A 72,089-nucleotide genomic window follows, 5' to 3' on the forward strand; every position below is an offset into this window, starting at 1 on the left:
ACATTATCCCACACATCAAGCTATACAAAATATTTACATTTACAAGTGGTAGTAAATCACTGAAGTATTGCAGAAGAGTTCTGATACATACCTGAAAGGTTACGGAGGTAAACACTCAGTGTTGCAGCTTTTTACATCTCACTGTTCTTTAAAGACTTTCTGCAACATCTGACCGATTGAGTTGCTACTTGTTATTTTCATGTTTGATGACGTCTTTGTTTGCGTACGTTCCACAAAAATTTACATAATCAAATCAGAGTGGATGGACTGACAGGTGACATGTGTTGAGGGATAGCCGTTGCACTTAGAGGGCAATTCTAATCCTGTAGAACCTTGAGAAGGCACCCAGTTATGGAGTGGCAGGCCTCTAAATAATGCCCAGGAAGAGGAGACTTTCCTCATTGAGTGGCATATCAGTAATAGCTTGCGTCTTGGTGGCGGAAAAGAGGAGCCAGTTGTGCCGTTAAATAGCATCTTTTTGCCTCTTGATGAGGTCTGAAATTGGTGATTCCCTGAGCCTCAAAAAGGTTGGGGGCTAACAGCAAAACTGACCTTTGTACCTCTGACACACTGTCATCATTACTCACTGGTCTGATGTAGTTGCTGCATGTGTAGTAGTTTGGGGTTCTTGTTTTCTTTAATCAAACGACAGTGGGAATTGTTTAGCAAAAACCAGGAAACTCTTACACATTCTAAATTTTAATTATACCTCAGAAGAGCCCTTTTTACTTTAAGCTAGGTTTAATCAATACTAGCTCAGAAAATCTAAAAAAAAAAAAAAAAAAATCTACATTTAATGTCTATCTGTCTTTCTTAAAGCCTAATTTAACCATTAAAAAACAAACATTATATCTCAGCTGAGGATGGTCTGGACTCCTTGGAACAAAATCTGATCTCTAGAGCATAGTACAAGGTACACGTACATATATAAACATTTAGCACATTCTTGTTGCTTAGACTTAGAACTTAAATCTAAATGTAATGCTCAAGATTGCTCATAGTTCCACTTTTAGGATCAACTTATGTTGGGAAGGGTTTGAGTCTGTCTTAATTTTTTAGGGGGTACCTAGATAAGTATAGTGTGCATGCAGAACATTTAAGGTTTGAGACTTTTTTTATGGAGTTCAGAGAGTGCATTAAAAAAAATTCCTCTCACTTTTAGGTTGAATATCTCTGGTGAGGAACCAGATATGACCCGGAAAAAGTCCTCTATAGAAGCATTCTGCTGTAAAAGTTTTGTGAGTTTGAGTTTCCACTGGTTACAGAGCTAGGGCTAGTAGAAATCTGGGGAAAAGCCTACTTTATTTATGCATTTTGAGAAATGAACAGATTTAAAATAAGCATAACAACTAATATAAAATTAACAGTATTTTACAGTAATTATGTTTATGATTGAAATACAACAGCTGATGCATGCCAATGGGGTCTATATTGGCATGATCTGTCACAGTGTTCTTCAAATCTGCAGGACTTATTTCTGTGAAAATTTCAGTTTCATATCTGTGCCCCACTAGAGATCTTCAACCTGAAAGTTGGGGCCATTTTAAAAAATTGCACTTTCTTGCCCCCATAAAAAACAAAATGAGAGAAGTCTCAAACCTGAAATTTTCTGCATGTACACTATACTTACCAAGGTACTCCCTAAAAAATATAAAACTAAGACTCGAACCCTTCCCATAATCAAATGATATGTCTAACATAAGACATTATCCCACACATCGAGCTATGCAAAATATTTACATTTACAAGAGGTGGGAAATCACTGAAGTATTGCAGAAGAGTTCTGAAACATACCTGAAATGTTATGGAGGTAAACACTCAGTGTTGCAGCTTTTTACCTCTCACTGTTCTTCAAAGACTTTCTGCAACATCTGACTAATTGAATTGCTGCGTGTCATTTTCATGTTTGATGACGTTTTTGTTTGCGTATTTTCCACAAAACTTTACATAATCAAATCAGAGTGGATGGACTGACAGGTGACATGTGTTGAGGGATAGCCGATGCACTTGGAGGGCAATTCTAACCCTGTAGAACCTTGAGAAGGTCTTAAATTGGTGATGCCCTAAGCCCCAGAAAGGTTGGGGGCTGACAGCAAAACTGAGATTTGTACATCTGACACATTGTCATCAGGACTCACTGGTCTGATGTAGTTGCTGCTTGTGTAGTAGTTTGGGGTGTTTTTTTTTTTTTTTTTTTTTTTTTTTTTTTTTTTAAATCGAACAACAGTGGGAATTATCTAGCAAAAACCAGGAAACTCTTACACATTCTAACTTTTAGTTATACCTATGAAGATCCCTTTTTACTTTCAGCTAGGTTTTATCAATACTAGCTTACAAAATCTCAAAAATCTCCATTTAATGCCTATCTGTCTTTCTTTCTTGTGTTTTCAATATAGTACAGGGTGAATTACATGTTCAAATGACTCTTTTATTTATTTATTTGTAATATTCCATACTGTCCCAACTTGCTTGGAATTGGGGTTGTAGTCATGCACAGTAAACCAGAACCCATGGTGAAAGATTGACTGGAAATTATTTATCAAACTAATGAATAAACATAGTCAAATATCCAATTAGCCAGGTAATAGTTCGTTATAAGGGTGGCATGGTGGGTTAGTGGTTAGTCCATTTGCCTTGCATCTCCAGTGTTGGGGGCTCAATTCCTGCCTCTGCCCTGTGTGCGCAGAGCTTGCATGTTTTTCCAGTGTTTCGGGGGTTTCCCCTGGGTACAACGGTTTCTTCCCACAGTCCCAACATGCGCTGTAGGCTGATTGGCATTTCCAAATTGTTTCAATGTGTGCGAGATTGTGCCCTGCGATGGATTGGCACTTTGTCCCTGGTGTTTCCTACCTTGTACCCCAAGTCCCCTGGGATAGTCTCCAGGCTCCCTGCCACCCTGTCCATGATAAGCTGTACAGAAAATGGATGGATGAATGGATAATTTGGTATAAGTCAACAAAAGCATTGATATTCTATTTAAAACATTTCTCATTAACATGATTTGACTTTCATAATTCTCAAATTAACACATTTCTGCTACATGAAATATAGTAAAGGTATAACAGAGTAATAACATAATAACACACAGAAAATCATGCATATGACTCTCTTAAACTTAATCTAGAAGCATACTGTATCTATGATAATATAAGCATGGTAATATATAATAATAATAATAATAATAATAATAATAATAATAATAATAATAATAATAATGGTGTCTGGGTAGCATTCTTAACATAAAAGGTTCCCTTTCTTAAGGATCTCCACGTTGCGTTTAGCATAACATTATGGGAGGTCATTTTCTGTGTGAAGTGCCTAGGGATGGAGCATGCCACTCAAGAGATCTGACTGCATACTGTAATGCCTACATTAGGCAGCTCCGTTCGCAACTCGCTCTCTTCTCGGAAGCTGAAGCGAGTTGGGTTTCAGAAGCTCGCGGATCTGGGCCGGCCACTGCCGAGGCAGCTAGCCATCTCAGGTCTAGGGGATCTCTTATGGATCCAGAAGAGACGAGCGCTGCTCTATCTCTTGCTCTGTCTTCCGGGTCCAGCTCTCCACTGGATTTTGGAGCTCGCATCGCGCATCCTCCTTCCGCTATGGAAAGCCAAATAGAAAAAAGAAAAAAAAAAAACACACGCACAAAAATAATAGTAATAATTCCTCTCTGACTCCAAGGAGCCAGAAGGATGTGCTAAAAAACTGAGAGCAGCATATAAAGAGCTGCTTGAAGTGATTACTGAGGCTGGATGAGCTTTTTTATGCCCAGTGAAAGTAAATCCCTCACGCTGCAGAAAACTCCCCTTTCTTTCAGAAGTGCATGACAAAATATCAGGCTTCTAGGGGAAAACCATGCATGAGCCATATTTATAACCCCACGATGTTGGATTATTCGGCCATTGTGGGAATGAACGGCATGGCTATTTAGCTATGCTGAAGGTGGAGGAGGCGCTTGCGAGCTACCTCTCTCTCTCTCGACGGCAGGTAACTTAGGGGGGCTGGCTTTGCCATCTAAGTCACCATGTAAGACCACCGTGGCAATGATGGGCAACGCCTATGCAGTAGTAGTCTTGCTCATGGGTGACTGCGGACAATGACGGTGTTGCAGGCCTACCAAGCAGACCTGCTGAGTGAGCTCGACATATGGCGGCATTCAGCCAGTTCCTTCTCTGTTCTGTCGAGTTAAAACGGGCATCCACCAGTGGAGCCCGGGCCATCGCCAGTGCAAGGGAGACACAGAAGGCATGTACAGCAGCCCGCTAACCCCGCGGACAGCCAGGGGAATCGGGCGGCCACAGTCGTGGCCTGCTACTAGGCCTGATCTGAGAATGGTCAAAAAGGCCAAGCAGACAAAGAAGAGTGGTCCTGAGGGGCCGTGGAGGGACGTATCAGGGGACATGAGGTTGTTAGGGCAGTTAGCCCCCAGTGCTATGTAGGGCCTCCCCTAGCCAAGGCTGTCCCAAGTTTTCAGTCTTCTTTGGTCAGCGCGCTGTCACAGGGCAATGAATGGGCAATGGATGCTTTCGCTCCAATAGAATGTGGAATAGTTAGCGTCACCTAAAAGACCGTCTGGCAGCGTGGAAACTACTGCCAAATGTGTCTCCATGGGTTCTGTCTACCGTAGAAAAGGGGTACCGGATCCAGTTCAGAGCTTGACCCCTCAGTTCAGCGGTGTGCTCACCACAGTAGTCAGCACAGACCAGAGCCCGACGTTAGCACAGGAAGTAAGATCCCTCTTGGACAAAGGAGCCATAGAACATGTACCCTGTTCCCTGAGGGAGGGAGGATTTTACAGATGTTATTTCCTGGTCCACAAATAATAGAGGAGTATGCGGCCAATTTTAGATCTGTGTCATTTGAACTGTACTATTCGGACATACAGGTACAAGATGCTGATGCCCAAACTTATCGTTCCACAGACTCAGTTTGAGGTCTGGTTTGTGATGATAGATCTAAACGGTGCATAGAAATATTACTAGCTTTTTCCCCTCGCACCTTCACAAAGTGCATGGATGTCATTCTGGCTCCATTGTAACTCCAGGGAATCTATGTACTAAACTACCTGGACGACTGGTTAATTCTAGCACGATCCAGGGAACTGGTGATTCAACATCGAGATGTTGCTCACAATTAGGACTGGACACTATGGTGCACATGTGGCCGAGCTCACATCTGTATGCTTTTCCCCTGATCGCTCTTCTCCCACAAGTTCTAGTGAGAGTATGCCAAGACAGTCTATGTCTGCTGCTAGTAGCACCTTATTGGCCAACTCGAATATGGTTCTCAGAGATAATATCCCTGCTAGATGGCACTCCTTGGGAGATTCCCATTCGCAGGGATCCACTGCAGACCCAGAGAACTGTGCAATAGCTACAGTCCTGGAGTTCTTACAAAAATGTTTCTCAGCGGGGTGGGCTCCTTCTACAATCAGGGTTTATGTGGCTGCCATTTTGGCCAGCCACGCCCCTGTTGATGGAGCCTGTGTGGGGAAACATCCTCTAACTTTGAGGTTTATGCGTGGTGTCAGGCGGCTGAGGCCCATCTGCAGGCCGCACATACCTTCCTGGGACGTGTCTGTGGTCCTGGAAGGTCTGTCAGGTGCCCCATTTGAGCCCTTAGAGTCCGCCTCTGAGAAGCTTCTGAGTCCAAAGGTAGCTCTTCTGCTGGCCCTGACATCTCTCAAGCAAGTAGGAGATCTACAAGTTCTCTCAGTTGCCCCTTCCTGCCTTGACTTTACTTTTATTATATTCCTGAGGTGCCTACATCTGCTTCCCAGACTGTGGTGTTGCAGGCTTACTGCCCTCCTCTGTTCCCCACACCGGAATAAAAGAGAATGCACCTTCTGTGTCCTGTAAGGGCTCTCTGTACTTACGTCCAACATTCCGGCCAGTGGCGCAAGTCAGAGCAGCTGCTGGTCTGCTTGGCAGCGATACTAGAGGTGATGCTGTGTCAAAGCAGCGAATCTCTAATTGGATAGTGGAAGCAATCTCTATAGCTTATGAGATGCACGGTCTCACCATGCCTCTGGGCATAAAGGCTCATTCCACTAGGGGGGGGTCGCCTCCTCGAAGGCGTTGTCCAACGGGGTATCCTTACAGGACGTGTATGCTGCTGCAGGGTGGTCTATGCCACACACATTCATTCGATATTACAGCCTGGATATTTATTCTTCCCCAGGCTCGAGCTCAAGCCTTGGGCTTGGCTCTTTTTGAACAGACTATACCCTCTGTATGACGGAGTGGGTATTCTCATTCCCACAGTGTTATGCTAAATGCAACGTGAAGTTCCCTTTAAAAGGGAACGCCTGGGTTACGCATGTAACCCTGTTCCCTGAGAAGGGAATGAGACGTTGCGTAGCTTTGTCATACCGGGGTAGGCCTGTGAATTGCGTCTTCGCTTCAGATAATAGAGGCTGACAGCGCGGTTCACAGGTGCCATATATATATATATATATATATATCACGCAACGTGCTTAATTGTTACATCACCTGATCATGGCAGGCCTAAAAATAGGCATGGTTTTACACAAGCTTCAAATGCCGGTCGCACACGAGGGGTGTTCCCATAGTGTTATGCTAAATGCAACGTCTCGTTCCCTTCTCAGGGAACAGGGTTACTTGCGTAACCCAGACGTTTCTCGTTCTAAATTGAAGCATAAGAGTTTTTATTTTTTTCAAAAATAAAATATAATTATCAACACAATCTCAGATGTTACCCAAGTCTTACAACAAGAGGCCACTTAGCGAGGCCTCTCTCCATGACCAGGTCTGCCTTTCTCTGTCTGTGTGGGAAGGTGTATCACAGCATCTTAGGCCGTTTGGGCATGTGTAAATAGAATAAAAAGATGGCTTAACTACACTTTTTTTAAAAACTGAACATGGACAAAACTGAGATCGTTATTATTGGAACCTACACCTACACTCACTAAAAACATCCTTTATGACATTACTTGTGACATTGATGGTACTCTCATTAAATTATACAGTACTGTAAAAAATTTAGACATCAGCTTTGACCCCTCCCTTACCTTTGAAGCTCATATAAATTCCATCTCTAAAATTGGATTCTTCCACCTTCGTTACATTGCTCGCCTCCGTCCCTTCATTAGCCTCAAAGACGCCGAAACACTGGTTCATGCATTTATATCCTCACGTCTTGACTATTGCAATGCGTTCATCATTGGTTTGCCTGCTAATTCTATTGCTAGGCTGCAATATATTCAAAAGTCTGCACTAGAATTCTTACACATACCAAGCGCTCAGCCCACATTACTCCAATCCTGTCTGAACTGCATTGGTTTAATTTTGCATTAAATATAGAATAATCCCGCTTAGATTGAAATCACTTCACAGTTTGGCATCTTACTATCTTAGTGAACTGCTCCTCCACTACAACATAACCTGCTCACTCTGGTCCTCTGGGTCTGAACGCCTCTCTGTACCTAAATCTGGTCTCTCCCCTTGGGTAGGTCTTTTAGTGAAGTAGCACCCAAGATCTGGAATTTACTCCCTCTGACCCTTTGCAGGATCACATCTATCTCTGAGTTTAAATCCCAACTTAAAACATATTTGTTTTCTGTGTTATTTGTCCTAATGTGCTGCTATGCATTTCACTTCAATGACTGTACTATCTGTTCTGTTTTTTTATTTTATTTTTTGTCTTTGTCCATGATTGTTCATTGTTTATGTATTATTGTATTGTATTACTATTGTAAAGTGTCCGTGAGCTCTGGAAAGTCACTATATAAATTAAACATTATTATTATTATTATTATTATTATTATTATTATTATTATTATTATTATTATGGTGTTCTCTCTCGGCTCCACGCCTCCTTTATTATGAAAAATCCCTATTTTTTTTTATATCTATTACATCCACTCATCTCAGGATAATTTTTGAAGTGTGTTTGTACTTGTACACAGTCCTGGGCTGCTCGGATTTCCCTCTTGTGGCTCTCATCTCACCCCTTTTTACCCTTGCTGCTGCTCACTGAAACACAGAACACTCATTAGCAAAATTTCCTAATTTTTCCCACCTCTACCCTCAATTCATATACCAGCGTACGACCATGCCCCCGCTTCCACATACTCCCAATGCCCAATTCAGGCCAAGGAGCTGTCCACCCTGCTGTCAACATCACCTCATGCCTGCCTCCACTCACCTGCCCACCAAAGAGAGGAAGTCCACCAAAGCCATTTGCATCCCCGGCCTGTTGCCCACCTTGAACTTAAATGGCTGGAGTGTCAGATACCAGTGAGTGAGCCACATGTTGGCATCCTTCATGTGGTTATAGCCTGAATCCACCAGTGTGTGGTATGTACCTCCGTATATACCATCTTGAAAATCACTGGTGTACAGTACATCCCAGTTCAGTCGGGGACAGCCTGTGGTGCGTCAAGGACCTGGACCAATGCCACCATCTCAATCACATGGCATTTGTTCTGGAAATGCCTCGGCTCCACTTAGTGCCAGCTCACTGACCCACGCCTTACTCCCACACATGTGGCCCCAAAGTGACCAACCTGAGGGGTGTAAGGGACCGGGGGGGTGGCATGGAACTGATTTTGGGGAAATTGGTCCCATTTCCATGGTGCAGGGACAAGGGGAGGGCAGAGAGAAAAAGGGGAAGATCAAGTGTGACAGAGAGAGGGAGGAGGGAGAAAAGGAGGGCTCAGCTCTCCCAGGATACACTGGTCCTCTGCAAGCTGGACTGCCTTGTCTAGTGCAGGGGATGGCAAAATGGGTCCAATGCCATGGTCCCATTCCACTGTCAGCTGCAGTAGTCCAGCAATTAACTGTTCCAGCACCACTAGGTCAACTACATCCTCGCTGCTGCACTCCCCTGCTTGCAGCCACCTTTGACAGATTTCGCGGTGCTGTTCGGGGTTGTGGCCGACCCATTGCAAAAGGGCCCACATTATGGTCCTGGTACTCCAGTAGGTTTGCGACTGGAAGTTGTTGGGCCACATGCTGAGCTTCCCCTGACAGTAGTGGTAGCAGGAGGCCTGCCCACTGTGGCTCTGGCTAGTCACATGCAACTGCTGCACTCTCAAAGAGCACGACAAACACTTTTGGGTTGTCCTGTGGTCACGTTTTCGAGTGTAATACGGGGCATGTCCGCAGCAGCCATCAGGGCTGCGGCTGGAGTACCCACCAGTTGAAACAGGATCTGTAGCACCTGCTGGTCCTTTGCTTGACCTTTGTAAAGCTCCTGGAAGCAATGCTTCTGCTACATACAAATCTCGAGGCCGGGCCTGGTGTTGCATCTGCTGGATACCAGTGAGGGTCAGTGACAACCTCAGCAAGTGGCAAGGGCTCCATGACAGCAAATCTTCCTCAAAGTCCTGGGTTCCAGCACCAGTGTTATACTTTCCTGGGTTGGGTCAGGAATGAGGAGATGGGAAGCAGACTTGGTTCTTTTATTTTACTTGTCACTTTTCATTGATTTACTACACAGACACATACACACACACTGCTCTATGCAGAGAAGTCAAGACGTCACCTTTTTTGTGACCTTTTTTAAGGGTGCTTGTATTTTAGGTTGCTTAGATTTAATATTTCCAGGCTTGGTGTCTTGTACTTCTGTGTAAAAACGCAGTGACAAATTGTCCCAGTGAAGTCAGCCATTCCATTTTGCCGAGTTTACAATTGTCAGTCAGAATCCACAACATGCCCCTGACCCACAGCATATAGGTACTTGAGTTTGTTTCTGCTACATGATTTTGCTTTTGCACCTCACTGCAGCTTCTGTTTTTGCTTCTTTTATATGCCTGATTTTCAAAGAAATGTCATTTATTTAGCCCAAATATATATATATATATATATATATATATATATATATATATATATATATATATATATATATATATATATATATATATATATTATATATATATATATATATATATATATATATATATATATATATATATATATATATATATATATATATATATATATATATATATATATATCCCCTTAAGTGATAGGAAATAATTTAAGAACTGCAGGCTTTTACTGAAACATACCTGAAATGTAGAGAAGCTAAACAATGTTTTAGCTTTTTACATCTCAGTGCCCTTCAAAGGCTTTCTATAGTATGTGATAAACTGAGTTGCTATTTGTTGTCTTTCAGACTTGATGACTTATGCAAAATGCTTTTGTTCGTATAATTTCCATCAAAAATTTACTTTAATCAAATTAGTTTGGAGCTGGGGTATGTCAAAAGGAAAGGACTGGGGACATTTAACAAGTTGTCAAGGAGTAATTATAGAAATTAGGACTTGGTTAGAACACTGATGGGGTGTCTTCCGGAAACCATCAACCTTTTACTCCTGATTGGTCATGATAAAGATTCTTCCAAAAATATAAACCAGTGTTCAAAGGCTTATTGGATATTTACAAATTCTTTATACAAAACCTTGAGTTTGCGCGATGTGAGTCCTACACTTTTACCTCCTAAAATGGGGGCAGTGGTGGCTTGGCGGTTAAGGAATTTCACTGTGCATATGTATATGTGAAGAGTGAAGTCTCCTGCCTGACACAGGAACTGAGGGATGATCCTGTGGATCCTCCATTGCATCCCACAGATGTTCTATAGTAGGGCTGTCCAATCGGCCGGCTTGAGTGCAGGTTTTTATTCCAACCAAGCAGAAGCCACACTTGAGTCTATTGAAAATTAAGCTCAACTGATTAAACAGGTGGAATCAAGTGTGGCTGCTGTGGTTATATTATCAACTCAGAAGATGCTGATTAATTTTCAGCATGGCTCTGGCAAAAGTTACAGCTATAACATAAATGATACATTTAGAATAATGTGCTCATAGAAATGCATTATTGTTCCTATAATAACAGCTCATTCATATAATATAAGCCTAATAATAAATGGATTAAAAACATGTTTAACAAAGGAAAGTGTATAGTTGTGGATAGAGTGAATTTTTTTTGTAAGAAGACATGTAACATCAGTCAGTAAGTTTCACAAAACAAAGATTAGTTCTTGATCTTATTATATCTAGTTATCTTGATCTTGTTCAGATTTTCATAGCTATCTACAGTCATTCCCTCTCCAGTATCTATTTTTTTTCTCTCTTTCGAAATAAAAAAAATGCAGCTTGTAATGCTACTGAGAAACCAGAAAGTGCAAACTTAGATACTTGAGTGTTGCAGAAGTTGGTATGATAACATGTTTGATAAAAATCTGCTTCCGCCAGAATAGCTTCCAGCTGCTTCACATTCTCGGGCTACCCATTGTCTGAAAACTTTGTCACGATTTAACTTATGGATTTTTTGCTGGAAAAAAACATTTTGATATCTTAAACCATTTCCATATAATGCATAGTCAAATTCGACATAAGTGCTGCATAGTGTTTTAGTTAATATCTTGGCAACATTACTGTCTATTGCACTGAAACTTGATATGTATAATCATGACCATGTTCTGATGCTTGCTTAGCTCCTTATTTTGTCTTTGTTGTGATTGGTCCTGTAACTGCTGCTTGCAGCTATATTTATTATTATTATTATTATTATTAGTAGTAGTAGTAGTAGTAGTAGAGAGCTGGGCTGTGGTGATTTGAGTGTGTCTCATGGCTGGTCCATTTGACCGTGGATTTCTATTTTTTGAGATCTGTGCTCTTCCTTCCATGGTTTCTTTGGCTTCCAGGAGAATCTGACCTTATGACGGTGTTTAGATGTTTTGCAAAGTGTCTAATTTTGGTTACCTTATACTACTCCTATAAGATTATCCAAAGAAACGTCACTTATTTATCCCAAATTTATGTCAAAAACATTTCCCCTTAATTGACAGGAAATAACTTAAGAACTGCTGTAGAGAACTAAAACATACCTGAAATGCAAAGAAGGTAAGCAGTCTTGTAGCTTTTTACATCGTAGAGTCCTTCAGAGGCTTTCTGCAGTATGTGATAAACTGAGCTGCTATTGGTGTTCGTTCAGACCTCATGACTCATGCAAACTGTCATGTCCTAGTCCTACTTTCCATACAAAAATTTACTTCAATCAAATGAGTTTGGAGTTGCGGTATGTCAAAAAGAAAGGGCTAGAAACTTCTACCAAGTTATTCCTAAAGAGTAACTATAGAAATTAGATTTTGGTTCAGTTTTGATAACCTATAAGTAAGAGATAACAATATATTTACACAAGGTCTTAAAATGTTTGTAGTTAGTTCTTGGTATAGAGTTTTAGGCCACTTGCATAGCCTGTGAAAAACTATATTTTGAAGAATATAGTGATTAGATCTACTATTACTGTGACATTCCTAAATGGAAGGAAAAATTAAATTAGTAAATCCGACTATACCACCCTGGGGGAGAACCAGGGAAATGTTCCCAAATTGCTTCCCAAAGACAAGGAACATGAGAGTGAGACATGAGTATGAATATAAAAATTGTGTTTTATTATAAAACTTTAAAATCATCATTACAACTTAACATATAAATATAAAATTGCCCTACCATGAATGACAATAAGAATTTTAAAACTAAGCAGTTCTCCAGGCCCAGGTTTGGCTGGAACAAGGCACGCCAGCTGCAGCTCGGAATTCATCCAAACCCACCTTAATTCACACCAAAATCATCAAACACTACCTACACCATAAGGAAGCTGTTGTGTCGGCACACTGAACAGGCTGTGAAGCACACACCACCAAATGAAGGCAGCTAGCCTCCCCTGTCCCACACCAAGTCTCACTGGCTCATGAAGAGAAAGAAAACACCAGTTAATCCACAAATACACAAAAACACTAAACAATAAGCAAAGAAAGAAAAACAAAAATATTTCAGACACTGTGGAGAGGTAGCTATAATACTCAGGCCCACTGACACCACCACATGCAATAGAGGCAGTTAAACAATGTACAAGCAACAAACTATCTATAACAATATGCAACACAGCGGAGGCAAGGCACGTAAACAGACAGCCCAAGTGTGCCTCTAAGCAACACAGCCAAAGCAAAGCCCATACGCAAACCAGCCCAGCAAAATGCCCATAAGCAAAGCAGTCAAGCAAAGCAGTCAAGACAAATGGTCAAGCAAAATAGGGAAGAAAAAACATTCAAGCAACTCGGGAAGAAAAACAGTCAAGCAAAACAGGGAAGAAAAAAAAAAAAACAGTCAAGCAAAACAGTCAAGCAAAACAGCAGTGGTGTCACCTGTAACATCTTCGGCTAGGGATTTATCATAGAGAAGATTTAGATTTTCAACTCCTCACACTTACATTAACACAGAGACTGGAGTGTCAGACTAAATCTACCAAATCCCAGTGTGAAAAAGGGAAAGGCGTACTTACCATTGAGTTGAACAAACACCAGACGGGAAGTTGTATGATTACTCACAGGTACCAGGGCTCAATATACCAGCTATCATTCAGCCTTCGGCTAATGTTGCCATCACTGAACATGATCTCTGCCACCAACTCACCACAATGCATGCACCACTTGCTCCGCTCTAAAACTATATGTAAACATATTAGCCTTGAGATGTTCACCTCATTACACTGTGAACAAAACCTCAACGTACCTGAATGGAAACAGGAACTGAACAGAAATGCCAGGGAGCGAGGAACAACTAATCACCAAGACACATATGCACCTGTAACTTCAATTTTAAATTCAATTCAATTTTATATAGCAATTTTGTATAGCGCTTTTTACAATAGACATTGTCTCAAAGCAGCTTTACAGAAACATATAAACACGGTATACAGATTTTAAAAGTGCAAATTTATCCCAGTTGAGCAAGTCCGTGGCGACGGTGGCAAGGAAAAACTCCCTAAGATGTTAAGAGAAAGAAACCTTGAGAGGAACCAGACTCAGAAGGGAACCCATCCTCCTCTGGGTAACAAAAGATAGTGTGAAAAATTTCATTATGGATTTATATGAAGTCCGTTTGGCCTTAGAAGCAGCAATAGCTCCAGTAATCTGGAATTGGAGTAGATGAGAGCTCTATCCAGAGGTAGGATATTCAAAACGGATCAGGCATGTCCGGAAAGCAGAAAGGATCAGGATCTCTAGTATCTCCATAAAATCGTGTGTGTCTCGACAGAAGGAAATCTTTTTATCTTTTTTCTCCCTCTCTCCTTTCGCCGAGCCCCACACGAATTTATGGAGATACTAGAGATCCAGATCCTTTCTGCCTCTGGATGGAGCTCAAATCTTCTTTAATTCCAGACTGCTGGGACTACGGCTGCTCCTAACACCATACAGACTTCATACAAATCCATAATGAACTTTTTCACACTAACTGTTGTTACCCAGATGAGGATGGGTTCCCTTCTGAGTCGGGTTCCTCTCAAGGTTTCTTCCTCTTAAAACATCTTAGGGAGTTTTTCCTTGCCACCGTCGCCACTCAGTGGCTTGCTCAGTTGGGATAAATTCGCACCTTTAATATTTGTATACCATGTTGATATTTCTGTAAAGCTGCTTTGAGCCAATGTCTATTGTAAAAAGCGCTATACAAATAAAATTGAATTGAATTGAATTGAATTGAAAGAGGGAGACAAAAGATTGTTAGGACTGGGCTTAGCGTAACAGAAAGTCTAGTCAGGGTAGGCTTGAGTAAACAAATATGTTTTAAGCCTAGACTTAAACACTGAGACTGTATCTGAGTCCCGAACACTAATTGGAAGACTGTTCCATAACTGTGTGGCTCTGTAAGAGAAAGCTCTTCCCCCTGCTGTAGCCTTCGCTATTTGAAGTACCGTCAAATAGCCTGCATCTTTTGATCTAAGTAGGTGTGGCGGATCATAGAAAACCAAAAGGTCACTTAGATACTGTGGCACGAGGCCGTTTAGTGATTTATAAGTAAATAACAGTATTTTATAATCAATGCGAGATTTCACTGGGAGCCAATGCAGTGTTGATAAGAACGTGGTGATGTTTGTGATCGTATTTTCTGGTTCTAGTTAGGACTCTAGCAGCTGCATTCTGGACTAACTGGAGTTTGTTTATGCTCCTACTGGAACATCCAGACAGTAAGGCATTACAGTAATTTAGTCTAGAGGTGACCAAAGCATGAACTAATATTTGTGCATCATTTAGTGACAATATATTTCTTATCTTAGAAATATTTCTGAGATGAAAGAAGGCTATCCTAGTAATATTATCTACATGAGCATCAAATGATAGACTGGAGTCAATAATTACTCCAAGGTCATTTACTGCTGCACATGATGAAACAGAAAGACCATCCAGAGTTACTCTGTAGTCAGAAAGCTTACTTCTAGCTACAGGTGGTCCTAGTACAAGTACTTCTGTGTTATGTGAATTAAGTAAAAGAAAGTTAGTTAGCATCCAAGGTTTAATGTCCTTTTCACATTACTCAACTTTATTAAGCTGGTGTCTGTCCTCTGGCTTCGCTGAAACATACAACTGTGTATCAGTAGCATAACAGTGGAAGATAATTCCATGTTTACGAATATTTTGACCTAGAGGTAGCATATATAAAGTAAAAAGCAGTGGGCCTAAAGCAGAACCTTGTGGAATACCAAATTTAACCTCGGTATGCGTGGGGAAGTCTCCATTTACATCTACGAACTGATAACGATCGGTCAAATAAGATCTGAGCCAGGAGAAGACCGTTCCCTTAATGCCAACAACATTTTCTAATCTATCAAGGAGAATAGCATGATCTATAGTATCAAAAGCTGCACTAAGGTCAAGTAAAACAAGCAGTGAGACACAACCACGGTCAGAGGCCAGTAGTAGGTTGTTTACTAGTTTAACTAGCGCTGTCTCTGTGCTATGATGAGGTCTAAATCCTGACTGATACATTTCATGAATGTTATCCCGATGCAAGTATGAGCATAGCTGCTGTGCTACAATCTTTCTAAGATCTTGGAGATGAAGAGGAGATTTGATATAGGCCTATAGCTGGACAATTGAGAGGAGTCAAGGTCAGGTTTTTTAATCAGGGGTTTAATAACTGCTAATTTAAGTGATTTAGGTACATAGCCAGTGCTATGGGAAGAATTGATTATATTTAAAAGCGCTTCAATTACTCCAAGACAAATCTGTTTAAAGAAACATGTAGGTACAGGATCTATTATGCAAGTTGATGAATTCGCTGAAGAGATTAATGAAGCTAGTTCAGTCTCTCTAAGGGGAGTAAAACATTCTAATCGTTGATCTGATATTGCTATATTATCATCTATAGGGTTAGTTATAATACTGTCTGGTATTAATTTAATAGCCTGAATTTTTAATATTTTCAACCCACCAATGAAAAATTTCATGAAATCTTCGCTGCTATGTAATGAAGGAGTGCTTCTTTATGTAGTGGTTTTATTCCTAGTTAATTTTGCTACTGTGTTGAATAGAAATCTCAAATTGTTTTTGTTATCTCCTATTAAGGTGGAGAGAGACTTTTCTAGCATTACTAAGAGATTTTCTATAGTTCAGTAGGCTCTCCTTCCATGCTGTTTGAAATATTACCAATTTGGTTTGATGCCATTTACGTTCTAATTTTCGAGTAGTCTGTTTTAAGATACACGTTTTATTGTTATACCAGGGTGCTAGCTTTTTCTCTCTAATTAATTTTCTTTTGAGTGCAGCCAGTCTATCTTGCGTGTAGCGGAGTGTTTACTCTAAGCATTCAGTCACCTGATCGAGTTCTATCGCATGAGACGGTGATCCAAATCTAACTGATGTCTCTGGGAGCTTATTTATGAAGCTTGGTGCAGTAGCTGATGTGAAAGTACATTTTACACAGTAGCGAGGCGAGGTGGAAGTATTATGATCAATAAGTATTATGAACGAGATAAAATAATGGTCTGAGACAATTTCAGACTGCGGAAAAATTACAATATTTTCTATATTTAATCCATATGTTAGTATGAGGTCAAGAGTGTGACTATAATTATAAGTAGGTCCGATTACACTCTGATTAACCCCTACTGAATCTAAGATGGACACAACCAGTGTTCTCAGAGGGTCTTCCGAGTTATCCAAATGAATATTAAAATCACAGACGATGAATGCTTTATCTACAGGAACAACCAGGTTTGAGATAAAGTCTGCAAATTCACAAAATAATCCATCCATCCATCTTCTATAACGCTTATCCTCTTCAGGGTCAAGGAGAAACCTGGAGCCTATCCCAGGGAGCATCGGGCACAAGGCGGGGTATACCCTGGACAGGGTGCCAATCCATCGCAGGGCACAATCACATACACACTCACACACTCATTCATACACAACAGACACTTTAGACATGCCAATCAGCCTACCATGCATGTCTTTTGACTGGGGGAGGAAACCAGAGTACCCGGAGGAAACTCCTGCAGCACGGGAAGAACATGCAAACTCCGTATACACAGGGCCACGGTGGGAACCCCTGACACTGGAGGTGTGAGTCGAACGTGCTTACCACTAAGCCACCATGCGCACATATGTAAATAATAATTAGAGGAATTGACTTCTTTTTTGTGGCTACATAAGTTATATTGGTATAAAAATTTCAATAGAATTAAATTTATTACTAGGTTTTTTTTTGTGACACCTAGATTTTGACTATGGATGAGACCAACACCTCCTCCTCTACCAGTTGAACGAGGCTGATGTACATAACAATTTGAACGAGGCTAATGTACGTATCCAGGAGGACTGGCTTCATTTAATGCTATGTACTCGTTTGGTTTAATCCAAGTTTCTGTTAAACACATTAAATTCCCGATCAGTAAGGATTTCGTTAACAATAATAGCCTTAGACGCAAGAGATCTAATGTTTAATAGTCCTAGCTTCAGATTAAAGATGATAGATGTGCATTCGGTATGAGCTAATTTTATGTTAATTAGGTTACTAAAACAAACTTTCCGAAATTTTCTATGTATTTGTATAGCTTGGGGAACAGACACAGTCTCTATAGTATGTACTACAAGTGTTGAACTATTAACTGAACATTGCTTATGATGAATGTTGTTATTGTAGGAAGATGTACTTACAGTAGGCAGTTACTTGATGTGTAGCGTGTTGGAGATGTTGTCTTACAGCAGTTCCGCTCCAGGGCTGCTAGGTGCAGGCCATCAGGACAAAACAACCTAGGACGCTCCCAGAAAAGATTCCAGTTATTAACAAACAGCAGATTCTGTTCATTACACCAGGAAACTAACCAGTCATTCAAAGCAAGAAGTCTACTGAACTTTTCAGCTCCACTTGTGTGGGAAGAGGTCCAGAGACGATGATCTTCATGGTGGGTGATCTGCCTCGTACCGTCTTGATCAGGCTGGTGATGGCCCTCTTCAGAACCTCCATCTGCCACAGCCTGATGTCATTCGCCCCCACGTGCAGCACGACCGCTCCAATGCGCTCATCCTTCTTCAGGATCCCGGGTACCTGTGCAGCAATATCAAGGACATGAGCACCAGAAAAACAATGTGTGCACCTTACTTTTTGTTGAAGCAACGCGGATGTTTTGCACAATGGAGTCCCAGACGATCACAGCATTTGGTCTGGTCTGACGGAGAGGGCCGAAGTTGTTCCTGATTGGGATCCTGAACATCGATGGTGGAGAGGACTTCGCCCGGGGTATGGCTCTTGCCTTTCGCTGCTGGTGCACCCAAGGTCCGTAAGGAGTCGGCATCCGGCGTGATGGAGACCTCGGCTGGAAAAGTCTTGGGTGCACAGTCCCTGCACAGAGAAACACATGGCGTAGAGGGGCTGGGAGTGGTAATACCATGCTGCGTGCTTACCTTGGATGTGTAGGTGGAAGCACAAGATGTTTCCAGCACGGTTCTTCGCTCCAGCACCTTGGCCTGCTTGTCCAGTAGGCCGCGGATCTGTTTCTCCACATCCTCCTGTTCCAACAGCACCATGTGCAGCTCGAACGAGTCCTCATCTGCACTCAAAAGCGGAGAAGCAACCGACATATTTGCTTTAAAAAACAGCGGTAAATGAGATAAATGTGAAATGTAAACAAGGCTAGCGGTAAGGTGATGCTAGCAGTCTACAAGCTAGTCGCGGATGTTTGTATGAACTAATAAAACTTAGCGACAGCAAAACGTTACGATTGTTTTATCTAAAAAAAAAAGTGTGAACAGTGGAATTAGATTAATAAATAAATTAATTCATTAAGTAATAATTTAGAACACCTCTACTGGGTTACATCAGAATTTTTTTCTATAACTGTATAGTAGAAAGTCAAGCCGTGCTAGGTGTGTTAAAAGGAACCTGAGTATGAGCAGAGTTTTAACTTTAAGTCTACTGTATCAAACTCAACTGTGATATCAAAGTTATCAACTGTTCAATGATTGAGGCTTGAGTGTAAACTGTTCTTAAAAACTGCACTCTAGTCCAGCCGAGGAAGAACATCCACAGCCATCTGTAGGGTGTCCATAAGGTACCATCCACGGTAATCCTGTGGTGGTCAGCAGTGAGTGCTTTTTCTCAGTACAATAAAGACCATTTATAGACCACAAGGACAGGACCTACACCCATACTGTCATCAATTGGATCAGCCCTGATCAACGACCAAGAGGGCCTAAGAAACCGTTCAGCTGCTCAACAGACCCTCCACTGTAAGCCAATCAGCACTGGAGCAACTCTCCTAGCAGGCAGTCATGGAAGAAGTCATACAACCAACCATGATCACCAAGCTCACCAAAGCAACAAACAAAAATGAAACAAAAAAAAACAGTTGAACTCTGACAAAGCACCTGGCAAGGACAGCATCCCAGCAGAAATATAAAAAGCCACAAGGCAAAGAGCAATTGGCATTTTCCATGACATAATTCAGTGTATCTGGGAATATGAAAAGATGCCTGCTGACTTGCTCTGATTAGAGTGCTGTACAAGAACAAAGGCAGCAAAGTTGACTGTGAGAATTACAAGGGTATCTCCCTGCTCTCCATTGCAGGAAAGATTAAGCATTATTTTAAATCCACATAGCAGAAACCAATATGCCATTATGTTGGGAACAAAACTTACACTTATATTCTGTTTTCATTGACCTGGTCAAGGCCTGTGGCACAGTCAACAGAGACAGAGACTGACCAGAGATAGGGCTGCCCCCACAAGTTCATCCACATCATCAGGTTTTTCCATGATGGCATAACAGGCCAGGTGCTCTCCAGTGGTGACCAGTCAATCAGACAAGCAAAAACAAAAGACATTCCATAATAACAGTCAGGAGGTGCATTAGGGGGATAGCTGTGCTGTGAAGGCCCACAAACATGAAGACCTCCAAGCCATGCTCAGCAAGTTCTCAGAGGCCTCAAAAATGTCCCTTGGGAATCAATAAAATACTCTCTCTCTCTCTCTCTCCCTTGCTACCACAATGTCATAGAAAGTTTTATGCAGGGTCCTGCACACACCAAAAGAACTCAGCCTCCTCAGCAGGTGGAGACGACTTTGGGCCTTTTTGTATAGGACATCTGTGTTTGTGGACCAGTCCAGTTTATTGTTCAGCTGAACACCCAGGAATTTATATGTCTCCACCCTCTAAATGTCCATACCCTGGATGCTCACCGGTGTAGACCGGGTCGGCCTCCTGCGGAGGTCGACTACCATCTCCTTTGTCTTGCTGGCGTTGAGGCAAAGGTGGTTTAATTCACAAAAGTTGACAAAGTCAGCGATGAGCTCCTGGAATTCCTGATTGTTCTCCTCTTATACTCATCCAACAATGACCGTATCATCTGAGAACTTCTGCATGTGGCAGCTGTTAGTGTTATGCCTGAAGTCCACTATGTACAGTGTGAAGAGAAATGGAGCAAGCACTGTACCCTGCGGTGCTCCCGTGCTGCTGACCACCACATCAGACATACAGTCCTGGAGCCTCACATACTGTGGTCTGTCAGTAAGATAGTTGGTGATCCATGCAGCCAAGTGGCGATCAACTCCAGCTCCCAAAAGCTTCCCTCTAAGTAGTGATGGCTGAATTGTGTTGAAAGCACTGGAAAAATCAAAAAACATGAGCCTCACAATGCTCCCAGTATTCTCCAGGTGTAGAAGTGATCTGTGCATCAGATAAATAATGGCGTCCTCAAACCCCATGCCTGGTCAGTAAGCAAACTGTATGGGGTCTAGCTCTGAGCTCACTAGGGTCCGCAGCTGTTGCAGTACAATTCTTTCCATGAACTTCATCAAGTGCGAAGTTAAGGCTACCGATCTGAAGTGGTTTGGCACACTCTGATGAGCAATTTTGGGTACTGGAACCACACAGGAAGTCTTCCACAGTACTGGAACTCATGTTAGTCTCAGGCTCAGATTAAAGATGTGCAGGATAACCTCACTGAGCTGATCTTCACAGTCTTTAAGCAGTCTGGAGCTGATTCAATCTGGGCCAGGGGCCTTTCTTGCCTTGATATTTTTTAGCTCCTTATTCACCTGACTGAGTGTCAGAGAGAGACTGTAGGTGGGAGTTATTGGCAATCCCTGATGAATGGTATCTGGGGAGGGGTGTGAAACCTCCTCGAGTGAGGGATGGTGAGCAGTGGAGAGGTGTGAGCTGTGTAATGCTGATATCTCAGAAGCTGTGAGAGTTGGACGATGCCAATATTCCTGGAGCCTTGGGGGTGGAGGAGGGGGTGTCTATTGGCCAAAGAGGGAACGGTTGAGTCGCTGACAGGTCTGAGGTCTGGTCGGAGGGGGGAGGAGATGGAGCCGAATCAAATTTATTAAAAAAACAGATTTAATTAATTTGTCCTTTCACAGTCACCAGATACAAGGCCCCTCCCATTGTCTTTGTTTTGACATGAAATTGTTTTCAGTCCCCTCCAGACCTCCCTCATGTTGTTCTATTGAAGGCACTCCTCCAACTTTTTTCTGTACCTGTCTTTTCCTTTCCTTATCTCCCCTCTGAGCTGTTTTGGAACCCTCCTCAGCTCATCTTTGTCCCCCAATCCGAACAGTCTCTTTTTTTCCTTTAACAGGGCTTTGAGCTCTGGAGTCACCCAGGGTTTGTTGTTGGAAAAACACCGAACCTTCTTCTTAGGCATGGTGTTCTCCACACAGAAATTAATGTAGTCCATTACACAGTGTGTGAGACTGCCAGTGTGCTCTCCATGCAAACTACAGAGCATCTTCCAGTCTGTAGACTCAAAACAGTCTCTGAGTGCCTCACTGTTCCCCTCAGACCATTTTCTCACATACCTTGTGATTGGAGGTTGTTTATTCACCAAAGGTATGTAGACAGACAGCAGGTGGACCAGGTTGTGATCTGAGCGGCCAAGTGAGGGAAGGGGTGAAGAACTGTATCCATCTTTTGTGTTTGCATACAGCAGATCCAATGTTTTATTACCCCTAGTGTGGTATTTAACAAACTGTGTGAAGGTGGGGAGAGTTGAGGACAGGGAAGCATGATTAAAGTCCCTGGAGATGAGAAGGTGGGACTGTGGGTGCGATGTCTGCTGCTGTGACAACAGTATGAAGTAGCTTACATGCCGCTGTAGCATCAGAAGAGGAGGGGATGTAGACAATTATCACAATGACGTGCGAGAACTCCCTCGGCAGGTAATATGGCTGCATGCTAACCTCAAGCAACTCAATATCCTTAGTGCACCACTGCTCTTTAACACTGATATACCCAGGGTTACGCCGTCTCTCATTCACAAACATCGCTATTCCCCCACCCGTCCTCTTGCCACTCTCCTTTGCGTTGCTGTCCGCTCTCACAAATTGAAATCCGTCCAGTGTAACCAGTGAATCCGTACTGAGACTGTTCAACCACATCTCCGTGAAGCACATGATGCTACAATCCTGGTACTCTCTCTGCAGCCTGGTTAGCGCTGTTAGCTCTTCCATCTCATTGGAGAGAGACCTCACATTCCCCATAATAACGGACGGAATGAACGGTTTGTACCATTTTTTTTCTCTCCCAGCGTTAAAGTCCAGCTCTGCTTCCCCTTCTCCTAATTTTCTCAGGGATCACCAGTCTTTCTGTAGGAAGTATCCTGGTGTTGCTCAGTGCTAACAGCTGCTCCTTAGTGTAAACAATAGAGCCGTGGCCAAATGGGTCTCCAAGTGCGGAGCCGTACAGTCCATCAAACAAAAAAATAAATATTGCCAACCTCCACAACTGCGTATCCGTATCTGCAAACACAACAGCAAGGATTAGTGTAGAAAGAAACACGAAGAAAGCACAAAAAACAAGGGAAATATACTAAACTTAGCCAAAAAAGAGCAGATCTGCTGCAACAGGCTGCCACCCACGTGGCACGTAAGTAGACAAAGGTGGTCCATTTAATTTACCACAGGATTTAACACAAATTAAATGAGCTCCATTTCATTTAAAACAGGAATTCACCACGGTCCTTATAATTGGAGTATACATTCCACTAGCACTAATGCTAAGGGGACGCTCTGTGAACTGTATGAGGATATTAGTGTACTGCAGAATGCACACCCTGATGGACTGTTTATCATCACCGGAGATTTTAACCATGCAAATCTCAAGTCAGGGCTCCTTAAATTCCAACAGCATGTGAACTTTGCAACGACATCTGCGAACATGCTGGATCTTGCTTACACAAACATCCCTGGCGTGTAGCAGGTGGATCCCTGCCCCCACCTCGGCTACTCATACCACATCTCTGTTATGCTAATCTCAGAATACAGACTGCTCATCAGACACTCCAAACCGGTTCTGAAGCAGGTGAAACCTGGCCAGCAGGAGCCATCTCTGCTCATCAGAACTGTTTTGAGCACATTGACTGGCACATGATCAGGGTGGCTGCAACCGATAGTGACTCCACCAACTTGGAGGAATACACGGCATCAGTGAACAGCTACAGTGATCAGCCACTGCATTGATGATGTCACTGTCTCCAAGACCATCACCACACGCTCCAACCAGAAGCCATGGATGACTGCTGAGGACCCGAGACAGGTCCTCGGCCATTAGTGAGGCAAAGCATGCACAGCCCCAGAAAATCCACAGCCACTTCATGGACATTGGTGATACGTGGCGGATGTAGAAGGACATTCAGGTCCCCTTCCTCCCACACCGATCATCAGGAAGTGCTTCAAGACGCTCATAATGAGGCACATCATAACCCTGCTGCCCCCACACTGGACACCCTGCAATTCACATATCGTTCCAACCTCTCAACAAACAATGACATTGCCACCACCCTACAACTGGCCTTCACCCACCTGGATGAAAATGACACATGCATTCAAATGCTATCCATAGACTTCAGTTTAGTATTCAACACAATCATTACTCAGCACCTGATTGGAAAGTTGAACCTGCTGGGCTTGTATACCTCCCTATCCAACTGGATCCTGGACTACCTGAGTAGGAGACCTCAGTCAGTTCGGATCAGGAACAGCATCTCAAGCACTACCACATTGAGCACTGGGGCCCCCAGGGCTGTGTGCTCAGTCCACTGCTGTTCACTATGCTGACTGTGCAGCAATGCAAAGTTCAAATCACATCATCAAGTTCACCAATGACACAACTGTGGTGGGTCTCTTCAGCAAGAACAACTAGTCAGCACACAGAGACGAGGTGCAGTGGCTAACGGACCGGTACAGAGACAAAAACCTGTCTCTGAACATGGACAAAACAAGAGAGATAGTTGTTGACTTCAGGAGAGCATGGTGCGACCACTCTCCGCTGAACAACAGCTCCTCTGTGGGGATAGTCAAGAGCACCAATTTCCTTGGTGTTCACCTGACATAGGACTTCATCAGGTCCCTCAACTCCAGCTCCATAACCAAGAAAGCCCAAGAGTGCTTTCTTTAAATATACTAAACCAAATCACACCAGAGATTAGTCCCCTTTAACTCAGTTTTCTTCTTCACCTCTCGCACTGACCAGGCTTTTGTGATACTGTTTGTAGTAGGCATGAGCTGTCATTGAGTACTATTAAATATGTAAATGTAGCTGTCACTGCCAGTTTTTGTTTGTGAGATTAAAATAGATGAAACTTGAATATTCAAGAAATGTTACTCTTTACAAGAAAGGGAAACAAACATGTTAGGAAGTTTCTCAGAAACAAAAAAGAGCAAAATCACTGCACACATTTTACCCAAGACAGATTGAACCTGTAAACGATTTCCTAAATGCAATAAATGTATTTTCTCATAGCTTAGATTTGCAGTTTAAAATTTTAGGCACTTAAAAACGTCTGGGTTAACCCTGTTCCCTGAGAAGGGAATGAAACGTTGCATTTAGCATAACACTATGGGAGCGGCCTTGCGCGCGACCGGCATCTGAAGCTTGTGTAAAATCATGCCTATTTATAGGCCTGCCCTCATCATGGTGACCTCTCAATTTACGTTGGCTGCTGCTGCCATAAGCTCCAATAGTCTCCCATAGAGACTGGAGGGGATGCCAAGATCCAGCTTTATCTTGCTCAGTGTTGATAGGATTGACCCTATGTATGGTGGGCATAGAAATGCCCTCATCATAGTAGAAACCTTATAACCCCTAGAAAAGTTGTCCACTGCACTGGAAAATGCATACTTTTCTGAGGTTCAACCTGAGCCCCAAGCTCCTCATGTGGGCAAGAACAACATCTCGATGTTGAACTGCCAGTTCCCTGGATCATGCTAGAATTAACCAGTTGTCCAGGTAGTTTAGTACACGGATGTCACAATGGAGCCAGAATGACATCCATGCACTTTGTGAAGGTGCGAGAGGATAAAGATAGCCCGAAGGGAAGAACCCGATCTTAGCTATGTGGAAATATGCACCTTTTAGATCTATTGTCACAAACCAGTCCTCAAACTGAACCTGTGGAACGATAAGTTTGGGCATCAGCATCTTGAACCTGTATGTCCGAAGAGTACACTTCAGATGACGCAGATCTAAAATTGGCCACATACTCCTATTTTTTGCGGACCAGGAAATAATTGCTGTAAAAACCTCCCTCCCTCAGGAATGGGGTACATGTTCTATTTCCCCTTTGTCCAAGAGGGATCTTACTTCCTGCGCTAACATCGGGCTCTGGTCTGTGCTGACTACTGTGGTGAGCACAACTCTGAACCTGGGGGGGTCGAGCTCTAAACTGGACCCGGTAACCCTTTTCTACTGTAGACAGAACCCATGGAGACACATTTGGCAGTAGTTTCCATGCTGCCAGATGGTCTTTTAGGTGACGTTATCTATTCCACATTCTATTGGAGGGAAAGCATCAGATTTTATTTGCCCTGTGATAGCTTGCTGACCAGAGAACTCTGAACACTTGGGACAGCCTTGGCTAGGGGAGGCTCTACAGTACCACTGGGGTTGACTGCCCTAACAACCTCATGTCCCCGGATATGTCCCTCCATGACCCCTCAGGACCGCTCTTCTTTGTTTGCTTGGCCTTTATGACCATTCTCAGATCAGGCCTAGTAGCAGGCAGTGACTGTGGCCGCCCGGTTTCCTTGGCTGTCTACGGGGGTTGGCGGGCTGCCATACTCGCCTTCTGTATCTCCCTTGCACTAGCGCTGGCCTGGGCTCCACTCGTGGATGCCCGTATTAACTCCACACAACAGGGAAGGAACTGGCTGAATGCAGCCATATGTCAAGCTCACTCAGCAGGTCTGCTTGGTAGTCATTGTCTGCAGTGGTCTTGCCCACCAATGCCACAATGGTCTTACACGGTGGCTTGGATGTCAAAGCCGTCCCCCCATTACCTGCTTGTCGATGGAGAGAGGTAGCTCACATGCGCCTCCTGCACCTTCTGCATAGCTAAATAGCACAATTGCCGAATAATCTAACATCGTTGGGGTTATAAAATATGGTGTATGTATGGTTTTCCCACAGAAGCCTGATATTTTGTCAGGCACTTTTGGAAGAAAGTGGAGTTTTCAGCAGTGTGAGGGATTTACTTTCACTGGGGAGAAAAAAAAGAAGCTCATCCAGCCTTAGTATTCACTTCAAGCAGCTCTTTATATGCTGCTCTCAGTTTTTAGCGCACCCTTTGGCTTCTCAGAGTCACAGAGAAATTATTACTATTATTTTAGTGTGTGTGTTTTTTTGGGGTTTTTTTTGGCTTTCCATAGCGGAAGCAGGAGTCGATAGAGATAGAGCAGCGCTCGTCTCCGGCTCCTCTTCCGGATCCATAAGAGATCTCCTGGACTTGAAACGGCTAGCTGCCTCGGCAGCGGCCAGCTCAGATCCACAAGGCTTCTGAAACCCAACTCCATTCGGCTTCTGAGAAGAGAGCAAGTCGCGAGCGGAGCTGCCTAATGTAGGCGTTACAATGTGCAGTCAGACCTCTCGAGGGCTGTCGTCACATGCTCCATCCATAGTCACTTCATACAGAAAGTGTGCACTACTCCCCATGATGAAACAGGAGCAAGGCATAACACACTTCCTGAATTCTCTTACTCATTTTTCTTTCTCGCTCATTCCTTTTTTTCCTTCTCTTTTTTTTTAAAGGGATAGAAAAGTCCAGAGATTTTGAGAGGAAATTAAGCACATTTTGTTTCTTTACACAAACAACTGACATGTAGTCTCGCTGAAGATAATAAGGCTGATGGCGCAGTTCACAGGTGCCATATATTATATTATATTATATATATATATATATATATATATATATATATATATATATATATATATATATATATATATAATCACGCGACGCACTTAATTGCCACATCACCTGATCATGGCATGATTTTACACAAGCTTCAGATGCCGGTCGCACGCACGGGCGCTCCCATAGTGTTATGCTAAATGCAACATAGAGTTCCCTTTGAAAGGGAACACAATTAAGTTCAATTAGCAGACAAAAAAAAAAAAACATAGTTCAGAAATTTTCTTGGACAACATTCACTACTGACAATATGACATGATTTGAGAGTGACTATTGGCTTGTCCTTTTGACTTTGGATTTCTATTTTTTGAGATCCGTGTTATTGTTTCCATTTTTTTTTTGGCTTCCAGGAGTATATTTTATATACATAATAATAAATTATCCAAAGAAATTTCATTTATGTCAAAAACATTTCCCCTCCAAGTGTCCTTCAGAGACTTCCTGCATTATGTGATACACTGACCTGCTATTTGTTTTCTTTCAGACTTGATGACTTATGCACACTGCAGTGTCCTTGTACGCCTACTTTCCATAAACAAAATTTCTTAAATCAAACGAGTTTGGAGCTGGGGTATGTCAAAAGGAAAGGATTGGAGACGTTTAACAAGTTGTCCTTGAAGAGTAATTATACAAATTAGGATTTGGTTCGGTTTTGATAACCTATATGTAGGAGATCCCTATCTATCTATACAAGGCCTTACAAATCTTTGTAGTTTTACTGGTCTCAAGTTTTAACACATTTACACACTCACACATAGTAGTTGGTGAAGTCTCCTCCCTGACACATGAATTGAGGGATGATCCTGTGGAAACCGCTGTCTTTAACGCCAAAGCATTTCTTGTGTGTACAGACAACAGAAGTTCTCTACCCAAAGAAGAATGACAAATAAATCAACACTGAAGAGCTAAAGGTGCAGCTTACTGTGAGACTGTCTTGAATTAATAATAAAAATGTCACTGCTATCTGTCCAATTAGAAAGTTCCACCTCTCTCATTAGAAAGTAGGTGTTTTACCCTTGGTGGTGGTGTAGTTTTGAGGAAATATTGATCAGAGGGCTGTTTAGATTTTGCTAAATCTAAACAGCTTCAGCTAACTTCTGGTTTACTTAGAAGATGAATCACTTTCCTCATTTTATCAGTGTTCATGAAATCAAGATAACAGCGGAGAAAAGGAGGAGACCGAGACCTGATCGTCCTCGGGATTTGATTTAGTGTGACAGCGACACCCAGTGGTCAAGCCAGGAACTTCATTTTAAACTATCTTCAAAGCAGAACAACTTTGATTTTCTTTTTAAAGTAACTCGCAGTTAAAATATGTTTTTCATATTTTCATACTCTTTTCTTCTACACCTTAAATTCATATTCAATAAAGGACAACAATAAATGCGACATACGATTACAGCAGAAGCATGAGGGTTCAGTTATCTGTTCAGGAAAACTGCTAGAATATTTGATAAATCACACTCGTACCTGCAGTCATGGGCACCACGTCAGCTCGGAGTAACATGCGCAGTCTTCCTGCAGGTTTATTTCCGATCTCGAGGTCTATGTAGACCTGTGGGTTCGCTCTGCCCTTCTTAATAAGTGGCTCTCCCTGAACACACACACACACACACACACACACACACACACACACACACACACACACACACACACACACACACACACACACCAGGATATAGCAATAATAAATCTTAATCATTATACTACTTAGTTAACACACCACCTTCTCTATAACGTTGTGTCATCTGTTGTAAATAGACAGCTTAGTTTGAATACAGGATGAGAGTGACTTTCCTCCGAGTCCTCTTTAGACTGAATGTCATTACATTATGTGCATACTTTGTTTTGGGGCTGAATCCTTAACAGAAAAACATGCTGGTGTTTCTGTAAGCAGATAAACATTCTGTACTAATCTAAATGATGTGACATGACCTTTTTTGACGTTATCCTCAGATGAACATGAACAGAACACAAAACTAGTACAAAGTAAAAATTAATAATTTCCCTCACAAACTTCTTCAGACAATTATTGTCAGACCATTTTTCACATGGGTGATAGATGTTCAATAACTTTTTTTGCTTCAATATAAATAAATAAATAAAAACTGTATTGTGTGTTTACTCAGGTTGCCTTTGTTTTATGTTGTATTTCATTTGATGATTAGTATGAGATATACACAAACAGATGAAATCAGGATGGGGCAAATCCCATCCATCCATCCATCCATCTTCTACCGCTTACTCCTTCTTCAGGGTCGTGGGGGAACCTGCAGCCTATCCCAGGGAGCATCAGGCACAAGGCGGGGTACACCCTGGACAGGGTGCCAATCCATCGCAGGGCGCAATCACATACACACTCACACACATTCATACACTATGGGCACTTTAGACACGCCAATCAGCCTACCATGCAAGTCTTTGGACTGGGGAAGGAAACCGGAGTATTCTGGGAATAGTTGGTGAGGGTTAAGGGATTGTGTTAATGAAAAATGAAAAAAACAATAAAATTGAATTTGAAACAAAGAAAAGCAATTTAAAGAAACCAAATGATGTGAACCATAGAAGTGGGAATGGCCGAATAATGTGCCCCTTTCACAGCGAGCTTGAACGCATCACATGACACACTGTTGCTTTGCACATGCGGTACAGTTAAGGAACGTGATCTATTCAGACTAATGTCAGATATAGACCACATATAGTTTCACATAACTTAACAAAATTGGATTTGGTCAGAAAATCTAATTTGGGCTTTTCTTGCCTGCAGTGTGAATGCAGCCTAAGAGTACTATCAACAAAATTGTGTGAAACTCATCTGTTTTCAAAGAATAGAAGAGAAGCCTTTATTTATCACATATACATTACAGTACAGTGAAATTCATTCTTTGCATATGCCAGCCTGTTAGGAAGTTGGGGTCAGAGCACAGGGTCAGCCATGACCCCCAACCTTCTGATCAGTAACCCAGAGCCTTAACCACTAAGCCATCACTGGCATTAATTAAAGAATATGACAAATAAACGAAGCCAGCCAACACAAAACCCATGAATTAGAACAAATAAAACTACTCATTCAATTATAACCAAAGAAACGCTGAAGAAGAAGGTTGTGCATATGAGGGAAAGAATGTTTAAAGACCAGTATGGATGAAAGCTGGCTTTTAAATTGTTCCTATTTCGCCATAAAGCTTTTTCAACACGTCCAGCACTTTGGCCAAGACACCGTAAACTATTTTAAAATAGCAGTGTCCGCTTTGTGATTCCTGTTGGTTTGATCACCTGGGTACAGTGTAGATCATTTTTTTCTTTGCATTTTCATGTCAAGACAATTTCTTTACTTAATTCACACCTATTTCACCTTTTCTGTAATTTACCTCAAGATGTTGACCTTTTTAGGTGCTGGTACACTAATAAACATGTTACATGTAAACATGTATATTTTTTTCTTGTTTTTTTTTTGCATGGATGTAATTTGTGGCAATTTTATGTTCATATATATATATATATATATATATATATATATATATATATATATATATATATATATATATATATATATATATATATATATATAAAGAAATGTGTAAAAATGGACATACAAATGTGCATATTCTTTTTCAAAACTGACATTCAAATGTATTAAGCCTTCAAATGTCAACGAAATATTTGAACAAAATGTTGTGTATAATAAACATTTCCAGGGTTGACTACCATGGTGAAAAAAACATCTAAACATTTTGACCAGTATGGCTCACACAGTGAGCCAATTTACTGACGCAATAACTAGGTTTTGATGCATGAATTGAATGTTTTGGGTGAGTTACTCATTTTGCAGACATGCAATAGAGTTGTGATGTCCCATAAAACAATTAACAGTGACAATTGCACTTAAAGTTTAGAGAATGTTAATGAGCCAAAGCGATTGAGAAAAATTTAAACAATTTTTTTTATTGTTTAGGGTGTCCTAAACTAGAAGTAGTAGGACTACTACTTCAGGAGGATGAAGTATACATCCCTTCTGTATATCAGGTGAAGCCTTCAGTTTAAAGCACCCCTTACACAGCACAGAGCAGCTCACCTACATGTTTTGTTTTCATATGGAAGTTGCTGCTGTATGCGCACACACACACACACACACACACACACACACACACACACACACACACACACTTAATTCACTGTGAAAAACAGGAGTATGAACAGATGCTGCTTCATCATTGATGTTGGTAAACTCTAAGAAATAAGAAATAAAATAGAAGAAATAAATAAAATCCCTCAGCAGTCCTGATAAAAACTGTGACTACAGTGATATTCACAACCACAATATACTGTAACAACATATTAATAGTCTAAGAACTACACTAGATACGTAAAGTTTGAGGTTGGCTTGACAAAGCCAGTCTGAAAGTTTAAAATAGTTATCAGTTTTAAGTCTGAAGGTAATGTACAATTTTAAGAAACAAAGAGAGACAGTTAGTTAGGGTGCCAATATTTGTAGAGCTGGATAGACAGATTTGGTGCCAATACTTGTAGAGCTCGATAGATAGCTAGGGTGCCAACACTTAGAGTTGATTGGATAGATAGATAGATAGATAGATAGATAGATAGATAGATAAGGTGCCAATACTTGTAGAGTTGCATAAATAGATAGAGAGATAGATGAAGTGAGAGGTTACAGGTATGTTACAGGTATATTGACCGAGTGAGAGGGAGAGAAGAGGGGCTTCAGGAAGTGTGCACGCAGGTGTATGTGAGTTTTGATAGTTGGAGTTTGACATCTTGAAAATTTTGAACCAGGCTCAGAACATTCTGTCTGTATGTAAGTGAGTGGGAGTTTTGGGGATATTTGGTTGTCTGTTATGGGAAAACCATATGTCTGATCAGTTAGAAAAAAATAGTGCCAGGTCAGTCTGAACAGTTTGAGGGACAGTGCTGAGTATTGTGGAAGTAGCTTGAAAGCTCAAGGAGTTATAATAGTCAAAAAAAACTTATGGAAGTCAATGGGAATTTTGGCGAATTTGAACTCCTATAATGGGAATTCCGTAATTCCGTAAATCAGATAAGAAAAGTCACAGCAACTTGAGTCAGAACAGGCTGGAGGACTTTAGAGTTTGGTGAATGTAGCTTGAAACCTCTGGGAGTAGCGTTTAGAAATTATGGGTCTCAGAATATTATTACTACTACTACTACTAATAATAATAATAATAATAATAATAATAATAATAATAATAATAATAATGAGAGTGGTACTTGCAAAATTCGACACCTACATGCAGCTGCTCATTCCGGTCAGCAGGGGGTGCATGTGCATAGGTGTTGAAGCATAACTCCATCCATCCAATCATCCATCTTCTATACCGCTTAATCCTTTTCAGGGTCACGGGAAACCTGGAGCGTATCCCAGGGAGCATCAGGCACAAGGCACACCTTGGACAGGGTGCCAATCCATCGCAGGGCACTGAAGCATAACTAACTCGACATATATTGGTATCTGTAATGATTGTATTTAAGATTTTAATATAATAGGCTTTATAGCAGTCCAAACACCCAAACCACAATTCTCCTCATTGAGCCAAGTGTTTTGATATGTCACATGTATTTGTTGTGGTAGTTTTGTGATGCAACTTATTTTGGGGGTTAACATGCACGTGACATCATGTGACATCACTAGAATACCCATAATGCAATTCTTCTCAAATCTCCAAGCATTTTTATATGTCACATGTGAAGCCACCGCTGAGAAGCCTGTTGAAAGTTCTCTGGCTATAGGAGATTATTTTGCCGCACATGAATTTAGCTCGGCTTTAAGGGGCACGGGATGTTTTAGTCAGGGTTCATTCCATCTTAAGTGGTCCAATAATTGTAAAGTTGGTTGCTCGACCATTTTAAATAATTCTCTTTTTAGTGATTACCTCGATGTATTGGCATTGCAGAACCACCAGTTTTAAAATTTACGACGGGACCTTTGTGTTATGGAACACAATACATTTTGGTTATACAGCTGTTTACGGAAACCTCAATATCTCATCTGAAGATAATCTGGGCTCCTTGGAACTAAAACGGCTCTTTAGAGCATATTACAAGGTACATGGACATATAAGCATTTTGTACATTCTTGTTCCTTAGACTTAGAACTTAAGTCCAAATTTCCACTTTTAGCATAAATGTATATTAGGGTTTGAGTCTCAGTCTTGTTTTTTTAGATGGTACCTAGGTAAGTACATTGTGCATGCGGAAAATTTCAGAACATTTGATACTTTTTTGTGGGGGTGAGAGAGTGCGATTTTAAAAACCGTAATTTTCGGACTATTGAGCGCACCTGAATATAAGCCGCAGTCACTAACTTTAAAAAGAAAAAAAAAATTGTACATATATAGGCCGCACTTGTCTATAAGCCGTAGGTGTCCACGTTGTAACATGAGATATTTACACAGAAAATATATTCTTTACACAGATATTTACACTTATTTATTTTTTTAAATACGTACCGTGAATGCTTTTTCCCCGAACAGTGCCTGTAACACGACTGGTTTAAAAAAAATAAAATAATAAAAATAAAATAAAATAAAATAAAAATAAACACACAACAGCTGCCTACGAGGAAGAGTCATTGATCGCCATCTTAATCTTCCTCCTGCGCACTAAAACCACTAAAGTCGCCTTCTTCAGTGTCGGAATCGAACAGCCTCAGAATTACCGGTACTTCGTCACACACTTCCTCAGTCTCTATTTCGTTGTTGCTCTCAATGTCACTTACATCTCGAGGCAAATTCGCCCTTGAGCTTGTGCTGTCGTCTTCATCACGCAGCAGTCCAGCCTTTCGAAACCCATTGGTGATGGTAGATTTTTTGACACTGCTCCACGCTGTTAGGATCCACTGGCAAACTTGAGCAAAAGTTGCTCTTCGCATGCTATTTCCTTCTTCGACAGCCAGATCGATCGCCTTTAACTTGAAAGCTGCATCACGTGCATTTCTTCGTGTGTTTTCCGTGATGAGGCGCAAAATGACCGATCTGAAGAATTTAGTGTGAGTGCATTTGATTTAATTCGAACGGTTTCATTGGTCCACGGTGACCTGTTCGGTAATTTCATCGGTCCGATGTGACGAGGCTAAATGTTTTGGCGGCGTGAAGCTCGTCAACCCGTAAAAATCCATAAATTAGCCGCGTCATTGTTTAAGCCGCAGTGTTCAAAGCGTGTGAAAAAAGTATCCGCTTATAGTCCGGAAATTACGGAAATTCCTTTCACTTTCAGGTTGAATATATCGGGTGGGGGACCAGATACGAACCGGAAATTTTCACAAGAATAAGTCCTCTATAGTAACATTCTGCTGTAAAAGTTTTGAGTGTCCACTGGTTACAGAGCAAGGGCTAGTAGAAATCTGGGGGAAAAGCCTACTTTATTTATTTATTTTGAGAAATGTACAGACGTATTTTAAGTATAACAAATAGTAGAAATGTACCGGATTTTACAGTAATTATGTTTATGATTGACATATAATAGTTTATGCTTATCAATGAGGTCTATGTTGGCATGATCTGTCAAATGAGATTGGCAAATCTGCAGGACTTATTTCTGTGAAAATTTCAGTTTCATATCTGGTTTCCCACTAGAAATATTCAACCTGAAAGTGAGGGGAAGTAAAAAATAAAATAAAATTTAAAAAGCACTTTCACACACCCATAAAACAACAAAATAAGAGAAGTCTCAAACCTGAAATTTTCTTCATGCACACTATACTTTTCAAGGTATTCTCTAAAAAATAAATAAATAAATAAATATTTTTTAAAAAGAGTACTATGATATTACGATCATACGCACCTTAAAACAGACTAGTCAAAAAAGTTAGAACGTAAATGGCATCAAACTAAATCAGTAGTACTCAATTGCATGGAAAGAGAGTAAACGGTCTGGAGTGGCAATGATTTTATGATTTTTTTCTATGACAATATTGTGAATATTCTGAGTATTAAAGTTGGACAATTTGATAACTATATGTAGAAAACAATATAGTCGCATCAGTAGAGAGATTAGAATCCTTTACTTCTGCCCAACAGACTGAACTAATTTCAAATCAACTTTTGTACTACATGCCTTACCTATACATTTCCTCCTCAAACAGATAGTACCAAAAGCAATCAATTCTTTTTTAAATATAATCAACTCATCCATTATGTATATTAATCCTGTAAACTAGCAGTTATTAAACCACTGATTGAAAAACCTGACTTTGTTTATAGTCCATTATCAAACCTCCCGTTTATTTCCAGGATCTTATAAAAAGTTGTAGTTCAGCATTTAGGCTCAAGCTTGCACAGGAATAACATTTCTGAAATCTTTCAGTCAGGATTTAGACTCATCAGTACCGGGACAGAGCTGGTATAAGTGGTAAATGGCATAAAAAGGTTCCATGACATATTACATGACATTAAACTATCTAACATTATTTACTTAGTACTTCTGGTACTAAATTTTGTGCTATAGTTGGTGTTTCTAAAGTCACAATCACCCTTGCTGGGTAAAAATGCCTAACATAAGAAATTATTCCACACATCAAGCTATACAAAATATTTACATTTACAAGTGGTGGGAAATCACTGAAGTATTGCAGAAGAGCTCTGAAACATACCTGAAATGTTACGGAGGTAAACACTCGTGTTGCAGCTTTTTATGTCTCACTGTTCTTTAAAGACTTTCTGCAACATCTGACTAATTGATCTGCTGCTTGTCATTTTCATGTTTGATGACGTCTTTGTTTGCGTACTTTTCCACTTTACATAATCAAATCAGAGTGGATGGACAGACAGGTGACATGTGTTCAGGGATAGCCGTTGCACTTGGAGGGAAATTCTAACCCTGTACAACTTGGAGAAGGCCTCTAAATAATGCCCAGGAAGAGGAGACTTTCCTCAATGAGTGGCATATCACTAATGGCTTGCGTCTTGGTGGCAGCAAATAGGAGCAAGTTGTGCAATTAAATAGCATCTTTTTGCCTCTGAAATTGGTGATGCCCTGAGCCCCAAAAAGGTTGGGGGCTGACCGCAAAACTGACCTTTGTACCTTTGACACATTGTGATCAGGATTCACTGGTCTGATGTAGGTGCTGCTTGTGTAGTAGTTTGGGGTTGTTTTTTTAATCAAACAACAGTGGGAATTATCTAGCAAAAACCAGGAAACTCTTACACATTCTAACTTTTAGTTATACCTAAGAAGAGCCCTTTTTACTTTCAGCTGGGTTTTATCAATACTAGCTCAAAATCTCAAAAATCTCCATTTAATACCCATCTGTCTTTCTTAAGGCCTAATTTTACCATTACAAATCAAACATTATATCTCAGCTCAGGATGGTCTGGACTCCTTGGAACAAAAATTGGTCTCTAGAGCATAGTACAAGGTACACGGACATATATAACCATTTAGCACATTCTTGTTCCTTAGACTTAGAACTTAAGTCCAACTCAAGATTGCTCACAGTTCCACTTTTAGGATCAACTTACATTGGGAAGGGTTTGAGTCGGTCTTAATTTTTAGGGGGTACCTAGGTAAGTATAGTGTGCATGCAGAACATTTAAGGTTTGAGACCTCTTTTTTTATGGGGATGAGAGAGTGCATTAAAAAAAAATCCTCTCAATTTCAGGTTGAATATCTCTGGTGGGAAACTAGATAAGAACTGGAAAAAGTCCTCTATAGTAGCATTCTACTGTAAAAGATCTGAGTTTGAGTTTCCACTGGTTACAGAACTAGCGCTAGTAGAAATCTTGGGGGAAAAGCCTACTTTATTTATGTATTTTGAGAATTTAACAGATGTAATATAAGCATAACTACTAATAAAAAATTAACAGCATTTTAAAGTAATTATGTTTATGATTGACATACAATAGCTGATGTTTGTCACTGAGGTCTATATTGGCATGATCTCTCACAGGGTTCTTTAAATCTGCAGGACCTATTTCAGTGAAAATTTCAGTTTCTGGACCCCACCAGAAATTTTCAACCTGAAAGTGAGGGGCATTTTAAAAAATTGCACTTTCTTGTCCCCATAAAAAAATTTAAAAATTTTAAAAAATGAGAGGAGGCTCAAACCTGAAATTTTCTGCATGCACACTATACTTACCAAGGTACTCCCTAAAAAATGTAAGACTAAGACTCGAATCCTTCCCATCACCCCATAATCAAATTATATGACTAACATAAGACATTATCCCACACATCAAGGAATACAAAATGTTTACATTTACAAGTGGTGGGAAATCACTGAAGTATTGCAGAAGAGTTCTGAAACATACCTGAAATGTTACGGAGGTAAACACTCAGTGTTGCAGCTTTTTACGTCTCACTGTTCTTCAAAGACTTTCTGCAACATCTGACTAATTGAGTTGCTGCTTGTCATTTTCATGTTTGATGACGTCTTCGTTTGCGTACGTTCCACAAAAATTTAAATAGTAAAATCAGAGTGGATGGACTGTCGGGTGACATTTGTTCAGGGATAGCCGCTGCACTTGGACGGCAATTCTAACCCTGTAGAACCTTGAGAAGGTATGTGTGGTATGTACCCCCTTGAATACTCACCAGTGCAGAGTGCATCCCAGCTCAGTCAGGGACAGTCTGTGGTGTGTCAGGGACCCGGGCCAATGCCACCATCTCCATCACGTGGCATTTGTCCTGGAAATGCCTGGGCTTAGATTAGCCCCTGTTTCCATGGGGCAGGGACAGTGGGAGGGCAGAAGGAAAAAGGGGAAGAGCAAGAGTGACAGAGAGAGGGGGAGGGAGAAAAGGAGGGCTCACCTGTCCCAGGATACACCGACAATTGTTCCTCTACCAGCTGGACTGCCTTGTCTAGTAAAGGGGGTGGCAGACTGTGTCCAATGCCATGGTCCCATTCCACTGTCCCCTGCAGTAGTCCGGCAATGAACTGGTACAGCACCACTAGGTCGACGACATCCTTGCTGCTGCACTCCCCTGCCTGCAGCCACCTTTGACAGGTTTCTTGGTGCTGTTCGGTGTTGCGGCCTACCCATTGCAAATTGGCCCCCTTTGTGGTCCTGGTACTCTAGTAGGTTTGTGACTGGAAGCTGTTGGGCCACAAGCTCAGATTCGCCTGACAGTAGTAGTGGCAAAAGGACTGCCCACTGTGACTCTGGCCAGTGACACACAACTGCTGCACTCTCAAAGAGCTCAACAAACACTTTTGGGTTGTCCTGTGGTCACATTTTCGAGTGTAATGTGGGGCATGTCTGCAGCAGCCATCGGGGCTGCAGCTGGAGTACCCACCAGTTGGACCAGGCTCTGTAGTACCTGCCGATCCTTTGCTTGACCTTGGTAAAGGGCCTGGAAATAATGCTTCTGCTACGTACAAAGATCAAGGAGGGCCTGGTGTTGCATCTGATGGATGCCAGTGAGGGTCATTGACAACCTCAGCAAGTGACAAGGACTCCGTGACAGCAAATCTTTCTCAAAGTCCTGGGTTCCAGCACCAGTGTTATACTTTCCTGGGTTGGGTCAGGAATGAGGAGATGGGAAGCAGACATGGTTCCCTTATTTTACTTGTCACTTTTCAGCATTTTACTACAAAGGCACACAGACACTCTGCTCTGTGCTGCTCAGCTCTCTCTCTCTCATGGCTCTCATCTCACCCCTCTTTATCCTTGTTTGCTAACACTCATTAGCAAACAAGCAAAATTTCACACAGGTGTGGGATCCTTAATAGTCACTTTTCCTGGCTCCACGCTCCATTCACAAACCAGTGCTGAACCACAGTACATTATACCCCCACTTCCACAGTAATGTTTCAAAGGATGAGGTAGTGTCCAAGACAACCTTCTCATATTGCAAAGGGTCCATTGGCTGCTATTAGATTATTCTATAACGTTCCCTGTTAATACTCATGTAATGAATTCAGTTAATATAACCTTTTTGTTTTTCTTGTTTTTCTAAGTACTTATATCTTATAAACTCGAATCTTGTGCACATGGATCATTATACAACACCAAGAGCTCTGCGATCTTCTCTATGGCTCAAGAAGTCATCTTTTTTGTGACCTTTTTTAAGGGCGCTTGAATTTTACATTGCTTAGATTTAATATTTCCAGGCTTGGTGTCCTGCACTTCTGTGTAAAAATGCAGTGACAAATTATGCCAGTGAAGTCAGCCATCTCAGTGCCCTTCAAAGCCTTTCTGTAGTATGTGAAAAACTGAGCTGCTATTTGCTGTCTTCAGACTTCATGACTTATGCAAACTGCCTTTGTTAGTCTAATTTCCATCAAAAATTTACTGAAATCAAATTAGTTTGGAGCTGGGGTATGTCAAAAGGAAAGCGCTGGAGACATTTAACAAGTTGTCAAAGAGTAATTATAGAAATTAGGACTTGGTTAGAACATTGATGGGGTGTCTTCTGGAAATCATAAACCTTTTACTGCTGGTTGGTCAGACTCATAGCCTTAGAAATCACTGAAACAACATTTAAGAACAGACACAAATAACTGCAAAAAGGCAGTAACATCCTATCTTTGAGAGTTAATCAAAGCCACATTATCATTTTCTAACAAAGATTAAGATAAAGATTCTGTCAAAAATATAAGCCAGTGTTCAAAGGTTTATTAGATATTTACAAATTCTTTATACAAATCCTGAAGAGTTTGTGATGCGAGTCCTGCACTTTTACCTCCTGGCTTGGCGGTTAAGGCTCTTGGTTACTGATTGGAAGGCTGGGGGTTCAAGCCCCAGTGCTGCCAAGCTGCCACTGTTGCGCCCTTGAGCAAGGCCCTTAACCCTCTCTGTTCCAGGGGCACTCTATCATGGCTGACCCTGCCTTCTGACCCCAGCTTCCTGACATGCTGGAGTATGCAAAGAAAATAATTTCACTGTGCTGTAATGTATATGTGACCAATAAAGACATCATTATCAAAATACACATATATTAGTTAGTGAAGTCTCATGCCTGACACAGGAACTGAGGGATGATCCTGTGGAAGACAATGCTTCAAACACGGAAGCCTTTCTTGTGTGTGCACAGACAAAGGAAGTTATCTACTACAAAGAGTCACAAAAAATAAATCACAATCACACCAAAATTATTTGCACAATGCAACCAGCATACAACACCCATTAGTTAGGCATATTTAACTACATATATTTGTAATGAATATGTAGTTGTAGATCCATGTCATTGTGTATGTATTCGAACACAGAGGCCCATACAGTGTCTGCCCCTGCCTGTGATGGACTGGCATTCCAACTAGGATGTATTCCAATCTCACATCTAGAAGTCCCATCTTGTCAGAGCGTGTATGAATTTGAGTGGGTATGAATTTGTGTCCGAGTTTTCTCCAAGTTTCAACCAAGAAAACTTTCAGTTCATCCTGACTAGAGCACCCCACAGATGTTCTATAGTAGAGATGTCCAATCGGCTGGCTTGAGTGCAGGTTTTCAATCCAACCAAGCAGAAGCCACACCTGAGTCTACTGAAAGCCAAGCTCAACTGATTAAAAGGGTGGAATCAGGTGTGGCTGCTGTTTTTATATTACCAACCACAGGTGGAATCAGGTGTGGCTGCTGTGGTTATATAATCAAATCAGAAGAAGCTGATTAATTTTCAAGCATGGCTTGAGCCTCATCCACCCACTCGTCAATTCTTGTGCCTTATTTGTCACAAAATTTTGGACATCGCCTGTCCCTAGGCACAAAAACAAACCGTTCCGGCACCACAGGATCAGCATCAACTGGTTGGGGAGGGTCAGGCACTGCCATGGTGGCAACAAAAGCAGCTCAACCTTGACCAGGTAATTCACCTGGCATCTGTTCATGACACAACCGGTCATTGTCTGCTCTCAACTGCACCATTAATTACAAAAGCTACATTATAGTACATTATATTATAACACTTAAGCCTCATTAAAACGCATCATATAAATATAAAATTGCTCTCCCATAAAGCACAATAAGAATTTTAAAACTAGCACTTCTCCAGGCCCAGGCTGGGCAGGAACAAGGCAGGCCAGTTGCAACCCGGGAGCTCAACCAAACTCGCCTTAATCCACATCAAATCATTAGACACTACCTACACCATAAGAAAGTTGTTGTGTCGGCACACTGAGCACGCTATGAAATACACAGCACCAAATGAAGCCTCCCCGTCCTACTCAAAGACTCGCTAACTACTGGAGAAAAAGAAAACACCAATTAAGCCAAAATGATACAAAAACAGTAAACAATAAGCAAAGACTGAAAAACAAAACTATTACAGACACCGTGGTGTGGTGGCTATAATACTCAGGCTCACTGACACCGCCACTACATACTGATATGAAAGCTGATATGCAACACACCAGAAGCAAGGCATGTAAACAGACAGCCCAAGCGTGCCTCTAATCAACATAGCCAAAGCAAATCCCATAAGCAAACCAGCCCAGTAAAATGCCCATAAGCAAAGCAGTCAAGCAAAACAGGGAAGGAAAACAGTCAAGCAAAATAGCAGTGGCATCACATGTAGTGTCTTCGGCTAGGGATTTGTCATAGAGAAGATTTAGATGCTCAACTCCCCATGCTTACCTTAACACAGAGACCGGAGTGTCAAACTAAATCTACCAAATCCCAGTGTGATAAAGGGAAAGGCGTACTTACCGCTGGGTTGAACAAACACCGGTCACAAAGTTGTATGATTACTCACAGGTACTGCGGCTCAATATACCAGCCATCATTCAGTCACCGGGTAATGTTGCCATCACTGAACATGATCTCTGCTGCCAACCCGCCACAAAGCACCTGCCACTAACTCCGCTCTAAAACTATATATATAAACATATTGGCCTTGAGATGTTCACCTCAATACACTGTCAGCGAAGTCTCAGTGTACCTGAATGGAAATGGGAACTGAAACAGAAATACCAGTGAGTGAGGAACCCTGAATCACCAAAACAGTGTGTGAACAGTGGAATTAGATTTATTAATTATTCATTTAGAACACCTCTACAACGGTGACATCAGAAATATTTTTCCTATAACTGTATAGTAGAAAGTCAAGCAGTGCTGGGTGTTTTAAAGGGAACCTGAGTGTGAGCAGAGTTTTAACTTTAAGTCTATTGTCACAAATCGGAGTTGAGCCAGAATCAGGTGCAGATAAAGACATTTATTTAACCAAACGTACTATGAAACGAATACACTAAGACAACTTGGAAAACCACTATGGCAATAAACAAAACACAGAGACATGAACAACGGGAGTCTAAGACAACGCAAGACAAACCAATGGTGCAGACAAGGACTATATATACACACATGAGTGCTCATTACCCAAAACATGAATCAAGTGCAGGTGGTCATGTGACAACTAGAGCAGTGCTGTGGCTGATGGAAAGTGGAGTCCAGAGTTTCCCGATACGTGACAGAACCCTCCCCCAAGATTAACCAAAATTATACGTCCTCCATCTGGTGGTCCTGGCCCCCTGGAGAAAATGTCCTCCGCAAAACCAGGAGGCCGGGTGGCTTCTACAATGGCACAGGGAGGCTGAGATATTTCCTCGGCAGAGCATGAAAGTGGAGCGACGTCCCCAGCTGAACTGGAAGGCCGAGCGAAGTCCCCCGTGCGGCCAGGGAGAGGAGCGTGGGTCTCCTCGAAGCAGAAGGGGGGAACGCTAGTTGCCATGGAGCAGGCGGGCGATGACCTCAGCTGAACGGGGAGGCTGGGCGACGACCTCAGCTGAACGAGGAGGCTGGGCGACGACCTCAGCTGAACGGGGAGGCTGGGCGATGACCTCAGCTGAACGGGGAGGCTGGGCGACGACCTCAGCTGAACGGGGAGGCAGAGGCTCTGAGGTCACTAGGTGAACCTTGGGCATGGGCGGAGCTTGGCTGGCCGTGAGCAGAAGTTGGCTGGGTGTGAGTGGCATTTGGTCATTTGGCTTAGTAGGCCTGAACGTGAACTCAGGGACGCGAGGCTTGGCTTGGACCTTCCTGACTGGGGGCTGGACCTGGAGCTCAGGGACTGGAGGCTGGACCTGGAGCTCAGGGACTGGAGGCTGGACTTGAACCTTAGGGACTTGAGACTTGACTGGGATATCAGGGACATGAGACTTGACTGGAACTTGGACATCAAAGCCTGGTGCTAGTGCCTCCCCGCTGACCCTTTGCTGGAGCTCGGCAGGTGAGCCCACCTCGTGGGGCTCAGGTTCGAGCTCTGAGGTCACCCTGTCGGTCCCGGGCTGGGTCTCTGTACTGAACACAAACTCCCCCTTGTACCTGGACTCCTCCTCCTGTTGGCGTGGCATGGCGTAGTCCTGCATGAACATAGGCGGTAAGTTGAAGCCCAGGTAATTCCTGGCGTCCTGCTGCTTTCATAGCGCAGCTTGGTAATCTTCCGACTGTTGGCGCAACGTGGCAAAGTACTCCACTAACATTGGTGGCATCCTGACACCCCAGATAACCATCTTGGCGATCTGCTGCTTCTGATTGTTGGTCTTTCGTTCTGTCACAAAGAGTTGACAGAAGTTGAGCCAGAAGCAGGTGCAGATAAAGACATTTATTTAACCAAACGTACTATGAAATGAATACACTAAGACAACTTGGAAAACCACTATGGCAATAAACAAAACACAGAGACATGAACAACGGGACTCTAAGACAACGAAAGACAAGCCAATGGTGCAGACAAGGACTATATATACACACATGAGTGCTCATTACACAAAACATGAATCAGGTGCAGGTGGTCATGTGACAACTAGAGCAGTGCTGTGGCTGATGGGAAGTGGAGTCCAGAGTTTCCCGATACGTGACAGTCTATTGTATCAAACTCATCTGTCATATCAAAGTTATCGACTATTCAATGATTGAGGCTTGAGTGTAAACTGTTCTTAAAAACTGCAGTCTTTAGTCTATCCAAGGAAGAACATCCACAGCCATCTGTAGGGTGTCCATGTGGTACCATCCACAGTAATCATGTGGTGATCAGCAGTGAGTGCTTTTCCTTCAGTGAAATAAAGACCATTTATAGACCATCAAGGGCAGGACCTACACCCATACTGATCAGCAGATCAGCCTTCATCAATGGATCAGCCTTCATCAAGGATCAAGAGGGCCTAAGAAACCATTCAACTGCTCAACAGACCCTCCACTGTAAGCCCCTCAGCATTGGAGCAACTCTCCAAGCATCCTGTCATGGAAGAACTCAACCAACCACCCATGATCACCAAGCTCAACAAAATAAAAACAAACAAATGAAACAGCTGAACTTGGACAGAACACCTGCAAGAACAGCATGATGAAACATGACATTTCCGTAACATGACTGTGCTCGTTTAATTCACTGAGCTTTAAAGTTCTTATAATAGGCCTCATTTATCAATATTTTAGCAAAGTCGTGTGTAAAAACAACAAAGAATGAACAAAAAATTCCACCAGATTTACAAAAGTTTTGGAAAGGCTGATTTTCTTCATACACACATACCTATAAAAATGGGCACATTCCCAGAAGATCAAGCACACAGAGGGCTGGAAACAAAATGAAAACATGACAGAAGAGACAGAAAGGTACATATTTTGACTCACGTCTATGCCAATAAAACATATTTAGTAGTGTACCAGCACCTGAAAAGATCAACATCCTGAGGTAAATTACAGAAAAGGTGAAATAGGTGTGAATTAAGTGAGGTGAAAAGAAATTGGCTTCACATGAAAATGGCAGAGAAAAAAAATCCTGCCAACCAACAGGAATCACAAATGGGAAACTGCTATTTTAAAATGGTTTATGTTGTCATGGCCAAAGTGCTGGATGTGTTGAAAAGCTTTGTGGCAAAATAGGAAAGATTTAAAAGCCAGCCAGCCAGCCATCCATACTGGTCTTTAAACATCCTTTCCCTCATATGCACAACCTTCTTCTTCTGCATTTCTTTGGTTATAATTGAATGACTAGTTTTATTTGTTCTAATTAATGGGTTTTGTGTTGGCTGGCTTCCTTTATTTTTCATATTCTTTAATTAATGCCAATGATGGCTTAGTGGTTAAGGCTCTGGGTTACTGATCAGAAGGTTGGGGGTCATGGCTAACCCTTTGCTCTGACCCCAACTTCATAACAGTCTGGCATATGCAAAGAATGAATTTGACTGTGCTGTAATGTATATCTGATAAATAAAGGCTTCTCTTCTATTCTTTGAAAACAAATGGGTTTCACACAATTTTTTTGATAGTACTCTTAGGCTACATTCACACTCCAGGCAACAGAAGCCCAAATCAGATTTACTGACCAAATCCCATTTTTTTGTTAAGCTATGTGAAACTATATGTGGCCAATATCTGACATTAGTCTGAATAGATCACGCTCCTTAACTGTCCCGCTTGTGCAAAACAACAGTGGTGCGTTCAAGCTCGCTGTGAAAGGGGCACATTATTCGGCCATGCCCACTTCTATCGTTCACATCATTGGTTTATTTAAACTGCCTTTCTTTCTTTCAAAGTTACTTTTATTGTTTCTTTCATACAAATCAATTTAACACAATCCCTCAACCTTCACCGACTATTCACCTCACCGGCTAGAATCATGCCCATGCTGACCATTATGAGATGAATCGAAGAATAATGCAAAACGTATTTGCCCCATCCTGATTTCTTCTGTTTATGTGTATATCTCATACTAATCAAACAAAATACAACATTAAAGAAAGGCAACCTGAGTAAACATACAATAAAGTTTTTATTTATTTATTTATATTGAAGCAAAAAAGTCATCGAACAATTATCACCCATGTGAAAAATGGTCTGACAATGATTGTCTGAAGAAGTTTGTGAGGGAAATTATTCATTTTTTCATTTTTAAACATATTTCACAGTTGGGGCCTAATTCTAAAATCACCAGATACCAAATGTACAACAGTTTTGTCTCCCATCACAAAAAAAAAAAAAAACCCTCACGTAATGTAGTCACGGAGGGTGTGTACATTTTTCATATTACATGAAGGGTGGGGATCCTTATAGACTGTGGAACAGAAGTGTACTCAGTGTGTCTCCACCGATTTCTTTCACATTGGAGTACAACCATTTTATTTTTTGCTATCATGGACAAAACGCCCGTTTCTTTTAAAACATCATCTTTAAATGTTTTTTCTACCTCCTAAAGAACCCTCGGACTTAAGAGACGATCTCTGGCATTGTTGACGCCTTGCTCAGGGTTAAACAACAACGTCTTTACAATACTTTCATGAAAAATTGTCAAACTAGCATCTTGTTGTTGTTTTTCTTGGAGCAAAAGTCAGGGCATAACCAATAATAACCATTTGATACACTTTTTCTTACATATGCATGTATGTACTTGTGGAATGCACAATGAACATACGGATCTATGTGAAGGACCACCGATATTAATCTTTGACCTACACCTGTTAAGATAATGACGGTTGGTGATGACCTTTGACCTGGCTCTGGAGTGTTAGACAGGGGATATGCATGTGTGTGTGTGTGTGTGAAAGAACACAGAGTGGTTATCTCAGGAAACCACTCTGTTTTCTTTCAAAAAAGTGACTTACAAATGAGAGAACACAAGCAAAGCAATCTATCAAGCAGAGAACAATACAAGTAGTGCTACCATACAAGATCTTTTAATTGAGTTCTAGAAGAAAGTAGTGACTTAATGAAATTGGCTTGATAACTTAAAGTCACTAATGTCAAGTCCATACACATTCAACATTCCTGGAAAAATTCACACAGTTAAGACTGTGTTAGAGGACATGTACACTGAACAAATACTATACATTGGATGATTCAATGTGAGTATAATTTCACTTACAAATAAATTCTACTAAAGCAATAAATTTGGGCATATTCTCAATTATGAATTGTGTATAGGCTACACCTGTTAATACAGTTGATGGACCTACTTTGGACCTATTTTGCACTACTACACATAGCTAATGCTAGTCATATTTAGCAGTGTAATTTGAAAATCTACTGTGTAGTCTACCGTAGCAGTGGAAAAGGATGATAAAGTTTAATTTGACAAATCTGTTCATCTAGAGAGGGCTTTTCTTTTGTGCTATAGGAAAGAAAAGCATGATTACATTTCCACTTATTCGTGTAACTACATTGTGTAATCTAATTTCATGTATTGACACATTAAAAAAAAAAAATCAATCTTTTGTCATTCACACATATAGCCTTCTAGCTCCATTGTAGTCATATTGCTCTTTGAGCAGAATTAGCAGCCTTTGGACTGTGGATAGGTCTATGAGAGGGATAAAAGTAGTAGACGCAGAGTGTTTCTTTTTTTGTCTATATTGCTCATTTCATTCAGTGCTTTCATGTGTATAATACCTACAGAGATGTTAGGCATGATATTTGTATTATAAATTAAACTGGATTTTAATTACTATTGTTATACAACTTAAAGTTAGTCATTTTTCCTGGTTTAAAAGGCCGCATTCTACTGGAGAAAATCCAATTGGAGCAACAGAATTTTTAAAATGATTTTCAACTTAAAAACTTGTGTTCATAATTATGGTAATGAAGTACATAACACTTAAATTCCTTTTAAATGATGTGAAAAAACTAGATGGAACAACTTAATTTTTATGAGTAATCAACTTAACTTGTGTTTAATATACAACTTATTAATTAAGTGTTAATTGAAAATACATTTGATTGTACAGGAAAAGGTCATTTCCCTAACTCAGTGTAGTTCGTTGGTTGAAATGAATTTCATTAGAAGTTTTTGTTGAGACTAAACATTTGTTTTTAGAGTGTGTGAGTGTGTGTGTGAGTGTCTGTGTGTGTGTGTGTGTGTCTGTGTGTGTGTGTATGGAATGCACATGAATGTATTGATCTATGAGAAAGAACGTGTGTTTGTGTGTGTGTGTGTGTGTGTCTGTGTGATATTTTTGGTTGGATGTGTGTGTGTGTGTGTGTGTGTGTGTGTGTGTGTGTGTGTGTGTGTGTGTGTGGAATGCACATGACAGTACTATGTCTGAATACATTCTATGTGTAAGAACGTGTGTGTATCTGTGTCTGTGTGTGTGTTTGTGTGCATGTGTGTGCGTGTCTGTATGTGTCATATTTTTGGTTGGATGTGTAAGGAAATTCATTATTAATCATTTTACTTATTTTTTTTCATCAGCCTTTTGTGTGCGTGTGTGTGTGTGTGTGTGTGTGTGTGTGTGTGTGTGTGTGTGTGTGTGTGTGTGTGTGTGTGTGTGAATGTGTGTGTGTGTGTGTGAATGTGTGTGTGTATGGATTGCACATGAATGTATGGGTGTGTGTGTGTCTTTTGGGTTGGATGTGTGTGTGTGTGTGTGTGTGTGGAATGCACATGACCATACTATGTCTGAATACATTCTATGTGAAAGAACATGGGTGTATCTGTATCTGTGTGTGTGTTTGTGTGCATGTGTGCATCTATGTGTGTGTGTGTGTGTGTGTGTGTGTGTGTGTGTGTGTGTGTGATATTTTTGGTTGGATGTGTATGGAAATTCATTATTAATCATTTACTTATTTTTCCATCAGCCATATGTATGTGTGTGTGAGTGTGGTGTATGTATGTGTGTGTATGGGAACGCGAGAGATTACAACAAGCCTTTATTATATAAACCATTATCCATTTTTAATCTTCACCTGTTAAGAAAATGACGGTTGGTGATGACCTTTAACAACAACTGTTAAGACGATGACGTAAGTGTAGACCATATGTGATATTATCTTTGGTGTATCTCTCAACATAATTATGATTGATTGATCTAAGTGCCGACCATATGTGCAGAACTTATGTAATATTATCTTTGCTATACAACTCTCAACATACTTAAAATTGACGATGACCTTTGACCTGCCAAGATAATTATAATTGCTGATGACCTTTGACCTAGACCTGTCAAGACCAATTAGTGATATGGACCATACAAACGAAACCTCTCTCTCTCCGATGTCACAATCAAAAGCACAAGCAACGAACATTCATTTTGAGGTGAGTTTAGAATTGGATTTCTAACACATCCTGTCTGAGAGTGTACCATGAAGCACCATAAAGCATGGAGGTGACTGAAGCTGTTCTTCCTACAGTGGTGTTGTGTTCAGTGATGGCATCAATTACTCAGTGGCAGAAGTAGATTTTTCAGCAGGATAATAAGCCAAAGCAAGTGAGCCACCTTTTGAACGAATACTTTCCAGAGCTCTGACCTAAACCCTATAAAACTTCAATGCTCTAGTGTGCATGAACTGAAAGTTTTGTTGGTTGAAACTTAGAGAAAACCACAACTCTTACAGAAACTGGCTGATTCTATACTAAAATACTGTAACTGTGAACTTTAATGACTTGTTCGCCATTCGTTTAAGCCATTCATTCATTATGCCACTATTGAATGTCCAATTATTCTTCTGCCCAATTATGACCAGTATGTCTATAATTTAAATATTTTTTAAACATGGCAATCTGTGTTTTGGGAAATTCTGTGCTTGAGAAGTGTGTGATGAGACATGTTGGTGAAGTGTGTACATGTGTTTTGAGAGTTAGAAGGACTCTCAGGACTCAAACTGTTCTGGTTTTGTATAAAGAGTTTGTAAATAGCTAATGAATCTTTGAACACTGGCTTATATTTTTGGCAAAATATTTTCTAAAAAAAAAAATAATAATAATAATAAAAAAACCTTACTGTTTTTTGGAAAATGATGTGAATATGGTTGACTTTCAAAGCTAGTGTAAGGACATTAATGCCTTTTTTTTTTAACAGCAGTTATTTGTGACTGTTCTTAAATGTTGGTTCAGTACTATGAACCTGACCAATCAGGAGTAAAAGGTTGATGTTTTCAGGAAGATCAGTGTTTTAATTAATTTATTATGTAATACAAGATCTAAACACTATAATACTCAAAATATATTTTTTCTCAAATTCAGACATAAAACCAACCTTAAGCACAATTATTTATAAAAGATTAAATTCAGGCCAGTAACCTCACCTTAAAACTCGAGACCAGTAAAACTAACTGACATTTGTAAGGCCTTGTATAAATAAATAGGGATCTCCTACATATAGGTTATCAAAACCGAACCAAATCCTAAGTGTTTGTATAATTACTCTTCAAGGAGAAACTTGGTAAATGTCTCCAGTCCTTTCCTTTTGAAGCTCCGAACTCATTTGATTTAAGAAATTTTGTTTATGGAAAGTAGGCGTACAAGGACACAGCAGTGTGCATAAGTCATCAAGTCTGAAAGAAAACAAATAGCAGCTCAGTGTATCACATACTGCAGGGAGTCTCTGAAGGACACTTGGAGGGGAAATGTTTTAATTTTTTTGACATAAATAACATTTCTTTGGATAATTTCTTATTATATATATAAAATATAAGATACTCCTGGAAGCCAAAAAGTACTGGAAAGAATAACACGGATCTCAAAAAACAGAAATCCAAAGCCAAAAGGCCAAGCCAGGAGTCACTCTCAAATCATGTCATACTGTCAGTAGAGAATGTTGTCTAAGAAAAATTCTGAACTGTGTTTTCTGTGTGCTAATTGAACTTAATTGTGTTTTTAAGTGCCAAAATATTAAACTGCAAATCTAAGCTATAAGAAAAGACATTTACTGCATTTTGGAAATCATTTACAGGTTCATTCTATCTAGCGTAAAATGCGGACTTGGAGACCCATTTGGCCACAGCTCTATTGTTTACACTAAGGAGCAGCTGTTAGCACTGAGCAACACCAAGATACTTCCTACAGAAAGACCGGTGATCCCTGAGGAAATTAGGAGAAGGAGAAGGGGAAGCAAAGCTGGACTTAAACGCCGGGAGAGAAAAAAACGGTACAAACCGTTCATTCCGTCCGTTATTATGGGGAATGTGAGCTCTCTCTCCAATAAGCTAACGGCGCTAACCAGGCTGCAGAGAGAGTACCAGGATTGTAGCATCATGTGCTTCACAGAGACGTGGTTGAACAGTCTCAGTACGGATTCACTGGTTGCAATGGACGGATTTCAACTTGTGAGAGTGGACAGGAAAGCAAAGGAGAGTGGCAAGAGGAAGGGTAAGGGAATAGCGATAGCGTTTGTGAATGAGAGATGGTGTAGGAGGAGGTTGGATTAAGGCCATGTTTCTTCATGTGTTCTGTGAAATGTTAATGCCGGTTAACAGGTACAGACAGTCAGTGGCTAACGGAACTTAGTTAGCTCAGTAATATCGAGTTAGACAAAACTGACATTCTTGTATATTAAGCAGTCAATGTCAACAAAAAAGTATACTGCCATGGTGAAAAAAATGTCTCAACATTTTGACCAGTATGGCTCACACAGTGACAAAAAACGTCTGTGTTACACATGTAACAATGTTCCCTGAGAAGGGAAAGATACTTTGCATTTATCATAACACTATTGGAGCGCCCTCGCATGTGACCGGCATCTGAAGCTTGTGTAAAATCATGCCTATTTATAGGCCTGCTGTGGTGACGTGGCAATTAAGCGTGTCGCGTGATATATATGGCACCTGTGAACCGCACCGTTGCACTCTATTATCTGAAGCAAAGACGCAATTCACAAGCCTGCCCTAGTATGACAAAGTTACGCAACGTCTCATTCCCTTCTCGGGGAACAGGGTTATATGCGTAACCCAGACATTCAGAGACCCAGAGAACAGAACATGCATCCATTCTATACTCATCAACTCATAATACGACCATTGATTTAATAATGACTCAGATCATTACTTCATTTCATTTCAGATGTGTCATAATATATGCATCATGCCATGCTACCACATCAAGTGTACAATCAACAGCTACTGTACACAGTTTTAATGACAATCTCTTAGACTTTGTTCACTGTCTGAACCCACAGAACTCTATCAGGCGACTGAATGCTTCATTGTTCCGCTACTTTCAAGATGATGCAACCCCACTTAAAAGAATAATAATTAGAGAGAGAAAAAAAGAGTTATATGATTTTAAGATCATACGCACCTTAAAACAGACCACTCAAAAAAGTTGTAAAAGTAAATGGCATCAAACTAAATCAGTAGTACTCAAAATTGCATGGAAAGAGAGTAAACGGTCTGGAGTGGCAATGATTTTATGAATTTTTTTCTATGACAATATTGTGAATATTCTGAGTATTAAAGTTGGACAATTTGATAACTATCTATTTAGAAAACAATATAGTCGCATCAGTAGAAAGATTAGAATCCTTTACTTCTGCCCAACAGATTAACTAATCTTAACTAATTAACTAATTTCAAATCAACTTTTGTACTAGATTCCTTACCTACACATTTCCTCCTCAAACAGATAGTGCCAGAAGCAATCAATTCTTTATTAAATATAACCCACTTATCCCTTATGTACTTTAATCCTTTAAACTAGCAGTTATTAAACCACTGATTGCATAAACAAACCTGACTTTGTTTATAGTCCACTATCAAACCTCCCCTGTATTTCCAAGATCTTACAAAAAGTTGTAGTTCAGCATTTAGAGTCATACTTGCACAGGAATAACATTGGTGAAATCTTTCAGTCAGGATTTAGGCTCATCAGTACTGGGACAGAGCTGTTATAAATGGTAAATGACGCAAAAAAAGTTCCATGACATATTAAATGACATTAAACTATCTAACATCATTTACGTGGTGGCTCTGGTACAAAATTTTGTGCTATAGTTGGTGTTTCTAAAGTCACAATCACCCTTCCAGGGTAAAAATGTCAGTATGTCCAGGCTCTAAAGAATGCTGATATGCCTAACATAAGACATTATCCCACACATCAAACTATACAAAATATTTACATTTACAAGTCGTTGGAAATCACTGAAGTATTGCAGAAGAGTTCTGATACGTACCTGAAATGTTATGGACGTAAACACTCAGTGTTGCAGCTTTTTACATCTCACTGTTCTTCAAACACTTTTTGCAACATCTGACTAATTGAGTTGCTGCTTGTCATTTTCATGTTTGATGACGTCTTTGTTTGCGTACTTTCCACAAAAATTTACATAATCAAATCACTGATGGCTGACAGGTGACATTTGTTCAGGGATAGCCGCTGCACTTGGAGGGCAATTGTAACCCTGTAGAACCTGGAGAAGGCACCCAGTGATGGAGTGGCAGCCCTCTAAATAATGCCCAGGAAGAGGAGACTTTCCTCATTGAGTGGCATATCACTAATGGCTTTCGTCTTGGTGGCAGAATATAGGAGCCAGTTGTGCAATTAAAAATAGCATATTTTGCCTGTTGATGAGGTCTGAAATTGGTGATGCCCTTAGCCCCAAAAAAGTTTGGGGCTAACAGCAAAACTGAAGTTTGTACCTTTGACACATTGTCATCATTACTCACTGGTCTGATGTAGTTGCTGCCTGTGTAGTAGTTTGGGATTGTTGCATTCTGTGGTATGTGATGAAGTGAGCTGCTATTTGTTGTCTTTCTGACTTCATAAATGATGCAAAATGCTTTTGTTCATCTAATTTCCATCAAAAAATTTACTTAATTCAGCTTAGTTTGGAGCCGGGTTATGTCGAAAGGAAAGGGCTGGAGACATTTACCAAGTTGTCAAAGAGTAATTATAGAAATTAGGACATGGTTAGAACAGTGATGGGGTATCTTCTGGAAATCATCAATATTTTACTCCTGATTGGTCAGACTCATAGCCTTAGAAATCACTGAACCAACATTTAAGAACAGACACAAATAACTGCAAAAAGGGGTAACTCCCTTTTTGCAGTTATTTGTGTCTGTTCTTAAATGTCCTCATCCTAGCTTTGAGAGTTAATCATAGCCACATTATCATTTTCTAAAAAAAAGATTAAGATAAAGATTCTGCCAAAAATATAAGCCAGTGTTCAAAGGTTTATTAGATATTTACAAATTCTTTATACAAAACCTGAAGAGTTTGAGTGACGTGACTCCCGTACTTTTACCTCCTTAATTGGGGGCAGTGGTGACTTGGCGGTTAAGGCTCTTGGTTAGTGATCGGAAGGTTGGGGGTTCAAGCCCCAGTGCTGCCAAGCTGCCACTGTTGGGCCCTTGAGCAAGGCCCTTAACCCTCTCTGCTCCAGGGGCACTCTATCATGGCTGACCCTGCATTCTGTCCCCAGCTTCCTGATATGCTGGAGTATGCAAAGAAAATAATTTCACTGTGCTGTAATGTATATGTGACCAATAAATACTCATCATTATCAAAATACTCATACTCCTGCCTGACACAGGAACTGAGGGAAGATCCTGTGGAAGCCACTGCTTTAGATGCTGAAGTCTTTTTTGTGTGTGCACAGACAAAGGAAGTTATCTACTACAAAGAGTCACAACAAATAAATCACAATCACACCTCCAAAAGTATATGCACAATGCAACCAGAATACAACACCCATTAGTTAGGCATATTTAACTACACATATTTTTAATGAATGTGTAGTTGTAGATCCATGTCATTGTGTATGTATTCGAACACAGAGGCCCCCACCATACAGTGTCTGCCCCTGCCTGTGATGGACTGGCATTCCAACTAGGCTGTATTCAAATCTCACATCTAGAACTCCCATCTTGTCAGAGCGTGTATGAATTTGAGTGGGTATGAATTTGTGTATGAGTTTTCTCCAAGTTTCAACCAACAAAACTTTCAGTTCCTCCAGACTAGAGCATCAACAATCAACAATTTCTTCTTCATTGCATCTCACAGATGTTCTATAGTAGGGATGTCCAATCAGCCGGCTTGAGTGCAGGTTTTCATTCCAACCAAGCAGAAGCCACATCTGAGTCTACTGAAAGCCAAGCTCAACTGATTAAAAGGGTGGAATCAGGTGTGACTGCTGTGGTTATATAATCAAATCAGAAGATGCTGATTCATTTTCTAGCATGACGTGAGCCTCATCCACCCACTCGTTAATGCCTGTGCCGGATTTGCCACTACATTTTGGACATTGTCTGTCCCTGGGCACAAAAACAAATCAATCCGGCATTACAGGATCAGCATCAACTGGTTCGGGAGGGTCAGGCACTACCGTGGTGGCAACAAGAACAGCTCTACCTTGACCAGGTAACTCACCTGGCATCTGTTCATGAGACAACCGGTCATTGTCTGCTCTCAACTGAACCGCTAATAACAAAAGCTACATTATATTACATTATATTATAACACTTAAGCCTCATTAAAACTTATCATATAAATATAAATTTGCCCTCCCATGAAGCACAATAAGAATTTTAAAACTAGCACTTCTCCAGGCCTAGGCTTGGCGGGAACAAGGCAGGCCAGCTGCAGCTTGGGAGCTCATCCAAACCCACCTTAATCCACATCAAATCATTAGACACTACCTACACCATAAGAACGTTGTTGTGTCAGCACACTGAGCACGCTGTGAAATACACACCACCAAATGAAGGCAGCCAGCCTCCCCTGTCCTACACCAAGTCTCACTGGCTCCTGGAGAAAAAGAAAACACCAATTAACCCAAAATGACACAAAAACACTAAACAATAAGCAAACACAGAAAAACAAAACTATGTTCATCTCATTACACTGTGAGTGAAGACTCAACGTACCTGAATGGAAACGGGAACTGAAACAGAAATGCAAGGAACCCCGATTCACCAAGACACATATGGACCTGTAACTGTGTGAACAATGGAATTAGATTAATTAATTAATAATTTAGAACTACTGGGTGACATCAGAAATATTTTTTTCTATAACTGTATAGTAGAAAGTTAAGCAGTGCTAGGTGTGTTAAAGGGAACCTGAGTATGAGCAACTTTAAGTCTATTGTATCAAACTCAACTGTCATATCAAAGTTATCAACTGTTCAATGATTGAAGCTTGAGTGTAAACTGTTCTTAAAAACTGCAGTCTTTAGTCTATCCAAGGAAGAACATCCACAGCCATCTGTAGGGTGTCCATGTGGTACCATCCACAGTAATCATGTGGTGATCAGCAGTGAGTGCTTTTCCTTCAGTGAAATAAAGACCATTTATAGACCATCAAGGGCAGGACCTACACACATACTGTCATCAGATTGCTCAGCCTTGATCAACGACCAAGAAAATGTTCAGTTACTCAACAGACATTACACTGTAAAGCAATCAACATTGGAGCAATTCTCCTAGCAGGCAGTCATGGAAGAACTCAAGAAACCAGACATGATCATCAAGCTCACCAAAGAAAAAAAAAGGAAAAAAAAAACAGCTGAACTCGGAAAAAGCACCTGGCAAGGACAGCAACCCAGCAGAAATATATAAAGCCATTAAGCAAAGAGCAATTGGCATTTTCCATGACATAATTCAGTGCATCTGGGAACAGGAAAAGATGCCTGCTGACTTACCCTGATTGTAGTGCTGTACAAAAACAAAGGCAGCAAAGTGGACTGTGAGAATTACAAGGGTAATAATAATGCTTAATCTTGCCTGCAGTGGAGAGCAGGGAGATCCTGCTCTCCATTTCAGGCAAGATTAAGCATTATTTTAAACAGACTCATCCACATAGCAGAAACCAACATGCCAGAGGCCCAGTGTTGATTTCACCCTGCTCACAGTACTGTGTACATGATTTTTACAATGAAGCAAGTCCAAGAAAAGTGTCTGGAACAGAACTTAAAATTCTATTCTGTTTTCATTAACCTGATCAAGGCCTGTGACAGAGTCAAGAGAGACAGTGAGATACGCTGCCCCCACAAGTTCATTCACATCATCAGGTTTTTCCATGATGGCATGACAGGCCAGGTGCTCTCCAGTGGTGACCAGTCAGTCAGACCAGCAACAACAAAGACACTCAATAACATCATTCAGGAGGTGCTTTAGGGGGGATGACTGTGCTGTGATTGCCCACAAACATGAAAACCTCCAAGCCATGCTCAGCAAGTTCACAGAGGCCTCAAAAATGTCTCTTGGGAATCAATAAAATACTCTCTCTCTCTCTTTCTATCTCAAAGCAGTTTGGGCTCACCATCAGTGTGGATAAAATGGAGGTACTTTACCAGCCTGCTCCAAATTCCAATGCTCCTCAATCAAGAATCACCATTGATGCACCATTGATCCCTTGACTAAGAAATCTCAGTCAGATTCCAAAAAGCATGTCAGGTTCTGGGATGACCATGCAACAGAGTTCTGAAACACCAGGACTTCTCTATGAGCACCAAAACAAAGTCTACAATGATGTTATCCTCATATCGCTCCAGTATGGCTGTGAGGACTGGAATCTTTACCAATGCCACATGAAGCAACTGGAGAAGTTTCATTTACAAACTTTGTGCTCTATCATGGGAATCTGTTGACAGGACAAAATCACCAACACTGAAGCCTTCAATAAAATAGAGTCAGTTTCCCTGGAGGTGACCCTTCTGAAAACATTGCTCTGCTGGTCATGTTATTTCATGTCATTAAGATGGAGAACAAGTGCATGCCATATCGACCACTTTTCTAACTAACTAACTGGACTAACTAACTGGAGCAGGGTCACAGAAATCAGTGTGCATTATTGTTTTAGAATATTCAAAATGGCGGCATGGCAGTAGCATGCAGCAGCCTCTCCAGATCCAAAATGGTGATATTTTTGTTTCACAAAAATCAATGGACATTGGCGTAACCAGTGTTCATGTCTACCATCGCCGGACACTGCTAAAGTACAGAAATCATGCAACAATCAACCTGTATAATGATTTGCTGGAGAAGCTACACAATCTCAGCCTGCTGCAGGGAACAGGCCTCCAGTCCTCAGCTTCGCCTGATGCCAGTGTCCAGAGGAGGGGATGTTGTAAGTGGTGTGCGAGGAAGCGGACGCAGTGCAAAAGGGGAGGGGTCCATGCTAGGCTAAAAACAAACCCTAGTGGGCTGGCTCTCCCGTCTATCTTGCTCTCCAATGTCTGCTCCCTGAACAATAATTTGGACTATATTTGAGTCAAGCTGACAACTCGGTGTAAGTTTAGAGACTGCCGCATCTTTGTTTTCACGGAGACATCACTCAGCGACAGAGTTCTGGATGCCGCTATTCAGCTAGATGGGCTCGCCTCGTTTAGTGCTGAAAGAAATGCAGCTCTGTGCAGTAAGGTCCGCGGTGGTGGCTTGTTTTCACATCAACATGGAATGGTGCAAGAACTCGGTGTTAGTTTCTAGTTACTGCTCATCGCTAGTGGAGTTTGTTACCATTAAATGAGGTCCATTTTATTTACCACAGAAATTCACCACTGTCCTTATAATTGGAGTATACATTCCTCTAGCACTAATGCTAAGGAGACACTTTGCGAACTGTATGGGGCTATTAGTGAACTGCAAAATGCACACCCTGATGGACTGTTTAACGTCACCGGAGATTTCAGCCATGCAAATCTCAAGTCAGTGTTCCTTAAATTCCATCAACATGTGGACTTTGCAACGAGAGGGGCGAACACACAGAATCTTGCTTACACAAACATCCCCAGCGTGTACCAGGCAGAGCCCTGCCCCCACCTTGGCAACTCAGACCACATACCTGTTATGCTAATCCCAGCATACAGACTGCTCGTCAGACACTCCAAACCGGTTTTGAAGCAGGTGAAACCTGGCAGGCAGGAGCCATCTCTGCTCTTCAGAAATGTTTTGAGCACATTGACTGGCACATGATCAGGGAGGCTGCAACCGATAGTGACTCCACCAACTTGGAGGAATACACGGCATCAGTGACCAGCTACATCAGCAAGTGCACTGATGATGTCACTGTCTCCAAGACCATCACCATACGCTTCAACCAGAAGCCATGGATGCGGTGGTGCGTGTACTGCCGAGGACCAGAGACACCGCATTCAGGGCAGAAGGCAGCCCTAAGAACAGGCAGAGCTAAACTGTCCCGGGCCATCAGAGAGGCAAAGCACGCACAGGCCCAGAAAATCCACAGCCACTTCATGGACAGCGGTTATACGTGCTGGATGTGGAAGTACATTCAGGTCCCCTCGCTATTACACCGATTATCATGAAGTGCTTCAAGAGGCTCATAATGAGACACATCAAAACCCTGCTGCCCCCACACCGTACACCCTGCAATTCACATATCATCCCAACCTCTCAACAAACAATGCCATTGCCACCACCCTACATCTGGCCCTCACCCACCTGGACAAAAATAGCACATATGTTCGAATGCTATCCATAGACTTCAATTTAGTATTCAACACAATCATTACTCAGCACCTGACTGGAAAATTGAACCTGCTGGGCTTGTATACCTCCCTCTGCAACTGGATTCTGGACTTCATGACTGGGAGACCTAAATCAGTCCGGATCATGAACAGCATCTCCAGCACTACCACACTGAGCACTGGGGCCCCCCAGGGCTGTGTGCTCAGTCCACTGCTGTTCATTCTGCTGACTCAGGACTGTGCAGCAATGCAAAGTTCAAATCACAGTATCAAGTTCGCCAATGACATGACTGTGGTGGGTCTCGTCAGCACACAAAGAGGAGGTGCAGCAGCTAACGGACCGGTACAGAGCCAACAACCTGTCTCTGAACATGGACAAACAAGAGAGATGTTTGTTGACTTCTCAAGAGCACGGTGCGACCACTCTCCGCTGTACAACGACAACTCCTCTGTGGGGATAGTCAAGAGCATAGTCTGTGGGGAAAGTCAAGATTCCTTGGTGTTCACCTGGCATAGGACCTCACCAGGTCCCTCAAACCCAGCTCCATAACCAAAAAAGCCCAGGAGTGTTTTCTTTAAATATACCAAACCAAGTCACACCAGAGATAAGTCCCAGTTTAACTGAGTTTTCTTCTTTACCTCTCACATTGACCAGGCCTGTGTGATACTGTCTGTCATAAGCCTGAGCTGTCATTGTGTACTATTAGAGATGTAAATGTAGCTGTCACTGCCAGTTTTTGTTTATGAGATTAAAATAAATTAAACTTGAATATTAAAGAAATGTTACTCCTTATAAAAAAAGATCTTGCATTACATAATATATTAATTAGAACTCTGATGGTGTATCATCCTGAAAACATCAACATTTTACTACTGATTGGTCAGGCTCATAGAGCTGAACCAATATTTAAGAACAGTCCCAAATAACTGCTGTTAAATAAAGGCATTAACGTCCTTACACTAGCTTTGAAATTCAACCATATTCACATCATTTTCCAAAAAAGAGTAAGTTGTTTTTTTTTTTTTTTTAGAAAACATTACATGAAATTACATTACACACTGTAGTTACACAAATAAGTGGAAACGTAATCATGCTTTTCCTTCCTGTGGCACAAATGAAAAGCCCTCTCTAGATGAGAAGATTTATCAAATGAAACTTTATCATTCTTTTCCACTGCTATAGTAACTAAAGAGTAGATTTTCAAATTACACTGCTAAATATGACTAGCATTAGCTGCGTGTAGTAGTGCAAAATGGTCCATCAACTGTATTAGCAGGTGTAGCCTATACACGAGTCCACTATTGGTCATATCATAATTGAGAGTATGCCCAAATTAATTGCTTTAGTAGAATTTATTTGTAAGTGAAATTATACTCACATTCAATCGTAAATTGTATAATATTTGTTCAGTCTACATGTCCTCTGACACAGTCTTAACTGTGTGAATTTTTCCAGACATGTTAAATGTGTACGGACTTGACATTAGTGACTTGAAGTTATCACGCCAATTTCATTAAGTTACTACTTTCTTCTACAACTCAATTAATAGATCTTGTATGGTAGCACTACTTGTATAGTATTCTCTGCTTGATAGCTCACTTTGCTTGTATTCTCTCATTTGTTAGTCGCTTTGGTTAAAGCGTCTGCTAAATGAATAAATGTACACGTAAATGTACTAGAACTTATATTTTGTTTTAAATCAATTAATGCAGACATTTCAGTTTCAATTACACACAATATTAAGTTGATGTAATTATCAACATTATTATGTCAATACAACTCATCAAAATAATGTTTACAACTTTAAAAATTGAATTAAATCAATCAATTAGAATTTTTATCTTGCAACCACATATAATGAAGTTGTGGTAATAGGTCCCCTGAATTACTTTTTAGACAAAAGCGTGATTATTTCAGACGACGAGTTTCCTGAGACAACCGCTCTGTGTTCTTTCACACACACACACACACACACACACACACACGCATATTCCCTGTCTAACACTCCTGAGCCAGGTCAAAGGTCACCACCAACCGTCATTATCTTAACAGGTGTAGGTCAAAGATTAATATCGGTGGTCCTTCATATAGATCCGTATGTTCATTGTGCATTCCACAAGTACTGTCACGACGGACCGACAGCCGGCGCACAAGAGACTAAAATCGCTCCTCCCGCGACTGCCGTGGTGGTGCTGTAGAGACGGCTCCGCTTCAGCATCACCAATGTTTTGGACAGCCGGAGAGCACGTGGCGGCGGGGCGGGTCTGCCGACACACTTACGACCGGTGAATGGCGCGCGGCACGGGAGAATTCCGACTCCGGCAACCCCGCAGACAACTGAGACCCTCACCGCACGATTACACGCCCACACGCAAGCACACGCAAGCACACACACACACACACACACACAGAGAGAGAGAGAGGCGTGTACCCACTCACACCCACCAGACTGTCCTGAATAAATATCCTCCTCCGTGTGTCTGTGCTCCACCTACCGCTGGTTTCCCTACGGTACATACATGCATATGTCAGAAAAAGTGTATCAAATGGTTATTATTGGTTATGCCCTGACTTTTGCTCTAAGAAGAAAAAACAAACAAAAAAAAGATGTTAGTTTGACAATTTCTTCATGAAGATATTGTAAAGACGTTGTTGTTTAACCCTGAGCAGGGCGTCAACAACTCAGAAGATCGTCTCTTAAGTCCGAGTAAAAAAAAAAAACATTTAAAGAAGCAAGACAAACTGTTGCACATTTGGTAACGGTGATTTTAGAATTTGGCCCCAACTGTCAAATATGTTTAAAAATGTAAAGATGAATAATTTCTCTCACAAACTTCTTCAGACAGTCATTGTCAGACCATTTTTCACATGGGTGATAGGTGTTTGATAACTTTTTTTGCTTCGATATAAATAAATAAATAAAAACTGTTTTGTGTGTTTACTCAGGTTGCCTTTCTTTAATGTTGTATTTTGTTTGATTAGTATGAGATATACACATAAACAGAAGAAATCAGGATGGGGCAAATATGTTTTGTATTATTCTTCGATTCATCTCATAATGGTCAGCATGGGCGTGATTCTGGGAATAGTCTGTGATGGTTGAAGGATTGTGTTAAATTGATTTGTATGGGGGAAAAAAACAATAAAATTAACTTTGAAAGAAAGAAAAGCAATTTAAAGAAACTGAGGATGTGAACCATAGAACCATAGCTTTGCACATGCGGGTCAGTTTAGGAGCGTGATCTATTCAGACTAATGTCAGATATAGGCCACATATAGTTTCACATAGCTTAACAAAAAAATGGGATTTGTTCAGTAAATCTGATTTGGGCTACTGTTGCCTGGAGTGTGAATGTAGCCTAAGAGTACTATCAAGAAAATTATGTGAAACTAATTTATTTTCAAAGAATAGAATAGAAGCCTTTATTTATCACATATACATTACAGTACAGTGAAATTCATTCTTTGCATATGCAAGGCTGTTAGGAAGTTGGGGTCAGAGCACAGGGTCAGCCATGACCCCCAACCTTCTGATCAGTAACCCAGAGCCTTAACCACTAAGCCATCATTGGCAATAATTAAAGAATATGAAAAATAAAACACAAAACCCATTAATTAGAACAAATAAAACTAGTCATTCAATTATAACCAAAGAAATGCAGAAGAAGAAGGTTGTGCATATGAGGGAAAGGATGTTTAAAGACCAGTATGGATGAAAGCTGGCTTTTAAATTGCTCCTATTTTGCCACAAAGCTTTTTCAACACGTCCAGCACTTTGGCCACTTTGTGATTCCTGCTGGTTTGCATGATCACCTGGGTACAGTGTAGATCTTTTTTTTCTCTGCCATTTTCATGTGAAGCCAATTTCTTTTCACCTCACTTAATTCATACCTATTTCACCTTTTCTGTAATTTCCCTCAAGATGTTGATCTTTTCAGGTGCTGGTACACTACTAAATATGTTTTATTGGCATAGACGTGAGTTAATATAACTGCCTTTCTGCCTCTTCTGTCATGTTTTCATTTTGTTTCCAGCCTTCTGTGTGCTTGATTTTTTGGGAATGTGCTTTGCATTTTTATAGGTATGTGTGTATGAAGAAAATCAGCCTTTCCAAAACTTTTGTAAATCTGGTGGAATTTTTTGTTCATTCTTTGTTGTTTTTACACACGACTTTACTAAAATATTGATAAATGAGGCCTATTATAAGAACTTTAAAGCTCAGTGAATTAAACGAGCACAGTAATGTGCTCCTACAGGAGGAAGCGGGAAAGACTCAGCAGGGGGGATATTCTGCACATTTCTACACATATTCTGCACATTAATCGCTGATTCTTACATCACATAGTCCATGAATTCTACCTGATCATGAATAAAATGGTTAATTAATGCTTATGATAATGAAAGCAATAAGAATATTGTCTATATATAAGTTATGCATTTTTAAAGTGAGTAAATAATTATTTCCCCTTCACCATCCCTCTAATAGTGAACTACGTCTTATTACATTTACTGAATAAACATACTACTCAACAAAAATGACTAATGCACTACAGAATTACTGTATTTGAGACACAGCTATAGACTTAGAGACCTCCTTTTTCTATTGCAGTATTAGTTTATTTCTCCTTGTGAAACACCTCTCCATCTGATTGTACTCTCCATTTCACCTCACTGTCCTCTACTATCCCATTATCCTTCAGTTTCTGCTTGATCTGAAAAACAAAATAATACTTTTATTACTAAATAATGCAAGATAGAGGCACTAATCTCTGAAAGGAATCTCTGTGAAAGCTGTAAAAATTCTGGCTCTCAGGTTCTGGCTGCAGTTATGAGGAGGGGTATGTACATTTTTAGAGGATGAGACCCACCTTCTCCAAGATGGCCGCATTTTCTGCAGTATCATTCAAATCCTGACTGGACTGGATCTTCATCTTTATGATTTGTTGCTTTGTGCTTACTGGATGTTGAAATGTAAACATGTACAAACACACACTATTACACTACAATATTCCAAAAGCAGTTTAAATGTTACTGAATATAAGTAATAGTTAACATACCTGAGTAACAGAAGAAAGGCAAAATGTCTGTGCACGATGCATCAGCGGCATTGCCCATATATACATAACCACAATTTTCATTCCGCATGCTATTATCAGGTTGTCCAGATATCCAGCTGATAGTAGAGAAGTTGGTATGATCTACCCACTTCCAGGGGTCTTTTATCAATCCAAACCATGTAATTCCGGTGACTAGTGCCTGTATAAATGAGTTTTCTGTTTCATCTCTCGCACTGGCCAGGTCTGTGTAATACTGTCTGCAGTAAGCCAAAGCTTTAGGCCATTGTACAGTATTAGATATGTAAATGTACCTGTTGTTGCCAGTTTTTGTTGCTGTGAGAATAAAACAGAAGAAACTTGAATATTCAAGAAAAGTTAGTCCTTACAAAAAAAGGGAAAAGTGAACAGGTTACATTATAAAAATGTTAAAAGGAAGTTTCACAGAAACAAAGAAAAAATATAGCTGGAAACAGCAATTACAAGGCCAAGCACAACAGAGGCAAAGTAAAGAGATAAGCAAACATTATTTTAGAATGGTCATGATTTTATGACAAACCGCTAAGAAGTTATAAGCAAAAATATGCTTTTTTCATATCTTATGAAAACTAGGAGGCACTTTTCCGAAACTGTCCAGGTACTCTGACATCATGATGTCTATGACTTATACTAAATTTGGTCTGAATACACTAAAGCTTTATGGAGATATAGCCTCACGACCATTCTGGTGTGCTCGCCGTCGAATTTGTTTTTGCGTTATTCAAGAATGGTTTGACCAATCAACTTGATTTCAATAACTTTTTGTTTCCATGGTCTGAAGATGATCTGATTCAGTTGTGGTCAAAATCAGACAAAGTTGGTTTTTTAGAAAGCTGTGTGCCAAATTGCATAACTTTCCTATGTACAGTTCTACGGCTGACATAGACTCAAGAGCAGAAAAAGAAAAAGAAGAAGAAGAAGAAGAAGAAGAAGAAGAAGAAGAAATAAATAATAATAAATAATAAATAAATAAGGTGCACGGCCGCTAAAAAAGAATAAAACACTGCACACATTTTGTTCTAGAAAGACTGAACCTGTAAACAATTTCCTAAGTGCAATAAATGCCAAAGTCAATCATATCAGTTGTGTTTTTTGATAGGTTAGATTTGCTGTTTAATAGTTTGTCACTTAAAACTTATTTAAGTTCAGTTAGCATGCTGAAATCACACAGGTCAGAATTTTTCTTTAAAGACAACATTCTCTACTGACACAGTGGGAAAGTGAATAATATGTCGATTTTACCATCAAAGCACAGAAAGGGGCGCAATAGAGTACAGTCCTGATCCGCCCAACCCAAGGGAGATGCAGCGCCACAGTTTTGGTTTCCACCAGAGTTATTTGGCTCTCCAAGCTTCCAATTTCCCAATATATTTGTCACTAGTTCATAGCCAAGGGACCAGTGCCAGCTGTAACGGTTACTGTACATTCCAATCCAAGCACTGGAATTGAAATTCTGACTCTGTACTTCATTCTGTAGTTGGATCACGTCATCATTACTTTTGATGATAGCCAAGTCGGTGTATGTGGCTTGGCAGTAAGTCTGAGCATCAGTCCAATTTCTTCCCTGCTGGACCAGAAAGTACTTACGGGTCACAGACTGGACAAGGGGGACAACTTCTGTGAAGAAGAGTTTTAAACGATTTTATGCAATGTTACAGCTATGGCAGAAATTCCACTAACGTCCTTGTTTAATTATACTGTTAAATGTAAAAGATAGTATTATAGTTTTCTTGGGTCAAAACAAAACAAAACAAAACACTGATTTTTTCTTTTCTGTTTATAAAAAATCTCCCTTAACTCAATAATTTTGAAACGACCTACCTCTTGTAATCCTACATAGTCCAGTTTTTGGCTCAATTTTTAAAAAATATTTTTTTCTGCAAAACAATAAGTTCAGATCTCTGAACAGTTAGTTTCTTGTTTGAGAAACTTTTCAGAAGTTCCAGATTTGAATTTCTTATTCATTTAAGCAAATTGCACATGTTTTGCCACATGTGCAAAAGAGTAAGCACAATTGTCTACAATTGGCACAATAACTAAATGCACATGGCTTGCTGATCAAAACTGATGAATTGATTCTCTGTGAAATCGTGCTACTATTCACAGCTTCTGAACATTCTTTCATCATGTGAGCCAGCACATGCAAAATGATCCATTCAATTATCAAAATCTGTCAGACATACATGTATATTCCACAAATATCTCTGACATGGAAGATTTTACAGCACTACTGCAGGTTTGTTCATTGTTGTTTTTGTTTTGTTTTGTCTTTTGCATGGATGTAATTTGTGGCAATTTTCTGTTCATTATATATGACTTTACATGTAAGAAATGTGTAAAAATGGACATGCAAATGTGATTTTTTTTTTTGCTTACATGTAATACATTTCTACAAAAATAAATGTACTGTATACATACAAATGTGATCTTTTTGCTTACATGTAACATTTCTACAATAATAAATGTACTGTATAGATACAAATGTGCATATTCTTTTTCTGTGTACTACAGTATCGACCTTTCTCACTAGACTTTTACCTATTTTTGACATCTGTATCAAAAAGCTCAGCGTGATACACAATAGCATTCAGTTAGACAAAACTGACATTCTTGTATATTGAGCAGTCAAGTAGACTGCCATGGTGAAAAAATCGTCTAAATATTTTGACCAGTATGGCTCACACAGTGGCAAAAAACTTTTCATTTTGGTGGCATTGGCCAATTTACTGACACAGTAACTAGGTTTTGATGCATGAATTAAATGAATTAAATGTTTTGGGTGAGTTACTACATTTTGCAGACATGCAATAGAGTTGTCCCCGTGACCCTGAAAAGGAGTAAGTGGTAGAAGATGGATGGATGGATGGATGGATGGCTGCAATAGAGTTGTGATGTCCCATAAAACAATTAACAGTGACAATTGCAGTTACAGATTAGAGAATGTTAATGAGCCAAAGCGATTGAGAAAAACTTTAACATTTTTGTTGTTTAAGGTGTCCTAAACTGGAAGTAGTAAGACTACTAGTTCAGGAGGATGAAGTATGCATCCTTTTTGTATATCAGGTGAAGCCTTCACTTTAAAGAACCACTTACACAGCACAGAGCAGCTCACACATATTTTTCCATATGGAAAGTTGCCGCTGCACTCACACATGTGCACGCACACACACACAAACTTCACTCACCTGTGAAAAACAGGAGTATGAACAGATGCTGCTTCATCATTGATGTTGGTAAACTCTAAGAAATAAGAAATCAAATAGAAGAAATAAATAAAATCCCTCAGCAGTCCCGATAAAAACTATGACTACAGTGATATTCACAACCACAATATACTGTAACAACATATTAACAGTCAAAGAACTAAACTAGATACGTAAAGTTTGATGTTGGCTTGAAAAAGCCAGTCTGAAAGTTTAAAACAGTTGTCAGTTTGAAATTTGAAGATAATGTACAATTTTAAGAAAGAAAGAGATACAGATAGTTAGGGTGTCAATACTCTAAACATTCTCTCTGTATGTAAGTTTTTGGGATATTTGGTTGTCCGCTATGGGAAAACCATATGTCTGATCAGTTCGAAAAAATAGAAGTAGGTCAGTCTGAACAGCTTAAGAGAGAGTGCTGAGTATGGTGGAAGTAGCTTGAAAGTTCAAGGAGTTATAACAGTAAGAATTTTTTTTTTTATGGAAGTCAATGGGAATTTTGGCCAATTTGAGCTCCTGTAATGGGAATTCTGTAATTCTGTAAATCAGATAGAAAAGTCACAGCAACTTGTGTCAGAACAGGCTGGGGGACATTACAGAGTTTGGTGAATGTAGCTTGAAAGCTCTGGGAGGAGTAGCATTTAGAAAATTTGGGTCTCAGAATACTAATAATAACAATAATGATAATAATAATAACAATAATAATAACAACAACAATGAGAGTGGTGCTTGCAAAATTTGACACCTTCATGCAGCTGCACATTCCGGTCAGCAAGGGGTGCATGTGTGTAGGTGTTGAAGCATAACTAATTTTGACATATATTGGTATCTGTAATGATTGTATTTAACTCAAGATTTTAATATAATAAGCTTTATGGCAGTCCAAACACCCAAACCACAATTCTCCTCATTGAGGCAAGTGTTTTGATATGTCCCATGTATTTGTGGCGGTTGTTTTGTGATGCAACTTATTTTGGGAGTTAGCGTGCACGTGATGTAATGAGACATCACTAGAATACCCATAATGCGATTCTCCTCATTGAGCCGAGCATTTTGATGTGTCACGTGTTTGTTGTGGTAGTTTTGGTAGAAATGGTAGTTTCCATAATTCTTTTATTGTTACTAATAGCTTTATCTGAGTGAGAGAGTTTTGGTATGTTATAGTTTGGGTGCCTTAAGCAGTGCTAGCAGACCCCCAAATCTAGCATTAGAGCCCTTACAGCAGGGCGGGTGAATGGGTGACGACTCATAGTTGGAAAGCCAAAGCTACCATTTACATTACATTTACATTTGGCAGTCCAGAGCCATTTATACAACTGAGCAATTGAGGGTTAAGGGCCTTGCTCAAGGGCCCAACAGTGGTAGCTTGGTAGTGCTGGGATTTGAACTCACAACCTTCCAATCAGTAGTCCAACGTCTTAACCGCTCTGGCTACAGGAGACTATTTTGCAGCACATGAATTTATCTAGGCCTTAAGGGGCATGGGATATTTTAGTCAGGGTTCATTCCATCTTAAGAGGTCCAATAATTGAATAATAAAGTTGGTTGTTCGACCATTTTAAATTCTACTTTTTTTAGTGATTACCTCTAATTGCAAAACCACCATTTTTAAATTATATTTTATTTTACTTGATTTAACTACGACGGCCACCTTTGTGTTATGGAACACAATACATTTTGGTTATACAGCTGTTTATGGAAACGTTAGTGTCTCAGCTCAGGATGCTCTGGGCTCCTTGGAACAAAAACTCGTCTCTACAGCATATTAGAAGGTACATGGACGTATATAAACATTTTGTACATTCTTGTTCCTTAGACTTAGAACTTAAGTCCAAATGTAATGCTCAAGATTGCTCACAGTTCCACTTTTAGGATAAACTTATATTATGAAGGTTTTGAGTCTTAATTTTTTAGATGGCACCTAGGTAAGTATATTGTGCATGCAGAACATTTCAGGTTTGAGACTTTTTTTTTTGGGGGGGGGGGGGGGGGGGGGGGGGGTGAGAGTGCAATTCTTAAGAATTGTTAATTTTCAGAAATTAACAGATGTAATTTAAGCATAACAATTAGTAGAAATGAACAGTATTTTACAGTAATTATGTTTATGATTGACATACAATAGCTTATGCTTGTCAATGAGGTCTATATTGGCATGATCTGTCACAGGGTTCTTAAATCTGCAGGCCTTATTTCTGCGAAAATTTCAGTTTCATATCTGGTTCTCCACCAGAGATCTTGAATTTTTTAAACATTGCACTCTCACCCACACAAAAAAGACAAAAGTCTCAAACCTGAAATTTTGTGCATGCACACTATGCTTACCAAGGTATTCCCTAAAAAAAACATAAAAATTAAGATTCGAACCCTTCCCATCATAAACTGACTCTAAAAGTGGAATTGTGAGCCATCTTTGACAATTACATTTTGACTTCTGTCAAAGGAACAAGAATGTGCAACGTACATTATATGTACCTTGTAATGTGCTCTAGAGATCAGTTTTTGTACCAAGGAGCTAGGACCATCCTGAGCCATGATATTGAGGTACCCATAAACAGCTGTATAACCAAAATTTTTTGTGTGCCATGACATGAAGATGGCCGTCCTTTTTTAAACCAAGTAAAATAAAATAACTAAATAAAACCTGGTGGATTTTTAAATGGTAAAATGGAAAATTGAAATGGTCAAGCGAGCTGCATGGGACCACTTCAGATGGAATGATCCTTACATATATTCCAGGAGAACAGAACTTGCATCCATTCTATACTCATCAAATCATAATACAACCATTGATTTAATACTGACTCAGATCATTACTTCATTTCATTTCAAATGTGTCATAATATATGCATCATGCCATGTTACCACATCAAGTGTACAATCAACAGCTACTGTACACAGTTTTATTGAAAATCTCTCAGAGTTGAAGACATTGATTTGTTCACTCTCTGAACCCACAGAACTCAATCAGGCGACTGAACGCTTCAGTATTCCGCTACTTTCTGGATGATGCAACCACACTTAAAAGAGTATTAGAGAGAAAAAAAGAATGCTATGATATTACGATCATACGCACCTTAAAACAGACCACTCAAAAAAGTTAGAAGGTAAATGGCATCAAATTAAATCAGTAGTACTCAAAATTGCATGGAAAGAGAGTAAACAGTCTGGAGTGGGAATGATTTTATGAATTTTTTCTATGACAATATTGTGAATATTCTGAGTATTAAAGTTGGACAATTTGATAACTATCTATGTAGAAAACAATATAGTCACGTCAGTAGAAAGATTAGAATCCTTTACTTCTGCCCAACAGTTTGAACTAATTTCAAATCACTTGTTGTACTAGATGCCTTACCTACACTTTTCCTCCTCAAACAAATAGTACCAGAAGCAATCAATTCTTTATTAAATATAACCCACTTATCCCTGATGTACCTTAATCCTTTAAACTAGCAGTCATTAAACCACTGATTGAAAAACCTGACTTTGTTTATGGTCCATTATCAAACCTCCCCTTTGTTTCCAGGATCTTATAAAAAAAAAAAAAAAAGTTGTAGTTCAGCATTTAGGCTCAAACTTGCACAGGAATAACATTTCTGAAATCTTTCAGTCAGGATTTAGGCTCATCAGTACTGGGACAGAGCTGGTATAAGTGGTAAATGACACAAAAAAGTTCCATGACATATTGCACGACATTAAACTATCTAACATCATTTACTTAGTGCTTCTGGTACTAAATTTTGTGTTATAGTTGGTGTTTCTAAAATCGCTATAACCCTTCCAGGGTAAAAATGTCAGTATTTCCAGGCTCTAAAGAATACTGATATGCATAAGACATAAGACATTATCCCACACATCAAGCTATACAAAATATTTACATTTACAAGTCGTTGGAAATCACTGAAGTATTGCAGAAGAGTTCTGATACGTACCTGAAATGTTACGGCGGTAAACAGTCAGTGTTGCAGCTTTTTATGTCTCACTGTTCTTTAAAGACTTTCTGCAACATCTGACCAATTGATCTGCTGTTTGTCATTTTCATGTTTGATGACGTCTTTCTTTGCGTACTTTTCACAAAATTTACATAATCAAATCAGAGTGGATGGACTGACAGGTGGTGAAGGAGATTCTCTTAGATCATGTGTTCTCTTATATTATGAACTGCTATGAAGTAGCTATGATGAATGTATTCACCTCTTTTGATAAGCTTCTAACCCTTTCGAGAAAGCACCCTGATGGAGTGGTAGGCCTCTAAATAATGCACAGGA

The 72,089-nt window shown here is 40.4% G+C and overlaps 3 protein-coding genes across 3 annotated transcripts in view; all 3 read right to left on the reverse strand.

Moving 5' to 3' along the window:
• Positions 1-2,980, reverse strand: part of LOC108270268 (putative C-type lectin domain family 20 member A) — a 17,391-nt gene extending 14,411 nt beyond the window's left edge. The window contains exon 1 of the mRNA XM_017476788.3: positions 2,851-2,980. Within this exon, the coding sequence (XP_017332277.2) occupies positions 2,851-2,904 (54 nt within the window). The 5' untranslated portion in view covers positions 2,905-2,980. The remainder of the gene's footprint in view (positions 1-2,850) is intronic.
• Positions 2,981-14,268: 11,288 nt separating this feature from the next.
• LOC128633618 (uncharacterized) lies at positions 14,269-43,759 on the reverse strand. The gene is made up of 5 exons (XM_053682948.1): positions 43,716-43,759; positions 38,303-38,456; positions 28,957-29,080; positions 18,706-18,851; positions 14,269-18,349 (listed from the first exon to the last, which is right to left on the reverse strand). The coding sequence occupies exons 1-5, from the start codon at positions 43,757-43,759 to the stop codon at positions 18,134-18,136; spliced, it is 684 nt and encodes a 227-aa protein (XP_053538923.1). The 3' UTR covers positions 14,269-18,133.
• An 18,681-nt stretch (positions 43,760-62,440) lies between these two features.
• Positions 62,441-67,919, reverse strand: LOC108270242 (putative C-type lectin domain family 20 member A). Its single transcript, XM_017476715.3, has 5 exons — positions 67,804-67,919; positions 65,861-66,235; positions 64,583-64,915; positions 64,394-64,482; positions 62,441-64,237 (listed from the first exon to the last, which is right to left on the reverse strand). Exons 1-5 carry the CDS (start codon positions 67,841-67,843, stop codon positions 64,142-64,144), a joined length of 933 nt encoding a protein of 310 aa, XP_017332204.1. The 5' UTR covers positions 67,844-67,919; the 3' UTR covers positions 62,441-64,141.
• Between the last annotated feature and the right edge of the window lie 4,170 nt (positions 67,920-72,089).

The sequence above is a fragment of the Ictalurus punctatus genome, chromosome 9, assembly GCF_001660625.3.
Source record: "Ictalurus punctatus breed USDA103 chromosome 9, Coco_2.0, whole genome shotgun sequence".
Classification (NCBI taxonomy): Eukaryota; Metazoa; Chordata; class Actinopteri; order Siluriformes; family Ictaluridae; genus Ictalurus; species Ictalurus punctatus.

Bases quoted from the DNA above. Each gene is read 5' to 3' on its own strand.
- LOC108270242 (XM_017476715.3), bottom strand. From the start codon at position 67,843: ATGATGAAGCAGCATCTGTTCATACTCCTGTTTTTCACAG. The intron at 64,483-64,582 runs GTATGTTAACTA...TTCAACATCCAG, and splicing joins GCCTTTCTTCTGTTACTCAG to TAAGCACAAAGCAACAAATC. The intron at 64,238-64,393 runs GTGGGTCTCATC...TTTGTTTTTCAG, and splicing joins ATGCGGCCATCTTGGAGAAG to ATCAAGCAGAAACTGAAGGA.
- LOC128633618 (XM_053682948.1), bottom strand. From the start codon at position 43,759: ATGCAGGACTACGCCATGCCACGCCAACAGGAGGAGGAGTCCAG. The intron at 18,852-28,956 runs GTACGAGTGTGA...TTTTGAGTGCAG, and splicing joins CGTGGTGCCCATGACTGCAG to ATGAGGACTCGTTCGAGCTG. The intron at 18,350-18,705 runs GTAAGCACGCAG...ATTGCTGCACAG, and splicing joins CTTCCACCTACACATCCAAG to GTACCCGGGATCCTGAAGAA.